Source organism: Pinus tabuliformis, chromosome 6, assembly GCF_031772625.1.
Source record: "Pinus tabuliformis cultivar Carrire ecotype Pingquan chromosome 6, CPIR1, whole genome shotgun sequence".
Classification (NCBI taxonomy): Eukaryota; Viridiplantae; Streptophyta; class Pinopsida; order Pinales; family Pinaceae; genus Pinus; species Pinus tabuliformis.
In genome coordinates, this window is record NC_142292.1 from 396,621,149 (window position 1) to 396,693,237 (window position 72,089).

Consider the following 72,089-nt stretch of genomic DNA (forward strand, 5'->3'; position numbering starts at 1 on the left):
TGCCCCTCTCCTTCAAAAACGTGTTGTCCTCAACGCTTGAGTAGTTCTAGATACTTCTGCATAAAATTATCATCCTCCCATGTGGAATCTTCAACGGATAAGTTCTTCCACTTGATAAGATACTCTGAAATTGATCGATTTCGTAGCTGTCGAGTTCTTGTTTCTGTGACTGCTTCCGATTCCAATATAATTTTTCCTTCCTCATCAAGTTCTGGCAATATTATTTGAACTGGGAGCTTGTCGCCTATAACCTTCTTTAAACATGAAACATGGAAAACTGGGTGCAACCAAGAAGCTGCATGAAGCTCCAATTTGTATGCCATAGTACCAATCTTTTGCAACACCTTGCACGGACCATAATACTTTGGTGATAATTTATTATCCTTCTTAGCTTGCTTGAGGGACATTTGCTTATATGGTTGTAGCCGTAGGAATACCCAATCACCTACATCAAAACTTCTTTCACTGCGATGTTGATCTACCTGTTGTTTCATTCTATTCTGTGCCAACACGAGGTTATCCTTTAAGAGTTGGAGGACTTGTTGTTGATGTTCGATGTGATGTTCCATTGCCTGAACCTTAGAATTTTCTCTTAAATATGATGCGATAGATGGTGGTTGATACCCATAAAGTGCCATAAATGGGGTCATTTTTGTTGTTGTATGGAAGGAATTGTTATACTACCATTCAGCCAGAGGCAACCATTTGACCCATTGTGTCTGTTTATCAGATACAAGGCAGCGAAGATATCCTTCCAAACATTTGTTTACTATCTCAGTTTTCCCATCAGATTGAGGATGATAAGGTGAGCTATGAGCTAACTGAGTACCAAGACAAGAAAATAATTTTGTCTAAAAATTTCTAGTGAAAATGGGATCTCTGTCACTTACAATAATCTTTGGGTTTCCATGTAGCTTTTGAATTGTTTCCATAAATGCAGTAGAAACTGTACTAGCTTTAAATGGATGTGATAATGCAAAAAAGTGTGCATACTTGGTAAGTCTATCAACTACCACCATGATGACACTCTTTCCCTCAGACTTGGGTAATCCTGTGATAAAATCCATTGAAACCTCCTCCCAACATTGGCTTGGAATGGATAAATGTTGTAATAGAACCGGTGTCTTAATTGTTTCAACTTTATTTTGTTGGCAAACCAAACATTCCACCACAAACTTTTGAATATCTGATTTAAGGCCATCCCAAAAAAATTCCTTCTTAACCCTGTGGTAAGTTTTTAAAAATCCTGAGTGCCCTCCTAAGGGAGAAGTGTGCAATTCCATAAGAATCTTTTGTTTTAGCTAGGAATTCTTATAGAGGTATAAGCGATCTTTGTACCATAACAACTCATTTTGCCAGCTAAATGTATCAAACGTACTAGAATCTTGTTGTAACTTTCGAATAAGTGCCCACACTTCTTCGTCATTCTTCCATTCCTCCCTTGCTTCATTTATCCAATCTGGTTGGATAATAGAAATGGCGCACAACAATGCTTCCACATCCTCATCCTTTCTTGAGAGTGCATCTGCCACCACATTTTGCTTCCCTTTTTTGTAGATGATTTCAAATTCATAACCCAACATCTTTGTGACCCACTTTTGTTGCTCTTCAGAGGATAATCTTAATTCTAAAAAGTATTTAAGGCTATCATGATCCTTATTTACCTTGAAGTGTCTTCCCATTAGGTAGGGTCACCATTTCTTAAGTGCATGGAGTATTGCCAACATTTCCTTCTCATAAATAGCTTTGCTTAAAAACTTTCCCTTGATTGGAAGACTTTCAAAATCAATGGGTCTTTCATCTTGCATCAGAACAACACCAATTCCATTTCCTAAAGCATCACATTCCACAATAAAGGTTTTTGTGAAGTCCAGTGTAGCTAAGACCGGTGCTTGGCACATTGCCTCTTTAAGATGTTCAAAGGCCTTTGTTGCTTCCGGAGTCCATGAAGATGCATCTTTCTTCTTTAATGTTGTTAGAGGTGCTGCTATTCTCCCATAATTCTTAACAAACTTGCGATAATACCCTGTCAACCCGAGAAATCCTCGCAAATGCTTTATGGATATGGGGATTTTCCATTCCTTAATGGCTTTAATTTTGCTAGGGTCTACCTTAACTCCTTCATGAGATACAATATGACCCAGATATTCCACCTCCTAGACTCCAAAGAAACATTTGTATCTTTTTGCATATAATTGTATCTCCTCCAATAGTTGTAGCACCCTGTCAACATGTTCAACATGATCCTTCCAAGACTGGTTGTAGATTAGTATATCATCAAAAGATATTAACACAAATTTTCTAAGGAATGGTTTGAAAATTGAATTCATCAAACCTTGAAATGTTGATGGTGCATTGGTAAGGCCAAAAGGCATGACCAAAAATTCATAATGACCCTCATGAGTTCTAAATGTTGTTTTCGGAATGTCTTCAAACTTCATTCTGATTTGATGATATCCTGAACAAAGATCCAACTTGGTGAAGTAAATTGATCCATGCAATTCATCCAGTAATTCATCAATGACGGGAATGGGGAACTTATCTTTAATAGTGAGCTTGTTGAGCTCCCTATAATCTGGACACATGTGCCATGATCCATCCTTCTTGTGCACCACCACTACTGGAGCAGAGAAAGAACTTTGAATCGGTTGAATTATACCAGCCTCTAGCATTTTTGCAACCATACATTCAATTTCACTCTTTTGGACATAGGGATATCTGTACGGCCTGATGTTTGGAGGAACACTTCCTGGAATCAGATGAATAGCATGATCATGAACATGCATAGGTGGGAGACCTTTGGGAGTCTCAAATACCTTGGAATGATTGTCCAGGACTTTTTGGAGATCTAGAGAAATAGATGATTCTGATGTGAAAACATCTAGCGAACATAATTGTGCAATTACACCTCTTTGCTCCTTTTTTAGAAGCTTTTTCATACCATTAGAGCTAATTATCTTTCCTGGTTTCCCTGCAATACCCATTAATTCAACTTCCCTTCCTTCCGTAGAAAATTTGATGAAAAGTTCTTGAAAATTAAAAGCTATTGTACCCAAGGATTGTAGCCATTGGACTCCTAGTACAACATTAACACCTCCCATTGGAATGGAAAACATTCGGCTAGTCAATACATATTCTCCCATGGATAGCTTGATATTATGGCACCTTCCAGAGAAATTTGTTGTTCCTCCATTTGCAATCATCACTTGACACTCTAGTGCTAGATATAGGAAGCAATTCAGTTCTTTTGCTACCTTACAATGAATAAAATTGTGGGTGCTTCCTCAATCAATCGACACTATTACCTTTTCCTTCTTGATTTGTCCTTCTATCTTGATGGTTTGAGGAGTGGTAATTCTCACCAATGCATTACAAGATATGGTCAGATTTATTTGTTCTTCATCTAGGCTTTGTTCCTGGAGTATATCCTCTTCTTTTGACCTTTCTTGCTCCTTTTCTTCTTCCTCTTCACCATCTATGTAGAATAATTTCTTCTCAGCACACTTATGACCTTTAGTGTATTTGCTATCACAACTGTAACAAAGCCCTTTTGCTATTTTTTCTTCCAATTGTTGTGGTGTCAGCCTTATAGGTCATGGAAGACTAGGGGCAACAACACTTCCATCTTTATAGTTGTGGGTGGTATGCTTCTTGGTTGCCATAATTTTGCTTTCCATTTTTCTTACTAACCTGAATGCCTTTTCTAATTAATCAGGTTCCCAAAGGCGAATATCATGTTGGATATTATCCTTTCAAGACCCTATGAACACATCAATCCTATGCTCCTCTGGAATATCTTTTACCCTTATGTTCAATTTTTGGAACTCCTCAATGTGCTCCATTATTGAACCCTTTTGTTTGAGAATTATCAATTGGCTATAAAAAGTGTTGCTTTTTGTATCCTCATAATGTGCTATCAATTCTTCCATAAAAATTGCCCAAGTGATAAATTGTTTACGAGAGTAAAGCCATTGATACCATACAAACTGATTTGGTTCCAAATATAAAGTTGCCATATGTACCTTTTGTGTGTTTTGCACATTATTGAGATCGAAGAATTGCTCCATCTGTAATATCCATGTGGCGGGATCCTTGCCATCAAACTTCCTCATATCGATTTTTGGAATATGGTGAGTCTTCGATCCAAAATTAGAGTCTATGGAATCATGATTAACATTTCTTTTGTTCTCATCATGAGTTTCCTTTAGTACCATTTCACCCTTAGTGACCATTTCTTGTAGCAACTTATTCATATTTATCTTCAATTCTTCCATCTTATCATCCATGCCATCAATTTTAGCTTCTACGCATTTATTTAAACAATCCATCTTAGCTTCTACACCTTTCTTTAAACCATCCATCTTAGCTTCTACATCTTTCCTTAATCCATCCATCTTAGATTCTGTTGCTTTTTGTGCAAGTGACACTTGTTGCACTTGTTCTTGTAATTTTGATATATCATATAGAATTTCTTCTTCTTCTTCATGAGTCATGGTAGAGCTTTCAGGTGCCTTACTAGGTGTTTGCATTTTCTTTCCTTGGGGCATCAGTTACTGATAATAATTCTCTATTATGCCCTTTGAATTCCTTTAAAATAAATTTTCAAACCAAGCTTAAGAAACAATTTAAGAAAATCTACACACCTTTTTTCACTTTGTAGGAGCTTGATATTACCTCTAATGTATCTCTATACTTTCCAATCATCTAGTTCTAAATTTGTGACATGTAGTAGCCCTTTGTGTCCTCTTTCCAATGCCACAAGTCTGACCCAAATTGGATTCTCCAAGAAAGAGTTATGCAAATCTCCCACAGTGACTTGATTATAGACTAGTTCAGTAGAGTGAAGTTGTACGACATGCCATGAGTCACTGTTTCTACCTCTGGATCTGAAAAATGCATAAAATAAACTAAAGTCCATCCTCTTTCTGTACCTTCTTACGAAATTTCAATCTGATCCCTAGAGAGAAAGTTATGATGATTTTCCCTAGGTCACCTGTTTGGAATGTAATTCAGGAGTCTGCAAAAGACCAACTTCCTTAGATCATATATCCACAAATATAGTGCGAAAATCTCTGAAATTCGGATCCAAGGTTCACCGGGATTTCTTCTCAAATGGGTTTTTTTTGCAACTTCTGAAATGTCGTAGAAAAAAAGTTATAGCGAAAATTCCACGACGAACTGTTTGGAGCAGCGAAACCCTAGAATCCAAAGCTTTGATCCCAAATGTTATGAAACCAGCTCAAGAAAAGATAGAAAATATAGATCAACGCCTTAGAATTCAGCCTCTTCGAGGGGGTAACCTCCTTTACATTACATAAATGAACAATTCTTGGATGATTCAAATGACAAAACCCCCTTTCTATATATAAGAGTCTAAGGAGTCACAATATAATCCAGCCGACCTAACAATAATAATATAAAGCCACAAAAATAACAATAGAGGGATTCTATGGGGCACAGTAATAACAACATGGGGGAAATAGGGGCACAACAATATTAATAAGGGGTATAACTACAATAGTAATGGGGTAATCACTAGTATTATAGGGACCCAACAGAATCCGACCGTTAGGCGCATTTAAACTGATGATTTGGTAATTACTTTGGCAGATTTGGAATGGGGATGTGACATGACTTTTCAAGTCGTGGCATATGATATTTTGTTAGGCGGCCATCACCCTTAGGTTATAACGATTGCATTCTAATTTTCGGCAGTACTATATCTCCTTAATCATATATACAATATAACCTTCCCTATTGTTAAATTAAAGTAGCACGTACCTTTGATCTACTTTTGCTAACCTTATTTGTTGTCCTTTGATCTCCTGCAGGTACTTTTCTCTGTCAGCTGTCCTTTAATCCAAATTACCAAGTGTCCTTGTAGGATTAAAAAATTTATTAGGCTGTGGAAACTTGTCTCAGCTACAGAAACTTGTCTCAGCTATAGAAACTTGTCTGAGCTGTGGAAAATTGTTGATTCTGCAGCTAAGAAAAAGAAAATTTTAATAGATGAACTTTATTATTCTTTTTGAAAATAAAATTTGAAGTGCCAACAAATTGGTTTTCACTTTAAATTTTCTGTATAAACATGCCAACAGCATGTTGGTTTTCATGTTTATACATATTTTTTTACTATTATTATATGTATGTATCTATATATATATATATATATATATATATATATATATATATATATATATATATAATTTATTTATTTTTATTTTTACATTTTTCCTTCTTTTTTCTAAATAAAACTGAATAAAAATTTCTAAGGTGGAAAAGAAGAAGAATTCTTCTTGACCATCTTCAGTTCTGAATTATCTTGAAACATTTTAACAAATTCCTCTTTTGTTAATGGCTTCTGGTAAAGTCTGAGTCGATGCCCATTTACTAATAGAGGAGTTTTCTCTTCATGAATAGTCTTGATTCTAGTTGCACCAATGTCAAAGACATTTTCAACTTCATAAGGTCCAAGCCAATGGGTTTGGAATTTTCCTTGAAATTTTTTTAATTTTGAATCAAAGAGCAATGCCCAATCTCCCGGATGAAATTTCCTTTCTTTAATGTACTTACCATGTCATCTTGACCTCTATTGTTGAACTAGGATAGTTCTATGGAAGGCTTCTTATCTGATTTCATCGAGCTCATTTAGTTGTGCCATCCTTTGCTTCTAGGCTTTTGACAAGTCAAGATCTAACTGGACTATTGTCTCATAGGTTTGGATCTAGAACTCTATTAGAAGTAAGACTTGCTTCCCATAAACAAGTTCATAGGGAGTACGCCCTGTAGTATTTCTCCATGTAGTTCTATAGGCCCATAAAGTTTCTGGAAGCTTTTCCACCCAGTCCTTCCTGCGTAGATGTACATTCTTGGTAAGGATAGCTTCAATCACCTTATTTGTGGACTCAACTTATCCATTGGCTTGTGGATGGTATGGATTGGAGTTCTGATGTTTTATCTTGGATTGGTCCACAAGCTTCTACACTAGTCTAGATGTGAATTGTGTTCCTTGATCTGTTACAATTTCTCTTGGGACACCAAAATGAGTAAAAATATCCTCAAAAAGAAATGAAACTACAACATTTTCAATAGCAAAAGAAAGTGATTTAGTCTCTACCCATTTAGTGACATAATCAGTACATACCATAATATACTTCTTTTGCTTTGAAGGTGCGTTGATTGGTCCAACAAAATCCAGTGGCCACTTTTCAAATGGTTCGATGAGTACCTGTGGTTACAGTGGAATTTCATTTGAAAGAGTAGGTTTTCCCATTCTCTGACAACTGTTGCATCTCTTAACATATTCCTTGGTGTCCTTGAAAATGAAAGGCCAATAATATCCTAAAAGAAATATTTTGTAAGCAATTATTTTTTAAATGTCCTCCACATGGCTCATTGTGACAAGATTTAAGTATTTCTGGTATTTTTTCCTCTCGAACACATATTTTGATGATGAGATCTAGTCTTGTCGTGTATAATTCTTCATTTTTCCATGAATTAGATGTGTTATTGTGGACTATTCTTCTCTTTTCTCTAGGAGATAAATGAAATGGCATTTTTATTGTGGCCAAATAGTTAGCAATATCTGCATACCAAGGTGATTTACTAGATACTGCAAAAAGATATTCATCAGGAAATTTATCTTCTACGGGTTGACCATTATTTTCATTTTATATTCTAGATAGAAAATCGGAAATTGTGTTCTGTTTTCCTAGCCTATCTAGAATGGTTATGTTGAATTCTTGTAAAAGTAGGATCCATATAGTTATTCTTCCATTAGTGACTAGTTTATTTGTTAGGTATCTAATGGAAGAATGGTATTTGTGAACAAAAGTTTCATACCCAGTTATATAATGTCTGAACTTATTAATGGCATGAACTACAGCTAAGAACTCCTTTTTAGTTACAGTGTAATTTAACTCTACAAGAGTTAAATTTTTACTGGTATAATAAATGGCATAAGGAGTGAGATCTTTTTGTCCTAATATTGCTCCTAAGGCTAAATCTAAAGCATCTGTTAAGATATGGAAAGGAAACTTCTAATTAGGTCCATTTGAGATAGGTGCTTCATAAATTCTCTTTTTAAAAGTTTCAAAGGCAACTTAACCTTCAGAATCCCAATTGAATTTGCAGTATTTGGTAAGCAATTTAAAGAGTGGGGATGCAATTTTTGTGAAGTTTTATATGAACCTCCTATAATATCCAGTAAAACTGAGAAAAATTCTAACATCTCGTTGACAATTTGGCACTGATAACTTAGAAATGACTTCAACCTTGGATGAGTCTACCTTAATTCCATCTCCGCAAATATGGTGACCTAAAAATATTCTCGTGTTAAACATCATGAAACATTTTTCAAGGCTTAACGAAAGATATGTTTCTTTACATCTTATTGAGAATTTTTCTAAATTTTCTAGTGCTTCATTGAAACAATCCCCATAGACTGTGAAATCATCCATGTACACTTCCACACAATCATGAATAAGGTCAGAGAAAATTATAAGGATTGCTCTTTGGAATGTTGCTGGAGCATTTCATAATCCAAAGAGAAGTACTCAGTAAGAATAAGTTCTCCATGGGCAAGTGAATGTGGTTTTATCCTAATCTTCAACGGCTACCTGAATCTGTTATATCCACAAAACCCATCCAAGAAGGAAAAATACTTTTTCCCTGCTAGTGTGTCTAAAACTTGATCTATAAAAGGTAGTGGGAAGTGGTCCTTTAGTGTTGCTTTATTTAGTTCCCTGTAATCGATGCATACTCTCCATTTTCTGTTTTTCTTAGGAATGATTACTAGGGGTGAAACCCACTGAATTTTGGATATTGGATAGATGAAATTTACATTTAACAATTTCTGCAACTCCTCCTTAACAATTTCTTTTAAATTTGGATTCATTCTTTGTTGAGGTTGTCTAACCAGTCTTGCATTTTGTTCAATGTAAATATGATGTATGTAAGTTTTAGGATAAATCCATCTCATGTTAGTGTATTCCCATGCAAAAGCAGAAGAATGTTTCTGTAAAATTTCTATTAATTGATTCTTTTGCACTTCTTCCAGGTTTTCATTGACATTCAAGGTTTTTCCTGGAAAGATTTCTATTGAGGAATCCCCAAATTTTTCCATGGAAAGCAATGATACTTGTTTAGATGAGAGATACTCATTGCGAGTATGATCATAATGTGAGGAAGACTCATTATTTTCTAGTAAATTTAGAATTTGGTCTTCCTCATTTACTTGTTCAGTAGTAAAATAGGTTCTATGTCTTCTTCATCTTCTATCCATTCTTTAGTATCTGTATCTATTGTTGTTCTTACAGGAGGATATAATGTAAATTTCTTCGTAGAATTTCCATCTGAGATAAACATGTCACCTAATCTACAACTGATGAAAGCATTAATTGTAGCTAAACAAGGTCTTTCTAGAATTAATGGATGTCCTAAATTATTCTTGGTTGTTAAGACCATGAAATCAATGGGATATTCCCAAGAATCTAAGGATACACAAACATCTTCCAATACACTAGTAGGTTTAATCACAGACCTATCTGCTAACTGCAATAAAGTTGGTGTGTATTGAAGGTTAGGAAGCCTAAGTGTGTCCATAACTTTTTTGCTCATTATGTTTATGGTTACTCCTAGATCAAGCAGTGTGTTTGGTATTTCAGTTCCATTTATGTGAATTTTTACGATGGGGCTTCCTGGGTCTAAATATTTTTGAATTGTCGTCTTCCCATCATAATATCTGCAATTTTTCCAACTAACTGAATTCTTGTATATCTTTTCTTTTTCTCCATGATCTTTGTGTACTTAGTTCCTTAATTGTTTTTGCAAAAATTGGTATTTCTTTTATGGCTTGTAGTAAAGGAATCTTAATACAAACATTCCTTAATTCATCCATCATGTTGTAATTAGGCAAGATAATTTGTTTTTCTACTCCTTCATCAATTTTCAACTGTTCAGGGAAAGGTGGTCTAATTGATACCGAGGGTTTTTCTATGATGGGAGTGTTTATTGCAACTTCTTCTGTTTGTTTGTTTTTCTTCTAAGGGAGAGAGGTCTCTCCTTCTTCTATTTGGTTTTTGTGTTTTTGAAGGTTGGATCTTGTTTCTTGAATGACAATAGGGGGTTTTCTTGGTAATACTCTTCCAGGCCTTAATTGAACGTTATTTAGGTCTAGTGGAGTTATTACATAAGTTTGAGGATTATGTCCCTCCATGTTGTATACTGGTTGTTGTGGTATCTTATTATTGGGATTTGGAAGTGGTTGAGTGGGTAGTTGATTTGATTTTTGTGCAAATGGTAAGGAAAGTTATGGGTTTTGATTCTGAACTGGAACTTGTGGTAACTGATTAGTTTGAGGAATTTGATTAGATGGGGGTAAAAATTGTGGTGGAAGATAGGATGGCGAATATTATTGATATTGAGCATATGCTCCATAAGGATTTTTTCATCCTTGATTCCAAGATTGTGATTGTGGCTGAGCCCAAGGATGCCAAGCCGGATTCCAACTGCTCTGAGAAAATTGTTGTGGTATGAACCCTTGTGGTTTATTTGGCTGGGGATTTTTCCATGGTATTTTGGCTATAAAGTAGAGAGGATCTACTAGTACTCATATTCCTTCATCATTAAATATATCCTTGAGACCTGGTAAAGAAGGACATTCCTTTGTATCATGATTATCTGCACATATGACACAAGTTTCTATGGCTTTTTAATCTAAGAGAAACTCTCTTAGAGCATGTTTATTTCGACATTTGGGACAAAAGATGGATAATGCAACATTTTCAAAATTTTGCTTGTTTTGTATTTTAAGGGTGTTTATCTGCTCACTTAGGCTCCCTAAAATATCTGTCTTAAAGGTATCAAGAAAATTTCCTAATTCTGCCCTGTTGATTATCCCTGCTATAGATTTATTAATTCTTAACAAGAGAGGGTCTCTAGGACTCCTTCCAACTCGTGGTTTACCCCTTGAGATATGTACACATAAATCACAAATATCTGCAAATGGTAGTTGGGAAATATCTCCCTTCCCAGTTAGGTTAAGGAGATCGATCCACTCATCTTTGATAGCTCTGAGTAAGAGGGATTTTAAGGTTTCTTCATCCAAATTACCCATTTTTTCTCTTTTAACATTGTAGACAAATATTTCTACCAAATCTTCAAGATTTTCATCTTGTTTTTGTGTCATTTTGAAGACTTCATCTTTAAGGTTACCAAGCATACAATAATCTCTATATTTTCTTAAGAAAGCCTCTTTCATTTGTACCCATGTTGTTATGGAATGCACTTCTAGACTCATGAACCATTTTAATGCTAAGTCTTTTAATGTAGCCGGGAACAATTTTAGTTTTTGAGCATCATGCAAATAGTCATATGATCTACATAATACTTCAAATTCGAAGAGAAATGTCTCTGGGTCTTCGTTCCTTTTCCCATGGAAGTTAGGAAGAAACAAGAGTGATATATTCTTCATTGTGAGGGTTGTCTCTTCATTAAGAATAGGAAATGTAGAAGGATTTTTGTTTCCTCTGCCTCTACCCCCTCCTCTACCTCTACCTCTTCCTCTTCCTCTTCCTCCAATCCTATCTTCTTCACCATGGAAATTGTGTACTTCTCCTTCTCCTTCTTCAACCATGATAGATTCTTTGGAATTGATATAGTGTTCTTATAATCTTTCTAGTTCCTCTATGAATGGTTGCTCAGAATAAGTTTCGATTCCTCTTCTTCACTAGGAACTTCTAATTTTTCTCCTAAAATTTGCTCACCAGTGGAGGATAGAAATATTACTCCTGTAGTTGGGGATGTTTTCTTCAATTACAACTTTAGTAGAGGAAGTGGGTGAAGTTCTGGATTGGAATTCTAATCTTGAGATTTCAGGAAGCCTTTTTCGACCTCTAAAAGGAATTCGGGTTTGAATAGGTGGTGTGGATTCTCAAAGTCTAGGAGAAGTGAGTGGATTTGTGGAAATTGAACTTCTTCCTCACCATACAAATCTACCTCTAGAGTATCTATCCCTACACATATCATGTTATGATTTATTTTTATAAAATCCTATTTGTACTTCCCCAGCAACGGCGCCAAAATGTTTAGCCAATTTAAGGTCTTTAAATTGTCACTCATAGATTGTCAACCAAGGAAAGTAGACTAATGAATTACAGGTGCACAATATGTGCTAGAAGTTATTCGATATGTCATTATGTATTTGTTAGGATCTAAGATTAAGATGAATATGGAGGGGGTGTTTGTTAATTATATCAGTGTGTCGTAATCCTTAAAGTTGTCAGCTAATTTCTTAGGAGTTATTCTCTATCTGATTAGTTTATGGATGATATGAGAGTGATCCTACTTGTATTAGATTTTTTTGGGATTCTTGGTCTTGAATCTTTATGTTGCAGCTTCCAATTCACTAAGTGAAAAAAGAAATCTATTTTATAAATTATGAAGAAATATTGTCTAAACTCAATTGTTTAGGAGAACTCTCACACTTTTACTTATTCAATTTTCATTCAAATAAGATATTTCAAACAACATCTATGCTATGAAGTAAACACACTTGAACTATGCTATATAATAAGCAAATGAAGTAACCATGTTGCACCAAGTATAAAGCAATTCAAATAACATACTAAACTAGGTATGAAGCATATGAAAGTACTTATGCAAATAACGATTCATTGGTGAATTCATTATGTTGTATTTCCACACAAAATAGAGTATTCAAGGAATGAAAAGAAATCGAATAACAATTAGTTAAGACCTGTCATTGTTCCTAGGAGGCCTCCACAGAACATTTCATAATCTCCAACCAATGCAACGCATACAGACAAAACCAATTCTATTGCTAGCAAACGAAATTCACAAACTGTTTCAAAATTACATCATCTGGCGCGCACTAAATCACAGTGTGGCCATGAGTTTTATAACAGGTCTCTAGCATAACAACATGAGTAATTTAAGCCTAATACATTTATCTTAGCTAAACTGTATCCCTAAGCCTTTGATTTTCTATTCTGAAAGCAAATCGATAAGATTGCGATTGAACTTGGATTCTGTTTCGGCGAAATCCTGCAGTTGACTTGGGGTTTGATCATGATCTCATGCGCTTATATTAATGAACAGTTTGAAGTGGATAGGAAGGGATCCACGAGAAAACCGTTCTCTATCCATCTGCATCCTTCACTACTGACCTAGAGCTTTTGAACCTTGCAAACAATGAAGACAGCTACAGAAATCTGGATTAGCTACGGAAACAGACCGATTCGGTAGCCAATTGCATTATTTAACAAAACAATAGGGTATAAAGTCAAACATGAATAAGAAGACATATTATTGCATACCTTCATCAAAACCTGGTGGATATGGCTTTATTTAAGTGGTAAATATATAGGAAAAGAGAGGAATATTAGGAAAAAAGGGATGTCATGGTAAGACAATATTTAGACTCTATAATCATAAACTTAAATGAAAACATGTCACTTATAAAACTAGAAAATAAAAATCTATGTGAAGTGAAATATCAAGAATTTTTATTCACTCTATTATTAGTTGGACATATGCTCCAAGATTCTTCCGCTTTTTGAATGGAGAAGGTACTCTTGTTTATACAAAAACCAATATAACCAATAATAAATTCAAATCCACAAATCTCTCTTAGATCAATAATTTTCCCATATGGTTACAACCACTTGTCAATAATTAACAGCCAATAAAGTTAGTTAGTTGCAACCACTTTCCAATATATTCAAATCCACAAATCTCTCTTAGATCCAATCATCCATAATTTTCTCATGTGGTTATAACCACTTTCCAACGAACACCTTCGGCAGTGTCATAATCTTTCCTAAGTTTGCTTAGAATTTTCCTAGCTGGCTCATAAGTCAACCCCTTTTTTTAAATTATGAGATTGACCTTTGCCTTTCCCTCATGGGTTTGCCCCAAAAAATATATGTTCATTATAGAGGAATATTCTTCAACTATACCCTTCTAATTTTTATATTAGAGATAGGTTTTGTTGGGATGGGGTACCCTGGGTCAGTTTTGGGGTTAAAATAACCCAAATTTTGATGTACTTTATGTAAGTGATGTAAAGTCTCCACGATTTTTGGATGTGGAACACGTAGATGATTAGGAATCAAAGGGGATTTAGCCATTTTTTATGTAAAGTGTGAGTCGGCTTTGAGACCCACCCATGGTCCGCGGACCATGAGATTGTATAAATAGGTGTGTCTTAGAGAGTCTAAATCAGAATGTCAAGGTCTAGGTGAAGAGAAGGGAAAGTAAGGAATGGGTAGATAGAAGGAAGAAAGGATCTATAGCTAAGTGTGCAGAGACCTAAAGTAGAGTCTGTAGCTGAGTGCGCAAGCAAGTTTTGAGTCTATAAATCTGAACTGAAGGTCAATAAAGAAAGTTACTGAAGAAATCTTCTCTATATATGTTTATCTTTGTTTATTTATGCTTGCAATATATGTTGTTGATGAATAATGTGTTATGAGATATTGATCTAAATGTATGCAATCCTATTGAATAACTGTTAAATAATGTACGCGAGCATGTTTATGTAAATTAGATCTAGGGTGCTAAAAGACATGACACTAACCTCTGGATGCGGAAAATTGGTTCCAGCGTCCCCCCATACTACTTCAGGTGATACTGCAGCTTGTGCTATGTAGGTTGTTGTCAAAAGGTTTAGTAGTGTAGGGTTTTATTGGTTGGTGAAATTAACTTTGAAGCTGGGTCAAGACCCCCTAAACCAACAAATGAATCAGTTTCCAGATGCGCAGCTCTTCACGGTGTGTGTAACGGATAACCACTTTGCAGATATTTTTCACTTTTTTATTATGGAGATGGCACTGGAAGGGTATACAAGTTAACAAAAGAAGGAGCTAGAAGTGTGCACAGTAAAATTTTCAGTAATTGCAGGACATCTGTATAAGATGGGTGCATATGAGATATTGTGAAGGTATGTCCCATATTTTGAGAGGAATAACATTCTCGATGAAGTTCATGGAGGGGATGCAGGAAGACACTATGCAAGAAAAGCGACTGCGTCGAAGATTTTGCGCGTAGGTCTGTGGTGGCCAGTGTTGCATATGGATTCCAAATAATATTGTAAGGCATGCAATGTGCATTAGAGAACAGGTAAACCATTATGAAGGGATTAATTTCCCTTATACCCTCAAGTATTTTGTTGGGCCAATTTAGCCCCCAAGAAAGAAGACAAGTGTGCACTACATCATCATCGTGACAGAGTATCTAACCAGATGGGCAGAGGCACATTCGGTTAAGGATTGTACAGGACCTACAACAGCAAAGATTTTATTTGAGTATGTCTTAACTAGATTTGGCTGCCCGAAAGTGTTGATGAGTGACCAAGGTATACACTTTTGGAATGAAACAATTAGCATGTTAACGGAGGAATTCTAGGTCTGCCATTAGAAAAGTACACCATATCACCCACAGGCCAATGGAATTGTTGAAGCATTCAATAAGATTTTGGAGAATGCACTGACAAATAGCTGCAACACGCAGCAAAATGATTGGGATGTGTGTGTACCGACAATATTATGGGTGTATAGGACTACTTGCAAGAAGCTTATAGGACAAACACCATTTAGATTGGTCTATGGTGTAGAAGTTGTGATGCATATGGAATATATTGTACCTATTCTACACATAGCAGCTCTCACAGGCATGGAAGATCACGAAGCCTTGTAGGAATGACTCACACAGCTGATGGAGCTTGAAAAGGATCGATTCTTGGTTGGATTCCATTAGCAAGTATAGAAGGAATGTGAAAACTCCTGGCACTATTGTCACATCAAGCTTTACACATTCAAGGTAAATGATCTGGTCTTATTGTATAATATCAAGTTCACTAATTTTCCAGGAAAATTTCAGATGCATTGGCTGGGGCCATATATTATTAAAGAAATTACAGAAAGAGGCATAGTTCAATTTGCAAAGCTGAATGGAGAACCTTTTCCAGTGAGAGGGAATGGAAGCTGATTAAAGATGTATACAAGGGATCCTGTGCAATGACTATATGGTGACATGATAGTCTTAGTGCTCCAGGAAGTTGCAAGGGAGTGTGGGACTATAAACTACACTTCTAGGGTTGAAGGACTATGTAGCAGGTAGGTTGCATGGAAAATGGTGAAGTTGAAACATATGAAGCTGCAAGTAGGAAGCTATGCTATGGGGGCAGGCGCCGAGCAGTAAATCAAAAAAGTGACCATTGGAGTCATTGTTCATGACTTAACAGCTAGAAGATGGTTAAGAGGAGCGGGTTGGTGGCATTTAAGGCCAAAATCTTTGAAGATCTACTGCCAAAACAACATTAATGGTGAAATTTGGGGGAACGGTCGGCTTTGAATTCAAAAACCCCTATAAATTACGTGTGCCAATCCAACAAAAAGCACTTTTCACCCTTATCGTTTTTGCTGAAATTTGTTTTCTGTTGATGAGCCGAAAGTTTTGGGAGGAATTATTTGCCCACACAAACATGTCTCTTGAAGCCCATGAGTTTTTTATGGAGAATATAACTTCCACCAACCCTATTGAAGTTATTATTTCGGAAGCCATTGTATCTTATGCCCCAAGACGTGAAGTATCCAATGTTGAATCTATGCTTGCAGTGCCCACAACGCCAAGGTTGCCAAGGTCAAAACAGTCTATGATGAAAGAAAAACAATCTGTCACACAGGAAATCAGAAAAAATTGGTGTAGGTACGTGCTTCCCCAAGGAATCATACCGAGACACCAACACAGAAGAAAGACAAGCATCTAGCAAAAGGAAAACAGAAGGTTGTAGACCTGGAGGCAGAAGAAGGTCGGGGAGCGAAGGACATTGATGCCAAAGGAGCGGAGCCCATCACAAATCTCCCTCAGTATATCCCTCCAAGGAAGGGAAAGGCAAAGATTACTAAAGACCCAGACTCTGAGGAATTCATTATCCCCATGCCCTTGCTACCTAAGCAAGTGCCCTTTGAAAGACCATGGCTCATGCAAGTCCCACTATTGAAGATGGAGGATTAGGACCTCCTGGATCACACTGAGTTCCCTCACTTAGCGACTGAAAAATACATGAAGAGAGTTTACTATGAAGAAATAGGTGTCACAGTGTTGGAAAAAAGGAATGGGTCCACAGTGTTGAGAAATCAGGATTGCTCAACTTGCTATGGGTGCCATATTACCACCGTACCCCCATTAACACAATTTTCATACACCAGCTGCTCACTATGTTGCATGATGGGTGTTTATGTATAGGAGGGCCTATACCAATCATAAATATGCTTATTCATAAGATTACACACCTACCACATTAAGGTTTGAACCCATCCAAGGAGTTCAACAAAAAGATGGAGGAGAAGGAGCTTGCTGAGCAAATGAAGAAAGACTATGAACTTGTAAAAAAAGTCTTGCACGTACTCAATTTTGTCTATCTCAGACCCCACAGTTCAGTTGGTCGCATAGATATTGGAAGGAAAGGTGATGAGGAAGTGCCACGTGGATGAAGTTCTGATGCCCGTAGTGTCTCTAGCAACTCAATGCACGAACGGCATACTATCCAATTGGTCCAGGTACCTATGCCAAGAATTCCTCGCAAATTGTCATGAGGCCCAGGATGAGACCTAGCCATTTCATTATTCTTGGCTATTACTCTCAATTGTATTGGTTGCATAGGAACTTCTAGAGGATAGCTATTTTCCTTCGCTGGAAGAAGGATTACTGGAGGTAGCACAATTTGCCTCTTTGTGGGCTACAAAGGACCCCACATGGATCATAGAAACAAAAAAGTTTTGGGTCTTGATGGAGTCAAGTCTCTGCATGGCAATTAACCAGCGCCAAAGGTTGTCCCCAATCTTGCACACGTAGCTGTCAACCTATGCAACCTTCAAGGTTGACTTTTATAGAGTATAGTGGCATAACTTTATAGGCGGTAGTAGCATGATGGCCAACAGAGTCGTGCATTCCTTCCTATCTAGATGCTGGGCCAAGTACGGGTGCTGAAAGTGCTGCCGTGAAAAAGAGGAATGAGGAAACTATATAATCTGCACAGAACCTGGCTGCGCAGAAAAAGAAGGATGCTACAGAGAAGGCTCAGGTTGAGAAGGAACGCGTTGCCAAGGAAAAGGCAGAGCAGGAGTAATGTGAGACTTAGAAAGGTGACAAGTCACCTCCGCTAGAAACAGAAACAAAAGAGCTTATAGGGCAAGGCAGTGGAGGAAAGGAAGGGAAGTGCACCCCCTTCATTCTGAAAAGGCAACAATTGGAATAGCAAGATGGATCGAGGAAGAAGAATAAGGCTTAAAAAATGCAAGTTGATCCCCTATTACTCACAAAAAGCGATTTGGTTGAGATTAGTGATAAAGTAATGGATGTCGCCACATAAGTACTACAACAGTTGGAACAGTAGTACATACAAACATTGGGAGGAGTCCAGAAGGATCCTTGAGAGTTGCAGCTCCAAGCAACCAAGATCCAACAAGATACCGGGAAAGTGAGCGGCACAGCAAGCAGTTCGGAGCAAGGTCAAAGTACACGCGCAAAGCTAATTCTGTGATCGTCACACCCCTTACCTATAGGTTCATTCTGTGCCGACATTGAGGAACAGTGCACCCTCCTTTATAGAGTCTCAAAGATGGGCCTAAACCTTGTCGTGATGCAACTAGAGTCATTGCATGCATTACAAGGAGTTGTGGAAGAGCTTCACATTAGGGAACAACGAGCTCTCAGTTCTGTCAGTGAGATTAAAGTCAATAATCAACAATTGTTCACTGAAAAGACACATATTTTGCGGGAGAAGGAAGCACTCCAGGCGCACAGTTCATGACTGGAGTTAGCAATCATGGAGGCATGCAGGATGGTGCCTAGCTTCATATTCTTAAGGACGCACAGCCAAGAGCGAAGATTGGAAAATTAGTTGTTGGTGTGTGTGAAGCCAAGGCTGAGGTTAACCTAGTTAAATTTTAACTTAATATGAAGATCACCGAGCTAAAATTGAAGATGCAGCCCACGACTCTACTAGAGGTCCATGAGCAGCGTAGGGTCGTGATCAAGGAATGACTAGCTACTTTGGATGCAACAGTTGCAAATTGCACAGCAATATTTGAGCAAGCCATGGAGTTGGTCACCAATTTGCGGGAAGATCCAAGCTTGCAGACACTAAGTACCGAAATAAGGGAGCAGCAGTGGTAGTATGATGAAGTTTAGGCAACTACGCACTCAATCGCACCAGCACAGGACCTTCCAAAATTACAAGAGGGAAAGCAGCTCCTAGTGCAGGTAGTGGAAACAAAGAAGAAGGAGGCCTTGCTTAAGGCCAGGCTGGAGCCATGCTTAGAAGAATCTTTAGGTCACGACAACCATCCAAGATAAGCTGAAGGGCTTACAGTAGATGCAGCAGAAAATCAAGCTTGCCACAGAAGGACCAACTACAGAGAAGCTAGTTGAGGAGGTCAAGCAGGAAACCATGCAAAGCGCTGCCGAGGTTTCAGTAGTTCAAGTGGAGCTAGGGGATCTTCGCAGAAATATCATAGTGCTAGCTGAGTGACTCAAGGGAAAGTGACGATCTTTTTGTTGGGGATCTATTGGGATGGGGTCCACTGGGTTAGTTTTGGGGTTAAAATAACCCAAGTTTTGATGTACTTTTTGTAAGTGATGTAAAGTCTCCGCAATTTGTGGATGTGAAGCATGTAGATGATTAGGATTCAAAGGGGCTTTATCCCTTGTTTATGGAAATTCTGAGTCAGCTTTGAGACCCACCCATGGTCCACGGACCATGTGATTGTATAAATAGGTTTGTCTTAGATAGTCTAAAGCAGAATGTTAAGGCCTTGGTGAAGAGAAGGGAAAGTAAGGAATGGGTAGACAGAAGGAAGAAAGGATCCGTAGCTGAGTGCGTGAATACCTAAAGTAGAGTCCATAGCTAAGTGCGCGGACCCCTGTAGCTAAGTGCACAGGGCATTTTTTAGTCTAAAAATCCGAACTTAAGATCAATAAAGAACATTACCGAAGAAATCTTGTGTCTGTCTATTGATCTTTGTTTATTAATGCTTGCAATACATGCTGCTGATGAATAATATGTTATGAAATATTGATCTAAATGTACGTGATCCTATTGAATAACTGTTAAATAATGTACACAATCATCTTTATGTGAGTTCACAAATACTGTGATAAATTCTGTTATGATTATTAAATACTTAAGTATATTTGTGCGAGCTCTAATCTAGGGTTGTTTTCTGGTGCACAGAAGTGGATGAATAGACTGTTAAGGGTCTGCAAAGACCGATCGTGGAAATTCATGAAGGTCTGAAGGTTGTTTTAACAAAGTTGCAATATTGAGCCCTAAGGGCTTATAGATATGCGTGAAGGTAGATCTAGGGTGCTAAAATACATCACACTGATCTCTGGATGCAGAAACTTGGTTCCAGTATCCCCCCATACCGCTTCGAGTGGGACTGCAACCTACGCTAGCATGTTGTTTCCAAAAGGGCCAGTAGTGCAGGGTTTTGTTGGTTGGCGAAACTAACTTTGAACCTGGATTAGGACCCCCCTAATCCAACACGTTTTCTTGAAGTGTATACTATGTTGCTTCAATAAGGACTAAATGTCCTTGTTTTTCCAATCTTTCACCATATTGGATAAAATACATTCTTCATAGCTTGCAGTTTTCAGCTACTCATCTGCTTCCATGTCCACCGATTCTTGTTCTAGAATTATCACCATCTTGGGGTTTTCCAATGGTGTTTCCAAGGATTTCCTCTTTGCATTACCCTGGGTTTGGGTTCGATTAAATGGTTCATCTAGATTCATGATGTCAATAGGAATAAAAATTTCATCGCCCTCAAAGTCGAAGCTTTGAAACTAGTTCTATGTTAGGACTTCCTCAGTTTTCTAATTCGTGGATTTCACTAGGCCCTGCATGGGTCAAGGGTTTCTTTTTTAAGAGCTCACCTCTTGGAACCTGTAAGAACCATGTTTTGGTTTATCCACCTATTGTTCCACAAAAAATATCGGGCAATCCTTGAAGAGGTTCCCATACTCATGACATTGATGACAATGAAATGACACATGCTCATAATCTAATGGTTGATTCTAAGACTCATCTCGGAAGGTCAGTTAACTCAATTTATGAAGGGGTTGAGATATGTTCATATAGAAAAAAATTAGGGCATAAGAAATATGTCAACCCCTCATAATAATTTCAAATATTTTCACAAAAGACCCAATTGCATTATCAATTCCTTCCAAAATTGGAGCTTCCCAAAATTCTAGGGCAAGTCCAAATGATCTAACCCACACCAAGGATGCAAAAAATTATTCCTTTTTTGGGTTGTATCACTCCTCCAAAAACAAAATAAAGAGACTCACATTGTTGTAAAAATATGGGCCATTTTCGAACACCCTATTGTGATCTTCCAAAGTGGATAAAATAAGAGTGAAGATAACCTTAGCTCCCAATTTTAAATTAATCTAGCCTTGAGGTTTCCATTTTAACTAGATCCATTTTACCAAATATTTCTCTATAGGATAGATACCCACAAACTTACAAATCAAGGCATGATATTTCATATATTGAATGCAGGTATATATTGTATTAGATTTTATCTCAAAATTTGGGTTAGTCACAACCAATGGCAAACATCATCCTTTGAATCTGGATTTCCATTGAGCACCCAATACCAAATTTTCTCTCTGACTCCCATCTACTTGAGAACTGTCGAAACCACTTACATTATTTTTGTTAATCCCCATGATGGATTTTTTGTAGGAGGGGATTTCACCCCTCTGCATGTGAGGATTCATGGGAAAACCCCCCACTGAAAAGGCTAAACAGAACTCAAGCTTGATTCAGAAATAAAATAGAACAATGATTGCTACAAACACAATGATTATTGCCTTACCAGAGAAAAAATCTTGGGGATGTCATAAAGGTTTGAACCAATATTGCACGACTGTGGTGCAGGTAAATTCTCAGTTCGGCACAAACAATTCCTCTAGCCCGAGAGAGTGGGTCTAGCCACAAGAAAACAATCTATCGAAAATCTCCTTAAGCTAGAATCAATTAAGAGGGCCTACCTCTTAGAACACTATTCCACTTGGTGATGATCATGCTTCCTCACTTGAGCTATATTTCATTTCCTTCCTTTGAATACCTAAAACAAGAAAACAACAAAAAAAACAAACATGATAGCATACAGTATTGTATTCAACCTACTTAATAGGTCAAGGAAAATTAAGCCATAAAGATGTAAAATGACACTTCATGTAGGAAATCAATCAATAGTTTCATTTATATAAATCAGAAAGAGATTACAACCAGTGCCTTGATGTTGCTGGTCTCCTTCGACATATTTGGGTTCCCACACTTCTATTAGCACTTCATGGATAGCCCCAATAATGGAATTTTTAAGGCCTCTTTCCCTCTAGTCTCAAACCAAACCAAAAACACACTATTCTCCCTCAAACATACACTAGAAATCTACAAGATATAGATGACTTGTTGATCATTCAAACTCACTCCAAAACTAGTTTAGCTTGGGAAAAGAGAGGTTTATATAGCTTGGATGGATGGGAGATGGTTCCTCTCATCATGGGAGAAGGTCCTATCTCTTGAGTTTGTTCCATCCTAATAGGGGGGAGGATCCCAAACTGACTGCCTCTGCTCCATCTAGCCCAACCATCTACCAAACTTCCATTATGAAGCTTATAGACATGGAAACTTCAGCTCCATATTTAAAAAACCTTCCAAAAGAGGATTGGCGTGACTAGAAAAGGGCTCAGTCGCTCCGTACAGTGCTAGGGATAGCTTTAATCTCTACAAATAGACGCAAGGAGGAAACTTTTCACTAGCGTTGGTCTTGTAAACTAGGATAAAAGGAATATTATTGGGAAATGATGCAAAGGGGAATTATTCTACTCATGATGAGGGACATATTGGGAGTTTCTTCATGATGGGAAAGCATGTAGGGTTCGTTGTAGAGGTCCTCTAGGATCATAGACAAGGGGAGTATAGGGCTAGTGACAAAATGTTGTGTAACAACGACAAAAAAATGTTTGGTCAAAAATCAAGGGAAGTCTCTGCAACCAACATTAACATCCTAATTAAGGAAACATAGCATGCATTACTAATGATGGGGGCACAATTTTTTCAAATTCTCTAAAAGGACCATTTTTCATAGGAGTTTTTTGCATGAGGACATGTAATTTCTCAGGCTTGGGGGAGATGTTGAACCTGAATTTTGTCACATTATTTTGTGATGACAAGAAACCATTTTTACCCCCTATACTCCTTTATCACCACCATTTCACTGCTTCTATTTCCATGTTTAGTTCCTCTTTAAGGTGCTCCCTAAAATTTCTCTATCAAGTAACCAATTTATGAATTTTAGTTATTTCCCAATGGTTTTTGTGATTGATGAGATTAAAATTTGTCTTACCTAATGATTGGTGATTTTGATAGACTGTTATAATAATTCATATTTTTTAGTAGTAGAAGATAGTCACTACCATAATTCCTAAACTACCAGATTTCTAGAATTCTAATAACACCTCAATGGTTTGGACATGCATCCTATTCTAGGAAAAAATTAATGACATGGGTTATGTTTTGAAGGATCATAATATGGTTTATTACTATTTATCTTATCTTAAAACTCACCATCAAAGTTACAGGATCTCAGTCAAATATCTACTCAATGTTGTTAGCACATAGGGTTCAAAGTGTTGAGTCTCTTTTTTTATTCCTTTCATACCCCACATTGTCCTCCATTTTTTACCTACTTTACCTCGAAATCTACTCACCATTTTCCTACCTTCTCCAAAAACATGAATTTTAGCCTCCCTGTGTATATATGAGGTAATTTTTTTAAAGCATGGTTTTTATGATTTCTTGTTAGTAGGAATAAAATGTTTGATTCTTTGCACTCTATAACTATTCGACTTGGCTCACATAGATTTTTAGACCTTGTTCCTACTCATCTGGTTCCAACATTTCTCATCTGGTACCCATTTTCTTGCTTATCTGGTACCTGTGCACCTGCCATATCTGATACCTGTGCACCTGCGCTCATCTGGTACATGTGCGCTGGTGTTCATCCAGTACCTCTGCTCATCTAGTACCTGCATGCTTGTACTCGTCTGGTACATGTGTTCATCTGGCACTGATATCAACCATCTAATTGTGTTCATTCGGTACTCGCGGCCGTCCTGCACTACCTACGTTCTTCCAATACAGGGCCTAATTCTTCAACTCCGATGGTTTGAAGTGAGCTACCTTCAATGATACTGAGCGAACTAATGGTCAGCGCGTTACTTTATATGGAAAATCGAAGATATGCTTCATCACTCATGAACTGTGTGTCATGAGGATGAAGCCAAACATGTGAAGAAAGCGAACTCTGTATTTTTGTAATGATTTGATCTTATCTTTCACGTTTTATGTAACGAACATTCCTCTATAAGAGAATGCTCATAGATGATAAGATTTAACTAGTAAGAAAGAGAGAGACAGTGAGTAAGACATAGTGAGGCAAATAGTTACAACTAGTTGGAGACAGAGTTTTAACTTTATTACTATGTTGGAGACTTGATTCTGTAATCTTTTCTTTTGAAATAAATAATATGAGTAGAAATTGATGAATTTGATGTGTTAGTGGATTCTTTAGTTATGTAAATTCTTCCATCTTTCCTTGGTAGCTCGGCTGATTAGGAATTACTATTTTGTTTGATGCTTGATTGCAGTAAGTTAATCAAAATCAGCTACTATAGGAAAACATAGTTGAATCCATATTTTCATTTCATGAGCATGTAAATGGATAGACTTCTTATCCGAGCAAGAACCATTAGATTACATTTCTTATTAATATTTTATTTCTGAGTTTTTCTTTCAAGTTGCGTGAGGAAGTTAGTGTTGATTTTGAATTCTTTTTATCTAGGCTATACTCATCATACATAGGAACTTATCTGTTATCGACACATATAGTGTATCAACTCTACTGATTATGAATCCCTAGTTGATAACTTAATATTGTGGATAAATATCATTCATATAATTTCCCCAAAACAAAGCATGAGGATGAGATGGCATGCTTCCAACCATGGATTCTATTATTAACATTAGCTACTTACATTGATTCTCTATTGAGGCACGTAGATCTTATTTTATGTATAAGTATCTAATATCCATAATTTTAGGATCAAACAATTATGACTCCATGAATTGGACAACCTATATAAAAAAATTAATGATGTCTCAATGTGAAAAGGGGAGGGTGTGAAGGAAGAGGAATATATGAGTGGTATGCTTGGATAATATGTACAGAATATAGAGATCTGCAAACAGAGACAAAGGAGAATCTGTATATGTATTTATAAACCTTTGACTTAATTCCATGTTAATATTTTAGAATCAATTTTGGTGTATGTGTGCATGGTTTTTTTATATCATTATAATTATTTTCAAAGCAAGTTGGTTGTGAGGGCCCCTCAACTTGATATATTTTTCAATCCAACTTTATATAGGCTAGATAGGAATGTTTTATTTTCTAGCTAGAATTTTGTAATTCACTTATGGCTTTGGTTTTGTTTAAAAGTTTGTTTAATTTCCTTATTAAATCAATTAGATTGTTCATGTAATTTTCAATTCATCCATAGACCTTAATAAAACTAATTCATAATTCTAATGCAGAGTTTTCACTTTCAAGTTACTTTGTTGTTAGGTATTTCTTCCAATCCTACACAAAAGTGTTTTCATCTCATAACCCTACAAACTCTCGGATTTATAATTTAATGTCCTTGATTTAAGTAATTAAGTTACCCAAGACCTACATCCCCTCTCAACTTCATGATCTCTTCTCCCCTTTCCTTCTCCTCCTCATTGACCCCCCATATGTTCTTTTCTTTTAAATGATGGTTTGGAAATTGAACAATTACAACAATTAAACTTCATCATCCGTTCCCAAAAGTAGTTATTATTTCCTCACATAGGTGGCCCATCAATTTTCCACAAAATCCTTTAAGGCTCGTTAAATCATAGCAAGGAATGATCCCTATTGTTGTAGTAGAGTTGCAACATTGTCAAAACAAAGTAGAGTCACAACATTGTAACAACAAGGTGAAGTCACAACCTATAACAACTAGGGAGAATTGTAACAATGTAATAGAAATGGTGGATTCACAACATTGTGACAACAATAGTGGATTCACAACACTTTAATAACAATGTAGAGTTGAAAATGTATATTAGCAATGGTGGATTCGTGGCACTGTAACAATAATGGTGGAGTAACAACATTTTAACAACAAGGCAGGGTTGCAACATTATAGTAGCACTCTTAATGAATCCTATAACTACTAAGTAAAAATTGATTGTTGTGGATTATTTTAGGCCAAAGATGCTTCTGAATTAGCCATTCTTGGTAAGAAAAACATGAGCTTCAAGCTCATGTGGATGTAATGGTAGATGTTACAAAGGAGAAATCCTTCATAGGTGCGCCAATTATTCTTTAAAAACCCATGGTGCATCCTTAGAAATTATATTTCTCCACTTGACCAAATATTCATAATACTCCTTATTTTGGGTCCTCCCACTAACCCTCTTTGCTAATACATGCTCTAATTCTTTAGTTGGTTTTGATGGAAAATTGTTTCTTCCACTCACCCAAGGCACCTTTTTCATCATCCCCTTTTGATCTGTATGTGAAACTTGAAGATTTATTAACAATTTGCAAGTGAAATGCTTGAGGGTTTATGTCAATTTACATGTGAAATTTTTATGGAGTCTTTAAACAATTATGTCAAATACTTAACATATAACATGCTTTTAAAATCAGTTCTGTAGCAAATACTGAAGATAAAAATACCATAACAGCAAATACAAGACAACAAATGATAAAGGAATTCACCCCTCCTGGGCTACATCTCCTGGTCCAACTTCCAATGGTTGGGCCTCTCTCATTATGCTCCAAAATGTAGTGTTTAATTCAAGTTACATTGCTCATAATACAACTCCGATAGCTCCAATGGCTCCAAAACAATAAAAAAAACCCTTGTTTTGACTATTTTTGCTCCTTATTTGGCCAAATATTGAGTGAGTTATGCCTCTTTCCTCATTCTTCCAAGTTCTGCAGCTAAGCATCCTACAATTTAGCCAAAACCAGGCTCGTGTGCCCAAAACACGGAAACAATGAGCTAAACTTGGCATAATTCTCACTCGCTGGGTGAATTTGTAAGACAGATAAGGGCGCCCCCAGTCCCGAAAAATAAGGTCATGTGGCGATGATATGGCAGCAAAAGGTGTTGAGTTTTGGGCTTTTTGTCTCGACCCATTTGTTGGCACGTGCCCTTGGTCTTATGCTCCTCCATGTGACCTTGGCTTGGCCACTAGGAGTTGGTCCCTCCATCCCTCGCACTCCTGGTCATATGGTGGCATGTGACTATCGTTGGGGCTAAAGCCCAGCGCTTTCTGGAATGACACATTTTCCCACATTGTTAGTCATGTGGGGGTCTATATGAACCGAGGTTGGCCCCATTCAAATTGCATTGTGCTCGGTCATGGACGCCGGTTATATGGCTCTGTGGTTTGGTCGGTTGTGTAATGTCGTGAGGCTATGGCTGTTTTAATGGCCTCAGGGTTGGGCTAGGCCCTAGTCCTTAGTCCCCCGCTCGCAGTTCTATGGCGTAGGGGTGGCCAAGGGCTAGGGCTTAGCCCAAACCCCACCCCCCCAAATGCACCTTTATAAAATCATTAAAACATGTTTTCACCATAAGTTTTAATGGGTAACACACGTGGTGCAGTGGTAATGTGGATGGTTAGTTGAAACGAGGTCATGTGTTTGATTCCTGAGAGGTGCAATTCTGATCTCAAAAAAAATTTGCCACCTTGAGGAGGCCATGTGGCACTCCCTCATTGGCCCAACTATAACAAATCAAAACTCGCCATGTACATCCAACCTGTTGCGCCATGTGTCAATCCACCATTAGTCGACAAAGTCCAATCATATAACATAGTCAGGGTCCATTTAGTAGTACGGACTGCTGATTGTGCGGCCATGTACAACCAAAACCCAAAAAATTTCATTGTTTACACAAACAAATAGAACTCATTTATGGGATCATATGATGTGTTTTTCACAAAACAAAAGGCATCAGATTCAAAACAACGAGATCTACGCGGTCGTTTTGGTTTTAATCCATTCTGACAACTTTGAATTTTGAGCATAAAATTGATCCACAGATAATTCCTCCCCACTGGAAGCTCTTGGACCTCCAAAATATCTTTATTCATCAACAAATATATGAGGGTACAACTCCCTCACCCTTCCAATCTCAATCCACTGAAAATTTCTTGAATGCAACATTTTGAGCTTTTCATGAAAATTGATCATTTTCCTTGATTTTGGAGACCTTGTCTTTCTGTCATAGATACCATCTTGATGTAATTTCCTAGAATATGAAGAACACTAAACTGTCCTTGATGGAACAAACACATTTACTCCTTGGTCATTAATCAAAGGAAACCTAAGAAACTTCAAGTTCATCTCACCTTGGACACTATCGACATGACGATGTTTAGCTTGTCTAGCCTTGCGCTTGGCTCGACTCTTGACCAAATGTGATCGCCATCCCATTTCAAAGAAAAAACTTTATGCAATCCACAAGAAGAAATTTTGGAACCAATTCCCTCTTTTTCAAATTACTTTGGAACTTGCTCTTTGACCTTTGCATTCTCTAGCACTGGCATCTTATTCACATTAATGTTCAACAATGAATTGTGTGTTAGTGTCAGTCTTTGAAGCCTTCCTCCAGTGATCAAACATGCTCTTACAAAGTGGTCTTAGATCTAGGATTTGTTTTCCAAAGTTTTCCAAGTGTCTCACCATTTGGCTTAGTGTACCATCATTCAAAGAGTTATCATCATTTCAGGTTCCAATGGGTCATTTTACACCTTGTTTGTGCTTCAGTTGTACTTGGGTAAGGCCATTTCCCTCTCCTAGGGTTTTGAAGGTAATTTTTCTTGGATGGCCAAATGATCAACAAAACTTGTATCCTGATGCTCATACACCTTCCCCTATCCTTAATAAACCTTATTAAATGCTTCCCATCATTCATATCCCTCAAATTCATCATTTTCCCACAAACCCTAGTTTATTGCTACAATTCAACAATTTTCTAGGCTAGGCCTGTGTTTTGCCTTTTTGGACACCTTCCCCTCGCTGAATATTTGCAATTCCACTTTCCCTTGATTCCTAACATCCCTCCCTACTTCCTCAAATTTTCTCAAGAATTTAGAAGCCCCTCATCCCCTTCATTTCCCTTCATTTCTACAAATCCCCTATTCCACATATCGGGATATGTTTTATTCAAACTATGTTTCTGAACAATAAAAGATGCATTTGAAAAAAGTGGCAGAGGTTTGTGTCCATACTTGACCCAAGAAGAAAAAACTCTTTCAGTTTTTACACAGGTTTCATGGTTTGGGAGAAATGTCGAAAACATCATTGGCCTCAGGAGGATTGATGCACTTCTAGAGTGACCTTGGGAAAATCAAGATTTCTCCTAACCTGGTTGGCCAAATGACTTGCTGGACATGTCAACTAATAACTAGACATATATATCTTTCCAATGAGCTATCATAATCTCAATTTGGAGTTTAGGAAGACCTTCAAAAATTGACTGCAACAAAACTCTGCATTTAGGCTGCACATTTTGACCAGTCTTGGGATATTTGACTTTTGATAGGGCAAATAAACTCCAAATTCAAAATTCAAAATGTTCTAGAAAGAAGGCTCGACAAGATTTCCATTGAGCTATCACACACCCAATTTCAACATTGGGAAGGCAGTCAAAACTTTCCTTGAAGTTTGCGCTGCACATAGGAATAGTGGCATTGCACATTGGGAGGCTGGCGTTGTGCATCAGGGAGGTGTTGTGCATTACAGCCAAACTTCCTTCAGAAAAATACACCGGCGCTACACATCAGGGAGGTGTTATGCATTGGGTTGTTGGCGCTATGCATTGGACTGTGAAGCTTCCAAACCTCTAAAAATAATCTTCAATGACTGCAATTGCCTCATGTCACCTCCTATCAAATAAGTAGAACCTCTTTTCAGTTGAAACTAGGGTTTACATGAATTTTTGGTGGTTTATACCTCTCTAAAAACTAAACCCTAATTTGTCTTTAAAACTACCTCATACATTTCATACCACAATTGTTTATCATTCTACTTCTAAAACCCTATGCCCTAAATCCATTTGCTCAAAACCTATCTCCTAACCCCTTCCCTAACTCCCTAGACATTATTCCCTTCATCTATTTTTTGTCAATCCCCAAACCCTAATCCCTACATCCCACTATTCCCAACCCTATTCTATATAAAACCCTAACCCTCCACATACAAAACCTATTCTACCTACTCCCATATAAACCTTACCTATTCCCCTAAAAACCCTACCCTCTCTCCTAAATCCCATTCACATTCCCTAAACTCTATTTACATCTCATACATTCACATACCCCTCCATACACTCTGTCCACTTCATTCCTCCACTCTGTTTTCACTTCACCATTGTCCATACAACCACAAGTGTTCATAGCCATAAAAATGGAGAGAGATTTTGACCTTGTTGACCATGAGGAGACACAAAGAGTTAATGTCATTGACTTGGATGCTCAAGATCCAAGGATTGTCAAAGACATGATCATCAAGAAGCAAGAGGACAAGATACAAGCTTTGTCAGTTAATTTAGAGAGGGCTAAGTGGATCATGAGAGAGAGATATGGCTTGAAAGGGTAAATATCCACTTTGAGGGCCTTCTGAAGAAAGCAAATAGAGACAACAAGATGCTAAGGCATATGGCCCACCATTATTTGACTCGGAATAGAATATGCAACAAGAGGATCAAGCACCTTAAGGCAAGATTAAGGAGGGACTTAAAAGGAAAAAAGAAGGATGAAAAGCTCAACATTTTGGCTGATGTGACTTTAGCCAAACAAAGTAACCCATGATGTAGCTTTGAGCCAAAATTGGGCAAATTTTGAAACAATTTTGTCATTTTCCAATTTTTGAATTAGGCAACACAGGAAATTCTGACTAATGTGCAGTGCCACCTGTGTTGCGCATTGAATTGGTGCATCCTCCTGACAAATGGCTTGTAGATTTGGATTCAGCATCAAAAAATAAGCAAACCCAGAAAGTTTCATCAATTTTGGAGGAGATCTTGGCAACTAAAATGGAAAAACACACTCAAAAAGTGCCCTCTTTGCCACTTTTTGGACACACAAGAACCAGCCTTGGGATAATCCACTTTTGAGGGGGGAAATGACCTCCAAATCATAAAATTCAAAGTGTTCCAGAAACTAGACAGGTAGGGATTTCCAACAAGCTATCTTGGGCCTGATTTTGATGAGTGGAAGGCCTCCAAAAGTAGCCTTGAAGCGACGCTGCACATCAGGTTCGGGGCGCTGTGCATCAGGCAAATTTTGTCAAATTTTCCCAAATGTCAAATTTCGCCTAGTCTCTTCAGCAGTTGACTTTTTCTTCTTTTCTTGGTAAATTTTGCATGGTAAATGATGTAATATGATGTAAATGTTGATGTAAAACACTTGATGGGGTAGATACATCAAAGCAAAGGTGATTTTAAACTGAATGTATCAGTTTCCTTAGTTTTAGAGGCAAGCTATTCCACTGCCTATTTTCTTGTTCCTAGTTTAGATGTTGTTGAAACAGTTCCTTGACTCATGGATTTGACCCCTGATGGATAGCTCAGATGGTTTTGAGGTCTATATGATGTCTTTTCTCAGTCATTTGTAAAGGTTGGACTTTTTGGAAGTGGTGCACACATTGTATACTTGTATCAGTAGATTGGCAAGGAATAAAACCAGGTTTTGCAGCTATTTTTGTGGGATTCTTGTGATACTGTGTTTTTGTATTGTTTCTTCTTCTGTAATAAGTTTTTCTCATGTGTTATATGTTTCAAAATCTTTCCTTTCCTCTAAACTAAATGAATCAAGAGAAATAGGCAAAATACATTGATATTAGTGCTTTGCCTTGGGAATGCATTTAGTTTTTAATGTTTTCAGCAGTCTGAAGAGGATTCATGGTCTTTGCATGCCCTCCTCAGCCCCTCAATAGTCTTAAATCAACCATTTCACTCAATTACTAGTGCATAAACACTTATCTATCTCGCCCCACAGAACATGTCTACAATTTTGACTTGATTTCCCAGACCCAAGCTGTCTGCTCCATTTGATCTAGCAACCAAACCATCAAAATCAACCAAAAATGGTAGAGCTACTATACCTAGCCTAAAATCTACATTAAATTCAATCATCTCAAGCCCTGATTGCCAATATCCTAATTGAGATTGACAAGGAGAGAGCCCTCTCCTGACCTAGTAGGGCTAGCTACCAAGTTAAGCATGGTTTGATGTTACCTTAGACCTACCTTCCTTCAGCCTGAGGTAGATCCAGGCCCTAACATAGTGGTGACCATACTGGGGAAGGTAGTTTCATGTTCCTCAACAAAATGTATCAATTTGAGATCTGATTGTTGATGGTGGACAACGATCAGACATAGGAAGGTTGAAATCATTCACCTGGCGACTCCAAATCTTTGGAGATCAGATCCAAGGACTCCACTAGAGGATGAAATCGACCAAAAAAAACATGAAGGGACAATATGGAAAGATCAGGTATTTAAGTTGGAATTTCATCCAAGAAATTATGTTCTTTATTATAAATTATTTCTTCTCTTTTCCCTAGAATGTCAAGAAGGCTTAACAAGGTATATTGTATTCGAGGAAAGATCCTAGATCTGCATTTGATTCTTTCCCTTTGAAGATTGTGGATACAAAATATGCGCATGCCTTTGATCTTGATCAAGACCCTTCATCTGAATTTTATGATGATCGTCTTCAAACTGATGAGCCTCAAGAGACAAAGACTAATTCTACAGATTTTGTACATATTCCTATACCTTGTAAAATTCTAGATAGATACAAACCTCTGATTTTACCTCCTATATCGCATGCTTTCCCTAAAAATCATTACCTATATCTACCAATATTTGATGGTGAATGTGACAACATCACTGCTAAGAGACATGTACTAAATTTTGAGTCTTTTCTTGACCTTTTTGAAGTTGATGAAGAGGATGTCAGTATTAGGCTTTTTGCTCTTTCTTTGCAAGGCAAAGTCAAGATTTGGTACAAAACCCTGCCTGATGCGAGCATCTCAGATTTTGAGCAGTTCGTCAAAGTTTTCCTTGACAAGTGGATGATCAGACAAAACCCTTCTTAACTATAGAAGAGTATAACCAGTTGAAAAGATTGTCAGGGGAGACAGTACAATAGTTTTCTGCCAAGTTTAACCAAGTCTATTTTTTGATGCCAGTTAATATAAGACCTCCTCTTTGATCCGCTCTCTTGCACTACCCAGATGCCTTTGATCTGGAAATGGAGTTTTAGCTGAGAGAAAGGAACCTTGCAACACTTGAAGAGATGCAAAACAATGTAGTAGATGTAGAGGCTAATTTTTTGATCAGAAGGGCAAAGTTGAAGGAAGAAGAGATGAAGAACATAGATCCATAGGAATCGACATCTTTAGAGGTAAAGCTCGAAATTTTGGTAAGTGAAATGGAAGAGATGATGCAAAATATCACCACAAGGAATGAGTATGATGTTCAAGACCATGGCTCGTTGATTGAAGAAGAACAAGTGGCTGATCCAAAACATTTTCTTTCTTATCCCAGTTGTCATAGACCTGATAATGATTGTTTTATAGATCATCTTGGAGAAGAGAGATCTATTGATATGACATGTATGCTTGATGATGTGTTTTATACTAATGATTTCCCTAAGTTTGATCAATATGATGATGATTATGTTCTCCAAATAGAAGCTAGTCTTGCAGACAAATCAACAGCTAGTTTGTGGAAGGAGGAAATTCACTTGTAGCTCGAATACAGTAATCAATCGTTGCATATCAGCTATGGAAGTGAGGAGGAAAGTGCAACAAATTTTGATGTAAGTGAAGGATCTTTGCCTTTTTGTTTTTCTTCGTTTCAGATCATCAGAGTCAACTTTCGTGCTATCAGAAAGCAACCGTCGATAAGTTTCGATCTGGACCATCTTAAGGGCAATGAAATCCTTGTTCAAGACTTTTCATATCTAGATTTGCAGCCCCCAAATTCCATTGAATGTCAGGTTGCAGATGAAGACTCAAAAGCTATAACTTATGATCAAATGATGCAAGATGATTCCATACCATTCTGTTTTGAATCATTTCAGTTTTTGAAGGGAAATTTGCATAGTACATCTTCAATAAAGGATGAACAGCTTATAGAAAATCATGCCATCTAATTAGAACCAATCGAAAATGGGTTGCAATAGTATTTTCAAGTTTTTCACAATCCAATAGCTAATGTCTTGGATGATGTCTGCAGTCAAATTCCTTCTCCATTAGCTAACTGTGAGATTGAAACAAGTATTGATACAAACTTGATCTGGCAGTCAGTTTCTTTGTCATTATCAGCAGGAGTCTCATCACAAAGCTCAGATGAAAGTTTGCATTCATGGTATGAGGAGAAGAAAAGTAATCCATTGGATGAGCTAAGCCCCAGTGCACATGAATTTCAAGATCCTTATGCAGTATTTTTGGAGTCAGATAGAGAATCCATATTATTCAATTTGGGAAAATTTGGATCTGTTTACAAGTTTTCATGGGAGTTGCATTTTAGTAGTTCTCTCTTGTTGTTCATAAGCAAGTACTTGCAGAGAATTCAAACAGCAGCCAGAATGCTTACTTGGTTGCATTGGTTGTTTCACTTCACTTGATCAGGTGATGACTGGAACAGTTAGACTAGGTTTTATTGAATAAGCTCCATTTTGAGTATAGTTTCCAATCTGTTAGTTATGTTTTAGTATTGAGTCAATTTTTAGTTGAGTAAGAGTCAGTTTGTGTATTTGAGTTATCAGTATTCGGTCAACCATTTCAGTTAGAGTTTTTGACTCCATGCCCAATGGATAAGGCTACTAGGTATACAATGTTCTTGACACCTCCAAGGAGCTACCATCCCCACTGGAACCAATGTTAGTGTTAGTGTTTGAAGCCTTCCACCAGTGATCAAACATGCTCTTACAAAGTGGTCTTAGGTCTAGGATTTGTTTTCCAAAGTTTTCCAAGTATCTCACCATTTGGCTGAGTGTACAATCATTCAAAGACTTATCATCATTTCAAGTTCCAATGGGTCATTTTACACCTTGTTCGTGTTTCAGTTGTGCTTGGGTAAGGCCCATTTCCCTCTCCTAGGGTTTTGAAGGTAATTTTTCTTGTATGGCCAAATGATCAACAAAATTTGTATCCTGATGCTCATACACCTTCCCCTATCCTTAATATACCTTCTTAAATGCTTCCCATCATTCATATCCCTCAAATTCATCATTTTCCCACAAACTCTAGTTTATTGCTACAATTTGACAATTTTCTAGGCTAGGCCTGCGTTTTGCCCTTTTGGACCCCTTCCCCTCACTCAATATTTGAGATTCCACTTTCCCCTAATTCCTAACATCCCTCCCTACTTTTTGGAATTTTCTCAAGAATTTAGAAGACCCTCATCCCCTTCATTTCCCTTCATTTCTACAAATCCCCTATTCCACATATCGGGATAGGTTTTCTTAAAACTATGTTTCTGAGCAAGAAAAGATGAAATTGAAAAAAGTGAGAGAGGGTTTTGTCCATTATTGACTCAAGAAGAAAAACCTCTTTCCATTTTTACGCAGGTTTCATGGTTTGGGAGAAATGTCGAAAACATCATTGGCCTTCGGAGGATTGATGCACTTTTGGAGTGACCTTGGAAAAATCAATATTTATCCTAGCCTGGTTGGAAAAATGACTTTCTTGATGAGTCAACCAATAACTAGATAGAGATATATTTCCAATGAGCTATCATGATCTCAATTTGGAGTTGAGGAAGACCTTCACAAGTTGATTGCAATAGCACTCTCCATTTAGGCTGCACATTTTGACCAGTCTTGGGAGATTTGACTTTTGACAGGGAAACAAAACTCCAAATTGAAAAATTCAAGATGTTCTATACAATAGACTCGTCAAGCTTTCCAACGAGTTATCACACGCCCAATTTTGACATTGGGAAGGTAGTCAAAACTCGCCACTTTAAAATGAGCTACCACACGCCCAATTTCGACATCGAGAAGGCAGTCAAAACTTGCCTTGAAGTTGGTGCTGTGCATAGGAACAATGGTGTTTTGCATTGGGAGGTTATCACTACACATTGGGAGGTTGTTTGGCACTACACATCAGGGAGGTGCTTCATATCAGAGCCAAACTTCTTTCAGAAATACACTGGTGATGCGCATTGGGCTGGTGGCGCTGCGCATTGGGCTGTGAAGCTTCCAAACCTCTAAAAATCATCTTCAATCACTGCAATTGCCTCATGTCACCTCATATCAAATAATTAGAGCCTCTTTTCAATTGAAACTAGGGTTTACATGAATTTTTGGTGGTTTATACCTCTCTAAAAACTAAACCCTAATTTGTCTCTAAAACTACCTCATACATTTCATACCATAGTTGTTTATCATTCTCCTTCCAAAACCCTATGCACTAAATCCATTTGCTCAAAATCTATCTCCTAATCCCTTCCCTAACTCCCTAGACATTATTCCCTTCATTTAATTTTTTTCAATCCCAAAACCCTAATCCCCACATCCCACTATTCCCAAACCCTATTCTACGTAAAACCCTAACCCTCCACATACAAAACCTATTCTACCTACTCCCCTACAAACCTTACCTATTCCCCTAAAAACCCTACCCTCTCTCCTAAAACCCATTCACATTCCCTAAACTCTATTTAAATCTCATACATTCGCATACCCCTCCATACACTCTGTCCACTTCATTCCTCCACTCTGTTTTCACTTCACCATTGTCCATACAACCACAAGTGTTCACAGCCATAAAAATGGCGAGAGATTTTGACCTTGTTGACCATGAGGAGACACAGAGAGTTAATTTCATTGAATTGGATGCTAAATATCCAAGGATTGTCAAAGACATGATCATCAAGAAGCAAGAGGACAAGATACAAGCTTTGTCAGTTAATTTAGAGAGGGCTAAGTGGATCATGAGAAAGAGATATGGCTTGAAAGGGTAAATATCCACTCTGAGGGCCTTCTGAAGAAAGCAAATAGAGACAACAATATGCTAAGGCATATGGCGCACCATTATTTGACCCGGAATAGAATATGCAACAAGAGGATCAAGCACCTTAAGGCAAGATTAAGGAGGGCCTTAAAAGGCAAAAAGAAGGTTGAAAAGCTCAAAATTTTGGCTGATGTGACTTTAGCCCAACAAAGTAGCCCATGATGCAAGTTTTAGCCAAAATTGGGCAAATTTTGAAAAAAAAAATTCATTTTCCAATTTTTGAATTAGGCAACACAAGAAATTTCGGCTGATGTGCAGCGCCATCGGTGCTGCGCATTGAATTGGTGCATCCTCTTGACAAATGGCTTGTAGATTTGGATTCAGCATCAGAAAATAAGAAAACCTAGAAATTTTCATCAATTTTGGAGGAGATCTTGGCCACCAAAAGGGAAAAAAACACTCAAAAAGTGCCCTCTCTGCCACTTTTTGGACACACAAGAACCAATCTTTGGAGAATCCACTTTTGAGGGGGCAAATGACCTCCAAATCATAAAATTTAAAGTGTTCCAGAAACTAGATAGGTATGGATTTTAAAAAAGCTATCTTGGGCCTGATTTTGATGAGTGGAAGGCCTCCAAAAGTAGCCTTGAAGCAGCTCCATGCATCAAGCTCAGGGCGTTGCACATCAGGCAAATTTTGTCAATTTTGCCTAAAAGTCAGATTTTGCCTAGTCTCTTCAACAGTTGACTTTTTCTTCTTTTCTTGGTAAATTTTGCATGGTAAATGATGTAATATTAGTAAATGTTGATGTAAAACACTTGATGGGGTAGATACATCAAAGCAAAGGTGATTTTAAATTGAATGTATCAGTTTCCTTAGTTTTAGAGGCAAGCTGTTCCACTGCCTATTTTCTTGTTCCTAGTTTAGATGTTGTTGAAACAGTTCCTTGACTCATGGATTCGACCCCTGATGGATAGCTCAGATGGTTTTGAGGTCTATATGATGTCTTTTCTCAGTCATTTGTAAAGGTTTTACTTTTTGGAAGTGGTGCACACATTGTATACTTGTATCAGCAGATTGGCAAGGAATAAAACCAAGTTTTGCAACTATTTTTGTGGGATTCTTGTGATACTGTGCTTTTGAATTGTTTCTTCTTCTGTAATAAGTTTTTCTCATGTGTTATATGTTTCAAAATCTTTCCTTTCCTCTAAACTAAATGAATCAAGAGAAATAGGCAAAATACATTGATATCAGTGCTTTGCCTTGGGAATGCATTTAGTTTTTAATGTTTTCAGTAGTCTGAAGAGGATTCATGGTCTTTGCATGCCCTCCTCAGCCCCTCAACAGTCTTAAATCAACCATTTCACTCAATTACTAGTGCATAAACACTTATTTATCTTGCCCCACAGAACATGTCTGCAATTCTGACTTGATTTCCCGGACCCAAGCTACCAGATCCATTTGATCCAATAACCAAACCATCAAAATCAACGAAAAACCATAGAGCTACTATACCTAGCCTAAAATCTACATTAAATCCAGTCATCTCAAGCCCTAATTGCCAATATCCTAATTGAGATTGACAAGGAGAGAGCCCTCTCTCAACCTGGTAGGGCTAGATACTAGGTTAAGCGTGGTTTGATGTTACCCTAGACCTGCCTTTCTTAAGCCTGAGGTAGATCCATGCCCTAACAGTATGTTTTTACAATTTTACCTCATCTTATTTACCTCTTTTAGGAGGAAAAATGTTAGAATCTTGAAAGATCTTATCCCACCCATTAGCAACATCAATGAAATCATATTTTTCATTTGATGTGTCTCCTTGAAAGGCCCCATTCATAACTTCTCTATGTTTGAAAATTAACAAAGAAAAAATATGATTAGCATTCACAATTCTCATCGTTTTTCCAACATGCATAAGAGACAATCTCATCTTCTCACTATGCATTCTAACAATGTACTCAATTCCATTCTTGAACAAGTGGTACTTATTCACATGGCAATGAAAGATTTCTCTCCTACCATAAAGATATGATCTTCCCAAAACAATACCAAAAATGTCAAGTGGAACTACATCAAGTTCAACTTCATCAAGAAAGTTTGCAGTGATTGCAAATATAAGTATGCACTTCCTTGTTACCTACAAATTTTCATTCTTACATATCCAACCTAAAGGATAAGGTCTTGGATGTGGAATGGTTTCTAGATTTAACTTCTTGACTAAGTATTCAGAAATAAGATTTGCTTGTGAACCACTATCAAGTAGTGTGTCAATTTTGGTATGCTTTGAAATAACTCTAACATGGAAAAACTATATTCTTGTTTCTTCGTTTTGAGTATCACTGGAACAATTTGAAGAAATAGTACTATATATGTCCTTACCTTTCAAACCCATCATTGTGATCTTGGTTTCATCTCTGGAATCAGAACCTAAATCATGTTCTATAGTTGTCGGTGTTTTCTCCTTCTCCTTGTTTTTAAGCTTGTTGGGTCTCATCTCTAGATGAGGTTTCCTGTAATGATCTTCATCATGTCCATCTTTAGAACAATGTTTACATGTGATTTTGTCTTTCTCCATATTGATGCAACATTCTTCTTCCCTTTTCCTTTAAACTTACCATTTCATTTTTCTCCAGACTCAAAGGAATCCTCACTTTTCTCATCAAAAATATTCTCCCTCTTGCTTCTAGATGTGTGGCATTTACACAAACTTCATCTAAATTCATAGGGTTAAACATGAGAATAGTGTGTCTAAGGTAACTATGTAAACCTCCAATATATTTTAGCAAAATATCTTGTAATGACAAATATATACCCAATATTAAGGCTCTCCTCCTAAACTCTTGAGTATAAGATTGTACATTTTTCCCCTTAGCTTGCCTGAATTTCCACCAATCCATAATATTTTTCTACATATATGCTAATGGATAAAACTTCCTCCTTATTGCAGCAACAAAACCATTCCAAGAGGCTTAGACCTTACCTTGTTTCTTCATGTCCTCTTGAATTTTGGCTTCCCACCAAATAAGTGCAGCACTTTCCAATCTTAGTGAAGCAAGTTGAATCTTGGTGTCATCATCCTTGATCCTTTGTATCCTTCAATACACTTCAAGTTTATGAACCCAATTATCAAATATTTCAGTGTTTACCTCTCCATCATACATAGGAAAATCAAACTTTATGTCAAGCTTCAAAAATGGAGTTTTACCATGTCCCTTTGGAGAATGTGGAGGTGTTTGTGAACGGGTTGTTATGGAAGATGAATATGGTGAAGATGGTGGTGAGGATGGAGGTGAAGAGAATGGTGGTTTCAAAGTTTATTTGTCACCATTCCCTTTTGGAGGTTTATCCTCATCTCCTCCTTTTCCTCCTAAGGAACCATCTCCCTTTGGAGGCTTGGAGCTCTCACCTTGCAATCTTGTATTTCTCTCTTCATAGAGAACTTTCACCATTTGGGTAATTTCAAAGAATTATTTTCTGAAATCCTTCTCATCTTCTAACATATTATCAAGCCCTCCTTCATGAGCCATGACTAGTGTAGCTTCTGGTGCAACTTGAGGTGAAATTTGTGGTGGAGATTGTGGCAAATTTTCTCTCCTTGTCCTTGTCACAATTTGAGGATCTGCAACCACAAGATTTCCTTCTCCTCTTTTGAGCTTCAACCTTGTAAGAATCAAAAACACTTGCAAACAAAATAAACCCTCACATCAACAAAGAACCTAAGCTCTAATACCAAAAAATGATCTATATGTGAAACTTGAAGATTTATTAACAATTTAAAAGTCTTATGCATGAGGGTTTATGTCAATTTACACATGAAATTTTTATGGAGTTTTTAAATAATCATGTCAAATACCTAACATATAACATGCTTTTAAAAACAGTTATGTAGAAAATACTGAAGATAAAAATACCATAATGGTAGACATAAGACAACAAAGGAGTTCACCCCTTCTAGGCTACATCTCTTGGTCCAGCTTCCAATGGTTGGGCCTCTTTCATTTTTCTCCAAAAATTAGTGTTTAATTCATGTTACAGTGCTCATAATTTAGATATAATAGCTCCAATGGCTCCAGAACAATCAAAAACCCCTATTTTGACTATTTTTTCTCTTCATTTGGCCAAAAACTGACTGAGTTATGCCTCTTTCCTCATTTTTCCAAGTTCTGCAACTAACCATCCTACAATTCGACCAAAACCTGCCTCATGCGCCCGAAATGCAGAAACAGAACTCTAAAACTGGCACAATCCGGTCAGTGGGTGAATTTGTAGGACAGATAAGGGCAACCCCCAATCTCGAAAAGCAAGGTCATGTGGCGGCCATATGACCGCAATAGGTGTTGAGTTTTAGGGTCGTTGTATAGCCCCCTTCGTTGGCACCTGCCCTTGGTCTTATGCTTCTACATGTGACCTTGGCTCAGCCACTAGTGGTTGGCCCCTCTACCCCCTGTGCTCTTGGCTATATGGTGACATGTGACTATGGTTGTGGCTAAAGCCCATCACCTTCCTAAATGACACAGTTTCCTACGTTGTTGGTCATGTGGGGGTCTATATGACCCGAGTTTAGCCCTCTTCAAACTTCATTACACTCGGTCATGGCCGATAGTTATATGGATTTGCGGGTCGATCAGTTGTGTAATGTCACATGGCTATGGCTGTGTTAATGGCCGCAAGGTTGGGCTAGGTCCTAGCCCTCATCCCCCTGCCCATGGTTTTGTGGTGCAAGGATGCCAAGGGGCTAGGGCTAAGCCTAGCCTCCCCTCCTGCCCCGCCAAACATGCCTTTATCAAAAAATTAAACATGTTTTCACCATTGGTTTTAACAGGTAACACACGTGGTGCAACGATAATGTGAATGGTTGGTTGAAACAAGGTCTTGTGTTCGATTCCCACGAGGCACAATTACGTGTTCGATAGGGCCACATGGAACTCCCTCATTAGCCCACCTATAACCAATCAAAACTTGCCAAGTATATCCAACCTGCTGCACCATTTATCGATCCACCATTGGTCGAGGGAGTCCAGTTAGCTTGTACAGTCACGGTCCAGTCAACAGCATGGACTACTGATTGTGCAACCCTGTACAACCAAAACCCAAATTTGTTAATTTATTCCACAAATGAATATAACTCATTTGCGGGAGCATACATCATTTCTGGGAGCATACGACGTCTGTTTTTCATGACATGAATTGCGCGTGATTCAAAACAACAAGATCTACATCATCATTCTAGTTTCGATCCATTCAGAAAATTTTGAATTTTGAGCATGAAATTGATCCACCGGATCACCATCTCCTTTGTGAAACTCATACAAGTTAACAACATTGAATATCAAATAAATATAAAAATTCTCTAGTAACCCCAACTTATAAGCATTATCATAAATATTATTTAGGTCTTTTCTCATCCATTTCCTACATGTCCTCTACCAACTCAATTGCATCAATGTACCTTCTATCGTCTAGATTTAGAAAATTATCCAAATCCACAACTCCCCTCAATTACTTGCCATAAAAAAATTGAAATTCACTCTTTCCAAAAAAACCTATTATTAGAATATTGTAAGTGAATTCAACTTGGGCCAAAAAAAATTCCTTTCTCCTAGTTTTTCTCCACTCAAACTCCTCAACAAATTTCCAAGGATTTGGTAACCACCATGGTAATGTTCATCTATTTATGGATGGTATGAATAACTATACAATAACTTGGAGCCCATTTTCTTCCAAAGTACCCTCCAAAAATGTTCAAGGAATCTTCTCTCTTTATTGGAAGTGAGACGTGTTGGTAATCCATGTAATATTACAAATTATCAAAAGAAAAAACAGTGATTTCAGTAGCATAATTGGTTTTCTCACATGGTATTAAATGTGTTATCTTCAAAATCCTCTCTATTACAACCATCATAGAATTGTGACCTCTCTATATTTTTGACAATCCCAAAATGAATTCCATACTTACATCTTCCCATGGTCTCTTCGGTACTAGTAGTGGCATATATATATCCCTATGTTCTAACTCCTCCCTTTCATTGATTGGAAAATGTTACATCACTCATACAATTACTTAACATACTTGTTAATGTTGGGAAAAAATTAGTTTTCCTTTACTAACAATTTGGTCTTGTTAACACCAAAATATCCACCCAAACCTCCACTATGGGGCTCTTTAACAATATTCATCTACAATAAGATTTATGGAATGTAGAATCTTTTATTCCTAAACATGAATCCCTCTTGGATGTATAAATCCAAATATGGATTTATATCAATCCTCCAAGGTTCTTTTGGATGCCTTCCAAGATTTTGTAAAATATGCATCCTCTTGATATAGCTGCTCCATACATTCTAGGCTCACAACTTTAATTGACAAAGTTTTTTGTATCATTATCCCCTGCATTGCACATTTTCAACATTATTTTATTTTCTAGGTCTATGCTTCGAAACAAACATCTAAATTTGCAAAAATTCTATCCATTTGGAATGCTTCTAATTAAGCTTACCTTGAATATTGATGTACTACAGTGCTTTATGATCTAGTAAATAATACAAACTCCTTTTGCAGTAAGTAATGTCACCATTTCTTTAAAGCTTGTGTAATAGAAAAGTAATCTTTTATCATAAACCTAGTACTTATTCTTAGCATCATTCAACTTCTCGCTAAATATTTCAATTGGTATTCCTTATTAATTTCATATTGCTCCAATCGTTGAACCACTTGTATCATAGTCCATTTGAAACACTTTATTAAAATATGGAAGTGCGAAAATTGGTCCTTTGGCTACCTTCTTCTTCATGTTTAAAATGATGTCATGGTTGTTGTTGTCCATTGGAAGATCCATTTATTCATACATTCCATTGGGCCTCAAATTTAACACCATTTGCATTGGTAGTAAAACCTTTTTTGCCTTATCACAATCGTTCCTTCCATCACAACCACCACTCTTTGTAGTACTATTTGCTACAAATGTCATTCAAATGCACATGAGTTAACATTATTGGTAATCTCATCATTTTTAATGAATTATAATGATTAAAGGTCTGTGTTTGTTAATATTCATGGTTTTTTCCTAGTCAGTTCCTATAGCCTCTATGCAGATACAGAAACCAATCTCGAAGTTGGCATATCCACATGGTATTGTCGAAGGTTCAAGGACACGGTTTCATTCCTAGCATCAGTGAAAAGGCTTGAATTTCCTCATTTCGAACCCAGGGTAGTTCTAGAGGTATCTAGGCAAGCGGTCAATGGTTATGATAACTCATTCTTGGAAAAATCACGTCATCGAATTTGGACACAATTTTTCAGCAAACAAAGCAGAATTTGAAAAATATTAAACATGGGTTTTTCAAAACATCCTAAAGTATGCTACATGTAAGAATTTTCTCCAGAAAATGCATAGTTTGGGAGATATCGAAGGTTCTTTAAAGGGTAAATTTCAAGTTATGTTTATGGCTCAGTCATGCCCAAACTAAGAAATCAGTTGGTATATTGAACTAGACCAAGATATTTTCACGGGATCTTTTGCTAAATTAACTATATCTAACTAGATATCTAGTTGAGGATGTTAATCAATTAATCTTATGTCAGATTAACCAAGATTTGATGAGTAATTTTTGGGGAAATTTTCCAAATTCGCCCTTGATCTTCCTTGTACAAATGCTTGGGCAAAATTTGATTAAAGGGGGAGAATAGAGTAGATAAAGGAGAGAAAACATTGTTGTTTTAATACAAAGGGATGAGCCCTAGTGGGGACCACTAAATTCATGCTCTATTCTGTCATATCTTCATGTAGTAGACTTTAGGTTTCAATCAAAGTTGATGCCAAGTTTATATTTTTTATTTTTTTATTTTGTTGAAGCTTGTGATTAGATTTTCCTAATTACAACGAGATGGTTGATTTGGGCCCACCAACCCAACCTATTTTTCCTATGCTTTCTATTTATTCTATGTTTTAGTATGTAGGTTTAATGCTATGAATTGATTTGATTTTATGGTGTGTGTAATGTCTCTATTATTTTGAGATTTGAGCTTGAATGATCTAACTATGATAGAGACTTATTTCTCTATTGGATTCACAGTAATATTCTTTTGATAAATGGATAAGGTGTGACGAGATCTCAAGCATACACATATTCCTACTTGTGTTGTATCTTATGGTTTGATATCTTGGTGTTTCATATTATATGAATGGTATCTTATTATTTCAATATATGCTTTTATTATTTTGTATATTTTATAATGTATGCAATATGAACATGAGCTGAACTTTTACATTTTGATAAAATTCTAATTTGGTTCCAGTGTTAATTTTTTCAAATAGGGTAAAATTTCATAATGGACAACTCAAATGACCGATATGTTGCTTGCATTAAATTCCTCTTTTCGAGAGGACCAAAATCGACCTAAATATCACCCAATTTGGTCAAGTGGAAGTTAAGTTTTGAATTATTTTATTCATACATGCATTATGGAATGGGTCGGCCCTAACCACATGGGTAACTGCTTAGTTTGGCCTTAACCCCAAGTGAACCATCATAAAATCCTATAAATAGAAGTGACCTCAAGCTCATTTCATCACATTGATCAAGTCATCTTCTATTCTTCTCTTTTGTCTTGGTTTGCACAGGCAAGACAGAAGGAGTTCGTGCGAGGGACTGAAATAATAGGCATAAGGTACGCTCTGACTTAGGGTTTTCTAATCCCCAGACAATGGCACAGAACTAGGCATTTTATTCCATGGACACTAGCACATAGCCTTATGGAAGTGTCTAGAGATCCCTAGACGTTGGTACATAGGCTTAAGGGAGCTTCCAAGGGTTCAGAGGTAGATCTGAATGTGTCGGTCCTTGGATGCTCACACAGAGTAGTCCTGAGAGCATCCAAGTCATCCCGAACACACACATAGCAACTGGAAGAGAGTGTTCGAAGGTTTTTTAGAAAATATGGTGGGGTTGACCATAGGCACACGCATGAGGTATTTTAGAGAGAATCTGAACAACTATAGACATTGTCACATAGTAGTAGAGATAGCTTTGTTGAGAGCATCCAATGTTTTGATCTTGGGTTGATCATTTGGGTTCAGTTGGGTTCAATGATCTGGTAGATATGGGTTTATCTCTATTGTTATATAGATTTGTAGACCTTATCTATTAGTATCTGTTGCAACCATATGTATTAGGCTCATTGTACTCTCTACTAAAAACTTTTTATGAAGATCTATTAAGGAAGAAGATTTGAAAGAGTTCCACCTTGTGGGGTTCTTTCCTAGCCTTTGACCAAATTGTTGTCTCTTATGGTTGTGCTGGTGTCTTCTTTGTCACTACATATATTGTTCTCTCTTCAGTTAGATTTATGATTGGTGCCACTGCTAATAATTGAATACGTTCATAATGAAGAAATAAATTGGGCTAAAGTAAATGATACAACATAGAACAATCAAAAATTTAACATGGTATCAGGGCTCAGGTGAAGGACAAGCCCAAAAGAAGACAAGCATTGAAGCCCTCAATTTCAGAAAGTAGATTTCCTAGTCAAGGTCAAGATGTCATCCTCTACCTTCAAGGAGCATGAAAAGTTGGGTGATGCATCAAACTTTGTTGCATGGAAAGTCAGATTGGAGATCATAGCTGACAACAATGATGTGCTAGAATACATTCAAGGAAGGATGCCCGAGCCTCCAAAAAATTCTTTCACCTCCCTCAAGAGAAGGTAGAAGAAAGGTGATTCCAAAGCAAAGCAAATTATTGATGGTTTACAAGATCATTTACTTGCATATGTTTGGAATTTAAGAAAGTGTAAAGATATGTATGACAAGATATTCAGCATGCATCAACAACTTGAATGATATCGTCACCTTTAAATATCAACTCAAGGAAACCAAGATGAATAAAGGAGAATTTTTTCAATCCTACATTATGAGGATATCTTTCCTTAGATATCAATTGCAGAGAGTTGGAGAAAATGTGCCTGATATGGAGCTAGTAGTTGTGACTCTTAGAGGTCTCCCTTCTATTCGAGAAACATTCATTACTACAACCAACAACAACAATGTCCTTCCGTCATTTGATGAAATTTTTGGCAAGCTCACTAAATAATATTCAAGGATGATAGCAAGAGGAAGGATTCAAATGCATGAAGAGGGAGAGCATATTTCATATATCACTCATGGAAAAAGGAAGAAGGAAAAAGGAGGTCCATCAAGGAAGCCTCTTTCTTAATATACAAAAGGAACGAATGACATATTGTTATCTCATATTGTGTTATCACAAAACACAACCCTGATAGGCTGCTAATCAAGAAGACTTTGAGTAACTATTTCAAACCAAAATTTTGGTTGAGGCTTAGCCTCCTCAACCTGAGAGGGCTCTCTCACTGGGTTAAATATTTTACTTTGAAGATTAGATGGCTAACTCTATGGAAAATTCGAACAACAATGTATAAATGGTTGAAATACCAATTAACAAACTTCCATTGGGCTATGGAGTCAAAGTGTGTTTCAGTACAACAGTAAGATCAATTTCACATGGAAGTCAGGGCATAGAGGGTTTTAACATAAAAGCAAAACAAAGATATAATGTAAAGAACACAGCCTACAAACACATGAAGGAAGTTAGAGCATCATCAATGAATTCTAAGTAACATGTGTCTATACCACTGCAAGTAAGTATATGAAGGAAGCCATGAGGAAAATCAAACATTAAAACCCTTTCTGAATCCTAAGTAGTGAAAGAAATTCTTTGTATTAACCTGAAAACATACAGTCACATACAATAACACAATGTGCTTGTTTCTTTGAAAATTGCCAACCCTTGATACATTCCATTTTCTCCCATATATAGAGTTCATTACATAACTTAGATTCATCCTCCAACATGAGGGGAATTCGAATTCTTCCTACTATGACACCTATTGACACTTAAATCTAACTATTAAATGTAACTAACTGTTAACTAGCAGTTCTAGAGACCTAGAACAATTAGGAGTATAACTCCTCATTATGTTGCTAGTAGCATTGATTACAATCCAAAATTGTTCTCTAAAAAGTGGCCTTCTTCAGTTTAGCTTTGGTGGTGGCTTTAAAATCCTTGTTGACCCTTAATGCCTCATCCTTTTATTGTTCCTGGAAATTAGGAAGTTGTTCCTGTTTTTCTACTTTTGGTCTCCAAAAGGATCTTCGAAGTCTATTATCCCTGTTGTTCTTCTTAATTACATAAAAATGCATTGGATTATCTTGTTTTCCATATGCTATAGACCTTTCCCATATACACGTGGTAAGACAAAATACTTCTTTAATGCTGCCTGAAGCATCATGAACAATACTAGCTATGAAATAATGACCACTTTCATAACATAGAGCTTAGAGTTCATAGATGCCCTTCCTTTACTTGTTTTACCCTTGCTGGATGTTTACACCTTGTAAGTGATCCTTTTCAGAAGGCCCTCTTCAAAAAGATTTCCTTTTGTCCCTCAAAATTGGTCCATAAAATAATAATATGCAGCTACAGCAGTTTCGTAGCGTGCTACAAAACTGCTATGCATTAGGCATCACCTACAGCAGTTTCGTAGCGCGCTACGAAACTACTGTGTAATTTCAAAAACACAGTTTAAGGCAAAAATTTAACTCCCTTGAGATTTCTTTCATTTGAAATGGCTCTAGCATATGCCATGAAGTTGTTCAAAACTGAATAAATTGATATCATTTTTCAAAAGGTGATCTACATCAAAATTTAGGATTTATCCTTACTTGCTATCTAGTTTTCCTTAGCTGAGGATGTCCTTCATACTGGTTCAGCTATATCTTCAAATCCTCGATTTTCCTCTTCAAAATTCAAATTCCAACTATCAGCGTTGCATTAACCTTTCTGATGTATCTTGCTTCTTTTATGGCAAGGACTATCCAGGTGAAGTATTAAGCATTGTAGCTAACCACTTTGGGTATTGAAAATGTTTTATCTTCCAACAGAGCCTGCATTTTATTAAAATGAGATTCTTTGATTGCATGTTCCCTTGATAATTTTCTCAATTTGGAAATTTCAAGATTTTCCAGCTTCAGTTTCCTTTCCAACTCTTCAAAACTACATTCTTCTTGTTGAGAGATCACTGCCTTACCTCTGTCATTTTTATGCAGTTGTGATGATGTTTATGATGAAACAACAGGTCCTTCATGAAATTTTGCTACCTCCCCTGTTTCACTTACTTCTGGCAACACCTATTGTATCTCTTTTGAACGCCTTGTCACAGGTCTTCTTGGCTTAAAAACAAATTCAAAAGCATGATCATCAAATTTGAGCTTTTTAGAGGTTTTGTCTTTTTTGGTTTTTTCTTTACCTGCTTCTATTAAGTCTGATCGAACCAAATGAGATTATTCAATGTCAATAGCTTGAAGCAAATCATTCAAGCTTCCTTTTGAAATTGGGCTTCCCTCAGTAATCACTGTCTTACCTTTTTCTCTAGCTAGCTGGCTCCTGGTTACTCTTCTTTGGACCGTTTCACCTGTAGATTGCTTGTAAACACCCTCTTGGATTTGACCTTTCCTTTTTGTGATTGTTGGGGTGTGTCTTGGATTACTAGTGGTCTTATGGGCTCCTTTACTTGTTTCCTAGCTTTCAATTTCACGAATCTCCTTGATCTTGTTTCTTCACGATGACTAACTGTTGGTGAAGAAATCTTCATAGCCTGAGGGCTAAGACTAGTTTCATTCTTGAAGCCAGACATAAACAAGAAAATGGACCACTCCTTATCTATTTTTTGGAGCTCATGCAAAATGATCAATTTGACTAAGCCATGATGAAACAACGAGGTCTCATAGGCTTCCTTCTTCAACTGAACCTTGTCACACATTTTGCCTAGGCTACGAAACAAATAGAAAGGCAAATCCAAAGATATCTTTCTAGTGAAATGAAGCAGAAGCTTGAAGTGATAGGAATACACCTTATGATACCTCCCCTCACAGGTGAAGTATCTCTGTATGCAGGTAAGTAAATTGGCATATGAATCTTTGACAAAGCTCCTGGGCACTGACTTGTTTAAGTCTGAATCAATGAATTCTAGCTTCAAGAATTCCTTACAAGGAGTCATATCAAACTTGAAATTTTTTAACCACCTCATAATAAATTTGAATAAACTGAAAGAGGTTTTTGTAGATCAATATGGTAGAAAGAAAAGCCTCTTTTAGTTTTCAAAAATGAGTTCTTAGCTGCTCAGGAACCCTTCTGGAAGTTGACTAGTAAAAGCAGAAAATAGAGTCTTTTATGCTAAAACAGGTTTTTTTCAGTGGTTTCATAGCGCGCTACAAAAACTCCTAGTTCAAAATCCACGATTTCATAGTGCATTCAATTTTTTAAATGACCAAATACATAACACTTTTGGAATGATGTGGGATCCATAATGGGTAAAACTAGGTTGTTGAACTTTATTTGAAGGTGGACATGAGACACTAACCCTATGACTTAGACTCTAAAACATAAAAATGACTTGACCATGTCTGACACAAAAATTTAGAAACCATGTAGGTTGTCCAAATTTTTTAAGGAAGTTTTACAGTGATAACAATGGCTCCACTTGGGATAGTGTGCCCTAGTGGTACACTAAGAACCTGTAGCTCCATTGCCACTATCCATCCTCTAAATAAAACTCTGAACTTCTGCCCAATCTTATCCTCAATCCTTTAATGATTTTTGTAAGAAGAATTCAAACTGCACCTACTGAAACAGATGCTCAGTCAGCCTACCCTAAGATTATTTGCACATTCCTACCTACCCTATCAATTGCAAACTTCTTTCAGCTCAATCAATGTGAAATTTCCAATGTAGCCAATCATTTGTCTTATCTGATATTTTAGTTTCTTGAATACATCGGAGTTCAGAGAAACTATGATATTGTGATGACCATTTCCACTAGAATTGCCTTTGATCTTCACAGAAAAACTGAAACAGTGGAGAGTAAAATTCTTCCATGTATCTAGCTATAGGATCACAGAATATATGATTAGCTTGATGATCCTCATGACATCCTGTTACTTCTAACAACTGACCTTTAGTCACACAACAATTATTTGATAAGTTATCCAACTGCCTTTTTGCATGATTCCCATAGACAATGTAATTTTCCTCACTATTATGATCATTATTTGAAGTAATCTGCTGCAAGGAATTACATAAATGATCAACCTTTTCCTCTGCCTGAGGGTTATAAAAATTTTCTTCCATTATTTCTTCTTGGTGTTTACAATTATTTTCATCTTCATTATGATCTAAAGACTGACAAGTCTGCTGCATCTCTACATCAATCTTGGAGAATGTAATATAATTTTCATAAGTAAACCCCTGCTAATTTTCATGCTGCATTCCATGGGATGTTATCCTTTCTTCTTGGTGTTTAAATGTATTGTCATGAAGAGCCTCTAAAATTTCTTCATCCATGAATTCATCATCATCACAACAATCCTCCAAATATTGAATAAAACTCACAGAATGTTTACAACAATCTTTGACTAGCAATAAGGAGGGATGACACTCTTTATACATGTCATAGAATACATCATGGAAATCAGCAAGAGAATAATGAACCATTTTCCAAGCTTTTATACCAAGACCATGCTTTTCCTTCTAAAGTGGTCATAAACATCTTCATGAGATAATCTTCAGGGAACTGAACCTTAAGATTGTGTACATGCATATGAAACCTAACCAAATGAAGAGCAGCATTGCCTTTCTTTTCATCTTTGAATATTGGAATATCATCTAACCAATCAACCTTTGGCATAGGATTTGGAAAACTAGGGATATGAGACCGATTCATAGGGGCATACCTGGCATTCATTCTTGCAATGGAACTCATCTTGAAACTTCATCAAGCTACTGATCTTCTAGCACTGGCGTCACCTTCCAATTTTTTATTTGATGTGTGGAGTCACCAAGGTAGATTGCAGCCTCGAAAAATTTCTGAGCTCTCGCTACCTTCAGAAGTTCAACTTTCTTGATTTTAGGAATGAATAATCTTCGACTCCCAGCAGATGCACCAAAATGTTATCACAAAACCCAACCCTGATAGGCTGCTGATCAGGAAGACTTTGAGTAACTATTTCAAACCAAACTTTTGGTTGAGGCTTAGCCTCCTCAACCTGATAGGGCTCTCTCATTGGGTTAAATATTTTACTTTGAAGATTAGATGGCTAACTCTATGGAAAATTCTAACAACAATGTATAAATGGTTGAAATACCAATTAACAAACTTCTATTGGGCTATGGAGTCAAAGTGTGTTTCAGTACAATAGTAAGATCAATTTCACATGGAAGTCAGGACATAGAGGGTTTTAACATAAAATCAAAATAGAGATATAATGTAAAGAACACAGCCTACAAACGCATGAAGGAAGTTAGAGCATCATCAATGAATTCTAAGTAACATGTGTCTATACCACTACAAGTATGTATATGAAGGAATCCATGAGGAAAATCAAACATTAAAACCCTTTCCGAGTCATGAGTAGTGAAAGCAACTCTTTGTATTAACCTGAAAACATACACTCACATACAATAACACAATGTTCTTGTTTCTTCGAAAATTGCCAACCCTTGATACATTCGATTTTCTCCCATATATAGAGTTCATTAAATAACTTAGATTCCTCCTCCGGCATGAGGGGAATTCGAATTCTTCCTACTATGACACCTATTGACCCTTAAAACTAACTATTAACTGGCAGTTCTAGATACCTAGAACAATTAGGAGTGTAACTCCTCATTATGTTGGTAGTAGCATTGATTACAATCCAAACTCGTTCTCTAACAAGTGGCCTTATTTAGTTTAGCTTTGGTGGTGGCTTTAAACTCCCTGCTGACCCTTGATGCCTCATCCTTTTACTATTCCTGGAAATTAGGAAGTTGTTCCTGTTTTTCTACATTTGGTCTCCAAGAGGATCTTCGAAGTCTATTTTCCCTGTTTTTCTTCTTAATTACATAAAAATGCATTGGATTATCTTGTTTTCCATATGCTGTAGACCTTGCCCATATACACGTGGTAAGACAAAAGACTTCTTTAATGCTTGTTGAAGCATCATGAACAATACTAGCTACGAAATAATGACCACTTTCATAACATAGAGCTTAGAGTTCATAGATGTCCTTCCTTTACTTGTTTTTCCCTTGCTGGATGTTTACACCTTGTAAGTGATCCTTTTCAGAAGGCCCTCTTCAAAAATATTTCCTTTTGTACCTCAAAATTGGTCCATCAAATAATAATATGCAGCTACAACAGTTTCATAGTGCGCTACGAAACTGCTATGTAATTTCAAAAACACAGTTTAAGGAAAAAATTTAACTCCCTTGAGCTTTCTTTCATTTGAAATGGCTCTAGCATATGCCATGAAGCTATTCAAAACTGAATAAACTGATATCATTTTTCAAAAGGCAATCTACATCAAAATTTAGGATTTATCCTTACTTGCTATGTAGTTTTCCTTAGCTCAAGATGTCCTTCAGGCTGGTTTAGATGTATCTTCAAATCCTCGATTTTCCTCTTCATAATTCGAATTCCAGCTCCCAATTTTGCATTAACGTTTGTGATGTATCTTGCTTCTTTTATGGCAGGGACTGTCAAGGTGAAGTATTAAGCATTGCAGCTAACCACTTCGGGTATTGAAAATGTTTTATCTTCCCACAGAGCCTGCATTTTATTAAAATGATCTTCTTTGATTGCATGTTCCCTTGAGGTTTTTCTCAGTTTGGCAATTTCAAGATTTGCCAGCTTCAGTTTCCTTTCCAACTCTTCAAAACTACATTCTTCTTGTTGAGAGATAATTGCCTTACCTCTGTCGTTTTTATGCAGCTGTGATGATGTTTTTGATGAAACCACAGGTCCTTCATGAAATTTTTCTACCTCCCCTGTTTCACTTGCTTCTGGTAGCACCTCTTGTATCTCTTTTGAACACCTTGTCACAGGTCTTCTTGGCTTAAAAACAAATCCAGAAGCCTGATCATCAAATTTGAGCTTTTTAGAGGTTTTGGCCTTTTTGGTTTTGCCTTTACCTGCTTCTATTAAGTCTGCTCAAACCAAAGGAGATTCTTCAATGTCAATAGCTTGAAGCAAATCATTCAAGCTTCCTTTTGAAACTGGGCTTCCCTCAGTAACCACTATCTTACGTTTTTCTCTAGCTAGCTAGCTCCTGGTTACTCTTCTTTGGACCATTTCACCTGTAGATTGCTTCTTAACACCCTCTTGGATCTGACCTTTCCTTTTTTGTGACTGTTGGGGTGTGTCTTGGATTACTAGTGGTCTTATGGGCTCCTTTACCTGTTTCCTAGCTTTCAATTTCACGAATCTCCTTGATCTTGTTTCTTCACGATGACTAACTGTTGGTGAAGAAATCTTCGTAGCCTGAGGGCTAAGACCAGTTTCATTCTTGAAGCCAGACATAAACAAGAAAATGGACCACTCCCTATCTATTTTCTGGAGCTCATGCAAAACGATCAATTTGACTAAGCCATGATGAAACAATGAGGTCTCACAAGCTTCCTTCTTTAACTGAACCTTGTCACACATTTTGCCTAGGCTACGAAACAAATAGAAAGGCAAATTTAGAGATATCTTTCCATTGAAATGAAGCAAAAGCTTGAAGTGATAGGAATACACCTTATGATACCTCCCCTCACAAGTGAAGTATCTCTATATGCAGGTAAGTAAATTGGCATATGAATCTTTGACAAAGCTCCTAGGCACTGACTTGTTTAAGTCTGAATCAATGAATTCTAGCTTCAAGAATTCCTTGCAAGGAGTCATATCAAACTTGAAATTTTTAAACTACCTCAGAACGAATTTGAAGAAACTGAAAGACATTTTTGTAGTTCAGTATGTTAGAAAGAAAAGCCTCTTTCAGTTTTCAAAAATGAGTTCTCAGCTGCTCAAGAACCCTTCTGGAAGTTGACTAGTAAAAGCAGAAAACAGAGTCTTTTATGTTGAAACGGGCTTTTTCAGTGGTTTCGTAGCATGCTACGAAAACTCCTAGTTCAGAATCCACGATCTCATAGTGCATTCAAATTTTAAAGTGACCAATACATGACACTTTTGGAATGATGTGGGATCCATAATGGGTAAAACCAGGTTGATGAACTTTATTTGAAGGTGGACATGAGACTCTAACCCTATGACTTAGACTCTAAAACATAAAAATGACTTGACCATGACTGACACAAAAATTTAGAAACCATGTAGGTTGTCCAAATTTTTTAAGGAAGTTTTACAGTGATAACATATTGAATGCTTCAATTGCCTCCAGATAGGTTATGCTCGTGATTGTCCCCAAAAGAGAAAGAGGCCACATTACAACACTAGAGGCAACTATAATAACAGAATAAGAAAATACAATGAAAGAAATAACCATGATAGAAGATATGAAAGAATAAGAAGAGACTTCTCAAGCGACTGTGAATAAGATCATCCTCCTCCAAAGAATTCAAGGGCTCACAAGTATGAAGTAATGTTGTAAATAAATCTGAATAAATTCTTATTTCTTCTCTTACTAGTTCTTCACCACTGGATTCATGGGATAGTTGGTTGTTTGATAGTGGGGCCGCTCATAATTTCTATGGATACAAGGAAGTCCTCTATAATCTGGTAGAGAGGGAGGCCAAGTTGAAGATAATTCTTGGAGACAACTCCACTCATTCCATGAAATAATTTGGGTTCGTCAAATTTCCCCTGAATTCTAGGGAATCAATTCTGCTACATGATGTTATGTATGTACCGAGATTAATGAGGAATCTGATATCTATATCAACATTGGAAGATAAAGGGATGAGGGTTTCCTTCATCAAAGGAAAATTTTTTAATTGGTTTGTTGATTCACCTATGAGATATGCATTCACATTAGGATCAAGATTTGAAGGACTATATAGAGTCACTGCAAGACCTCTTCTATCATTGTTTCGTAATACCAATCACCTGAGTGAGTTATGGCACCACAGGCTAGCTCATATACACTATGATACACTTCCGAAGTTGAAGAAATTGGTCTCAGGTATTCCCAATGTTTAAGATCATCGTGATGGAGTTTTTCCAGGTTATGTGAGTGAAAAGAAAACAAGGGAGCCATTTCCCTCTAGTAAGAACAAGACAAATGGCATCCTCCATCTCATCCATTCCTATACATGTGGTCTAATGCATGTACATTATATTGGTGGTAATCTCTACTACATCACCTTTATTAATGACTTCTCAAGAAATTCATGGATATACTACCTTATGCACAAGGATGAAGCCTTTGAAATATTCAAGGAATTCAAAGCCTTCATTGAAAATCAATTAGGAAATAGAATCAAAGTCTTCAGGTCCGACAATGGAGGGAAATACATTCAAAAGAATTCATAGCATTTTGTAAGAAAGAAGGGATCAAGAAGGAAATGATTGTGCCATATGCTCCTGAACAAAATGGTTTGGCTGAAAGGAAGAACAAGTTTATAGTAGAAGTTGCTTGTGCCATGCTTCATGATCAAAAGGTGCCAAAGCTCATTTAGACTGAAGCTACATCTATTGTTGTATATGTTCAAAACTAGGTGCCTCATCAAGCATTAGAAAACAAGACGCTTGAAGAAATATTCACAGGTATCAAGCCTAATATTAGCCATCTTCGTGTATTTTGATGCCCCGTATATTTTCATGTGCCCAAGGACAAAAGGAACAAATTGGAAGTTATAGGAAGAAAAGGTACGTTTGTGGGTTATTGTGAAAATTCTAAATCATATAGAATATATATTCCTAGTCATAGGAAAGCCGAAACTAGAAGAGACATAACATTCGATGAAGATGCAACCCTTGGAAAAGAAAGAGATATTCCTCCACCTCCTCCTCCCAAGTAAGATAATGATGACTGGGATATTATAGATGGTCCTTCTATACCCGAGTCTAATATTGTTGATGATCCCATAGAGCCTATGGATCCATGAGATCCTCCTCCAAGTGATCCTCCTACTAGGAAGAGACCACTTTGGCTCTACGATACTTTACAAAATGCTAAAAGAAATGTTCCCATTCGTAGATCATTCAAAGAAAGAAAGCAACCATGCAGGTATCAGGGATATGTTACATCCATGAGCACTATGATTCAAGCCTAATCATCCTCATTCGAAGTAGCTGTAAAAGAATAAGTTTGGAAGGATTCTATGGCTGAGGAATATGAATCGATTGTGAAAAATGATGTATGGGATGTTGTACCTAGACCGAATGGGAAGTATGTTGTGACTTCAAATTCGCTATTCAAGATCAAACATGGAATTTATGGAAGCATTGAAAAATACAAAGCAAGTTTCATAGCTCGAGGATTCTCTTAGAAAGAGGGATAATATTATGATGACATATTTGCTCTCATGGATGGATATACAACCATCTGTTCTATAGTTTCCCTTGCTACGAGTCAGGGATGGGCTCCTCATTAGATGGATGTAAAGACTGCATTCCTTCATGGAATGTTACAAGAATAAGTATATGTTCAACAACCACATGGATTTGAAGTGGAAGATCAAACAACACATGTTTGTAGGTTGATTAAGGAATTGTATGGGTTGAAGCAATCTCCCCGAGCTTGGTATGCACACATTGACAGTTACTTAGTGAAGTTGGGATTCACAAGAAGAAATGTTGATCCCAACCTCTATTTCAAGGTATTCCAAGGTATGCCTTTGATTTTGGTTTTATATGTTAACGATTTATTCTTGACAAGTAGTGAGCCTCTGAGGATCGAGTGTAAGAGGAATCTAGCGTCTGAATTTGAGATGAAAGACCTTGGTCTTATGCACTACTTGTTAGGCCTTGAGGTGTGGAAAAGGCCTGGTGAAATTTTCCTTTCACAAGGAAAATATGGTGTGAACCTACTAGGAATATTTGGAATGACTGAATGCAAATCCATGGTTACACCAATGGAAATGAACTTCAAGAAGCTATGTGGAGAAGTTGTAGGACTAGACTTGGAAAATCCATCCAGGTATAGACAATTGATTGGGGCTCTGATGTTCCTTGTGAACACTCGTCCATACATATTCTCTGTAGTAAACACAATGAGTCAATTCATGATTGAGCCCCTCCGTGCACATTGGATAGTTGTCAAACACATATTGAGATATTTTCATGGTTCGATCACACTTGACCTGAGATATTTTGTCGGAGATGTTCAACTTCATGGATAAACTGATGTTGACTAGTCCATAAATGTTATCGACAGAAAGAGTACATTTGGATGTTTTTTAGCCTTGGATCTTCCATGATATCTTGGATGAGCAGGAAACAATTTTTTTTAGCATTGAGCACCATTGAAGTAGAATACATTGCTACTAGCATGGCTAGCTACGAAGTAGTTTGGCTGTGAAATCTCCTTTGAGAGTTATTTGAGTAGGTTCTAGACACTACAGTGATATATTGTGATAACAAGAGTGGGATCTATTTGGAAGAAAATCTCATGTTCCATGAAAATTCCAAGCATATTAATATTTGATATCACTTCGTTCGAGACATGGTGAAGAGAGGAGTTGTCAGGCTCCATCACATATCGACAGATGAACAGATTACATATATTCTCACTAAGTCATTACCAAAAGGAAAGTTCTTGGTCTTCAAAGAGTAGCTTGGACCTATGGATGCGGCCCCTCCGAATAAGGGGAAATGATGATCGAGGACACTAAGCCCACAATTCCTACCCTATTTGAGCTCCCAAGGGTGAGGAATTGAGATAGAGAGCTCCTGGGGTTGAGGGATCTCTGAACAATAAGGTACTCCCATATCTGTTACCCATAGGGTTGAAGAATGTTTCTCCCCTATCTTTATAGGGTCAGAGAATGTTTCTCCCCTGTCTAGTCTTTGCAAAGTATACCCTAGTTGGCATCATACCCACAAGCAAGGCTTGTGGGGAATAATGCTCCTTGTTTGGCCAACGAATTGAGAGTGTACTTGGGGTTTTCAACCCAAGGTGATTATGATGCAGGTGTTATACCACATGACTACTGAGAGTCATTGATGGCAAGATTAGTATGAAATAGGATTGGTTTGAGAGCTACTCCCCTTTTGTGATTTCGGATTGAGGATGATCTCCCTGTTGATATTCCAGGGTCAAAGATGTGCTCCCCTGTATGATGAGTTATCCTATTTATTTGTACGGGTGGAATTTATTGCTCCCCGATTCTTCTTCTTTTACATCCGAGAAATTTTTAGAAGATATATTTGAGTAGAGAAATTCAAAGCATTATAGGATGATGTGAAGAACAACCGACAAATATTGGCAGGTGGAACTCTTCCTAGTTGAGATGGAGTGTTAATTTTTGAAACTAGGGTCAAATTCCACAATGGATAGATTAGATGAATGAGATGATTCTTTTATTAAATTCCTCTCTTTGAGAGTACCAAAATCGGCCTAAATATCACCCAATTTGGTCAAGCGGAAATCAAGTTTTGAATTATTTTATTCATACATGCATTATGGAATGGGCATACCCTAACCACATGGGTAACTGATTATATCAATCTTAACCCCAAGTGAACCCTCAGAAAATCCTATAAATAGAAGTGACCTCAATCTCATTTCATCACATTGATCAATCAATCTTTTATTTTTCTCTTTTGTCTGGTTCACACAGGTTCGCTGAAAGGAGTTCACGCAAGGGTCCAAAATCACAGGCGTAAGGTTCACTCTGACTTAGGGTTTTATGATCCCTGGATGTTGGCACAAAACTGGGAATTTTTAGTCCCTAGACATTGGCACACAGGCTTATGGGAGTGCTCAGAGAACCCTAGATGCTGGAACATATGCTTAAGGGAGTGTCCAAGGGTTCAAAGGAATATATAAAGGTGTCGATCCCTAGATGCTCACACAAAGTATTCTTGAGAATGTCCAAGTTGTCTCAGACGCATGAATAGCAACTGGAAGAGAGCATCCGAAGGTGTTTTTGGGAATATCTGGTGGGTTTTACCCAGGATGCATGTGCGGGCTCTTCCTTAGAGCGTCCGAGCAGAAACACCTTTACACAGTGGCAGAGAGAGCATCCAAAGAGTTTCATATGCATGCATAAATTTTTGCTGAGAGTGTCCATGGCTTTGATCTTGGGTTTATTAGTTGGCTTTAGTTGGCTTCAATGATCTCATAGATCTGTGTTTATCTCTATCGTTATATAGATTTGTAGATCTGTATATATGATTTATTAGTATCCACTGCAAACATATGCATTGGTCTCATTGTACTCTTTACTAAATTTTTTTACGATGATCTATTAAAGAAGAATATTTGAAAGGGTTTCCCCCTTGTGGGGTTTTTCCCTGGTCTTGGACCAATCTATTGTCTCTTATGGTTGTGTTGTTGTCTTCTTTTTCACTACATATATTGTTCTCTCTTTGTTACACAATATTTTCTCACACCTCCTCCACTTCTTCATGACATACCCAGGTGCCCGAAACATGACCATTATGTAGTGTACTCATTCATATATGCATCTCAAATCCTTCCTAAGACATTGATTGGAAAATGCCTTGAACTTCCCCTAGAGGAAATATCTCTAAAACCCTAATTTGAGAATCATCTCCCTTATGAGACTAAAAACAACAATGATCGCTTGTTGCACTATACTCAACCCAGGATGGCATCGCTCGGTTTACCTGTATACCCATGATGATCCCAAAAAGGAAATTTTCCCAAAGAGGATGAGAAGCTTCAAGAGCGACGAGCTGGAGGTTGTTCAGCGTAGATCAGGTCGAATTCTCCCAACTTGGCCTCTTGGTCTTATCCCTATGACCTACCTCCTTGAGATGAGGACCTATTCCTATCTTTGGAGAGATCCTAACTCCCTTTCCCATCCTATATATTCATCCTCTCCCATTCCCAAAAGGTTGGTCTATGCCTATTTTCACCCTTATGCTAAGATTGTGCCTATATGCTACTCATTTGGCTTGGATAAGGAGTGCTTGGAGAGTTTAGCTTGGACTTGGATATTCATTCAAGGAGAGCCTATCAACATCAAGGCTTGGCTATATTATTCCCCTTATTTTCTATTAATATACAACTGTTGGCTCATTTTCCCTAAATGTGTATGCTCATGTATCATTTAGCTTAACATTCCTTGATCAATTAAGTAGGTTTCTTTTGAATATGTTATTTGTATTTGGATGCCTTGTTGTATCTTGATCTCTTGTGTAGGTGAATAAATGTTGAGAGTAGAAGGAACGAGCCCGTGATGTAAGTGATTCAAGGTCTTCAACAAAGGGGATCGAGATAGCATCAGAACGAGGTAGGTCATCTTCTTCGTCTCTCTTTTCAATGGCAACTTAGGAAAGTGTCTAGTAGATTGTCACTTCAGTTGCTAGACCTACTATTTGGGCTAGAGGGATCATCTTTGTTTGAAGAGAGGATTTACCTCGACAACATTTTTTAGTTACATTTATGATTGTTTCTAATGCTAATAATTGAATACATTATTAATGAAGAAGTAAATTGGGCCAAAGTAACTGATACAACATAGAACAATCCAAAAATTTAACATCAATACCATGCCAACCTTTGGAAATAAGCTTATATTTAATATTCAATGAAAACTTCATAAATTGAGATCCTTGTGCATGCACTCACATATTCATACCACTTTTGGCATTAAGTTCATCCCTCAATTCAAAAAATTGTATCCCTTATTTACCTGCTCATTTTGTTCTATTCAATTATAAATGACACCTGCATTGACTAATATGATCCGATTTGGCTTGCGGAAGTGTTCAAGTTCATTTCTAGATACAATGAATTTATGGACAAGTTCAGATATCATCATGTACTTGTTCACTTCAGTAGCTTATTTCGTTCAAGACTACACAAATATATGATCTATAGACTACCGGTAACACATAATAGAATATTGTGCTCAAACAGATATAGTTTTCAATAATATTGAAGTCAATTTTTCGGATCTGGATGTTTATTCTTTCTGTTTTGAGAATGAAGGTGGAGTTGATTGTGACTAGATCACACAATCTACAACAATCATTTAATCTTAAACAAACATAGGTGGCTTTTCTTTTTTAGAGCATTTTTACCCTAGCAATAAGAGAACTTTGTAGAAGAACTTAGGAGAATCTTGTCGTTAGCTTTGATTTCCTATTTTGTTTCCAAAATGACTATTAGATTGAATATTTTTATGTCAAAGGTTTGCATGAGACCCATGGTCCTTTTTTCCCTGGAAAACTGAGTAGGCTTCACAAAGAAGTTTCTCAGCCTAGAAAAAGAGTCAAGAGTAGGATCTCTACTCTTTTCTTTCCTTGAAAGTGTGAATATCATTATGGTTTGCTTTTAATTGCCATTAGATTACAGGATTGGTGTTTATACAAACATAAGATTATTAATAGATAGTTTTTGGGTTAGGATAGGGTTTGGTTTTACATGTATCTGAAGACTTTCTATGGCACATATAATGTTGTGTCTACAATTCTACGGACCTCAGATTAACATAATGATATTGGGTCATTCGTTAAACATATACTGCAAACAACACATTCTATAATTAGTGCATAAATCTCATTAAAGTTTTGGATAAATTTCTTGTAGAAGCTCACTAAATCATAAAAGTTTCTCACACCAAAGGTACACTTAGGTATTTTACAATTCAAAATGGCCTTTACCTTTTTGAGATCCATATTCAATCCTTCCTTGGAAATTAAAAATCCCAAGTACTCTAACTCCTTCGTCAGAAACATATACTTTTTCAAATTTGTCAACATTTTCTCTTATCTCGATCATTATAACATTTTTCTTGCATGCTCTAAGTATTCTTCCTTGGTCTTACATAAGATAAAAATGTCATCCAAGTAACAAAAATAAAATTTTCCAATATTGTTTTCAATAATTCATTCATGAGTCTCATGAATGTGTTAGGAGCATTCATTAACCCAAATGGTATGATTAGTGATTAAAAAGTCTATCCATTTTATTAAACATTATCTTCCATTTGTCACCTTCCTTAATCTGAATCTAATGATATCCACTCTTTAAATCAATATTTGAAAATAATTTGGATCCACCCAAACAATCCATGATGTCATCCATCCTTGGTATGGTAAATCTATACTTAATAGTGATATGATCAATAGTTCATGAATATGTACACATTCATCATTCACATCCTTTCTTGGGTTCCAATGCTATTGGTACAACAGATAGACTTTACCTTGTTGTTACAAACTTTCCTTATTTGTTTAAGTTCTTTTGTTGTCTCTTTTTCAAGTTTAAGAAACACCCTATGGAACATTAAATTCTCACCTTCCTCCTACATAAGGACCTATACATTTTAACCGACAATAGCTACCTCATTTGCCTAAGTGATCTTTGTTTGAGCTTAACATCTTCTTCTCGCATTACACGTTTATGGACATTCAGGTAGGATTATACTCATGTAGTCCACATCTCTAGCAAGTAGTAATATACTTCTATTTTCCTCTTATAAATCATTTTCATCTTCTAGTCCCATCTCCTTGTTTATTATTTTTTCTACTTTGGGTTTAATTTCCTTTCATTGCCTCTAGTAGTATTTTATTTGCCCCTACCATAAGGTCCTTTTCCTCTAATTATGTTGTTCTTTCATGTCAATATTTTCTTCCACCTTCAAGGAAAATTTATAGGCTTCATCTACATTATGAAATAAATGTGTGATCATCTCATGTCAAATTTGATATTTTAACCCATTCACATTTCTCTCCACTCTTTGATTCTAGTTCTTTAATCCCTAATCCGAGGGATAATTTAAAAAAGTCCTCAATGTACTCCCATAAAATTAGTTTTTTCTACCTTAAGTCTTGTACTTGTTTCCAAAAATTATGTTGGTAATCAACGGATAATAATTTATCCTTTATTTTTCTCACCATCTTCCTCTAGGTTCTATTCTTCTCCTATCCATTTTCTACCTTATCCTTCTATAGCATATCCCACCAAAGTGTAGCATGCCCCTTTAACTTTGTCATGGAAAATTGGATGTGATTGGGGTCCTAGACATTATTGTACTCAAAGTATTTTCCGAGCCTGCATATCCAATCAATGAGAGTCTCAACCTTTAAACTATCATCATAGTATGAAACTTCCACCTTTGGAATACCTTTGTCCTTTAAAAAATATACCAAATTTATTGTTGGTTCCACTTCCTTAATATTTCTCTATTCTTCAATTTCATCTTTCAACTTCGGGACTGCTTTAACATCCTCTAGATCTTCCATTCTCCTTCCCAAATCCTCTAATTATATGTTCCTTGCACCTCCTCATGCTAATCCTTCTCTATGTGGTGGCATTCCTACAAAGTGTCTAATGGTCCTCAACCTAACCAACATTCATAGACCTTATCCAATATTAATTTATCATGACTTAACTTCTAGCAATTTCACTAAACAACCCCTCTTAGGTCCTTCCACAACCACATACTATACAAGAACTAACAAAAAACAAATGTTATGGGCTTGATACCACTTGACATAGCTTACAATATAATATTGTACACAACCAACTATAGGGTATTAGCACATAGAGAACACAATTACTTGTATGATAGCATTAATAGATATTGAAAACTAACAATACAACGATGAAATGATAGTTACAAGAAACAAGATAATAGGTAACATCACAATTTATTTCTTATTTATATAAACATCATTTTATTATTACAATTTATGGGCATCCATACTCTAAGCTATGGCTTTCTATAAACATCGTCCTTTTCACCACAAGACACACTCAACTATTTATCTTACTCTATTCCTCGATTCCCTCTTAGCTTCATGATCTTTTATTTTCTTCTCCTCCCCCAGTCCTCTATCTATACATTGCTCTTAAGTGATGATTTGGAAATTGAAAAGTCATAATAGATCAACTTCCTCATTTGTTTCTTAAGCGAATTATTATTTCTACGCTTAGGTGTCCCACAGACATACCACAAAGTGTTGTAAGACATGAGGATTCATACTAAAGCATGATTCATAGTTTTGTAGGATACTTGTAGCACTATAATAGAAAGATAAAGTCACAAAATTGTAACAACAAGGCAAAGTCACAACATTCTAACAGTAAAGTGAAGTCGCAGTGTCGTAACAACAATGGTGGAGTCGCATCACTGTAACAACAATGGTGGAGTTGCAACACTATAAAAATAAGATAGATTCACAATATTGTATCAACAATATTGGAGTTGCAAAACTAACAACAATGGTGTAGTTGTAGCACTGCAATAGCAAGGGGGAGTTGCAATATTGTAGCAACATTCTTATTTCATCCTCTCATTATAAACATAAATAAATTGATGTGGATTGTTTTAGGCCAAATATGGTAGGAATATGAATAGTAAGGGGTGACCCTTACATTGGGATATTTAGTCCTTTCTTTATCCTAACTATAACCAAGACCAACCTCTTGGAATTCATTAATGTCAAAATAATTGACATGGTGGCCCATAATAAAATCAACCCATAATTTACATAAAAAATAAAATGGAACCCCCTTGTTATTACAAGGAGGCTTATAAAATACCATAAGCCACCTATCCATTTAGTTACCTTTTAATTGGTGGTATGTGCACTAATCCATGCAAAGATGTTTCTTTCTAGATCAAGGGGATGATTGGTTTTAGGGTTAGTAAATAGTTGGACAATCATCTCTTGGTAATATGTAAATATTTCACCACTTTTTTAATCATGTCACTTGAATAATATTCTATTTTCTTATTCACATATTCATATATATTAGATAATTGGTCATAGATATAGCCAATAGAAGCTACAACGATGTTGAGCAAAGTAGCACAGGAAAAATGAGATGGCTCTCTAGTATGCTAAGCTCACTTACTATGTTTCTAGTTTAATTTAGAGATTGATTAATTTCCAAGTGTGGGTTTCATGGAGATGTTGGGATTAGGTTATGGGTTTAGATCAAGGTTTTCCTCCATTCTAATAGAATGGAAAATGCACATAAATAATACCAAACAAAATTTACAAATTATTTAAATTTGTATAGTTTAACATATAAAAAAAAAATATTACAATAAAACTTATCTCAAAAAAGGAACTTCCCTATTGGAAATATTGATTGCCAATGTTGCTAATCTTTCTCATGCTTGTCTTTGTGAATTATGGGTTGAATTAGCATGAAAAATGTATAGATAGGTTAGAGAAGAAATAGAGAAAAGGTATTGTGCATATGAGAAAATGAATAACAAAAGGCCATGATTTTTTTAAATGCTTTTCAACTGAGAAATGCATGTCTTAATAACATGTGCACACTTTTAAAAGCATGCACATTGTGTTCCCAACACATTCATTTTTATCACTTAGAGAAAAATATGTGTGGAATTGAATATGGAGGTGGACATGGTCAATGGATTGGTATTTGATAAAGGTAATAGTCATTTAAATAGGAATGTTTGCACATTCCTACAATGTTTGTGCATTATTGATTTTCACAATGAACATACATTCTTGTTGTAGCAATTTTGAGAACCAACTTTGTGCACTTACCCTCATATTCCCTTATGTATTACCTTATTGTTGATTAACATGTATGTGGAAGTTTCTCAAATTGGAACTTCAATTGTGGTTGGGGTTGACTATACATCTACTAGAGTTTAATTTTAAATTATCAATGGGCATAGTTCATTCAAATATAGAATTATATTCATTAATATACTTTGTAAACATAAATTTATATATATTGTCGTTAATGATGTTCTTGTTGTTAACATCTTCTTGTGAACTCAAAGCTCATTTTTTCCATTTTTGTTTTTGTTTCTTAAACTTTCTTTGTGAAGTCAAAGTTTGTCTTCAACAACTTTTGTTTATTGTTTTAACTTTTTATGTAGAAATTCAATACTTGTCTTTGGCACCACTTTTTCTTTTTGTTTGGATTGATTGATGCAAGGGATTTTTTAAAAAGGGATAAAGGAGGTGACTATTCATCTTTTAATATTTATTTAAAGAAAATTATTTGTAAATTATTAATATATGGGAATTGGGTGGGAGATTTTAAAAAATCATTTTAGTGTTGTAGAATTCAAATAACTTTTTTTCATTTACTCAATTTTTTCTAATAATGGAAAGGACTCAGATATATTTCACCATAGCTTTATGGGAATACCAATTATTTGTATTTATTTAGCCTTGTGAAATTTATCTTCACTTTATTCTATTTTTCCATTTAATTAGGTTTGTTGAAATGTGTTTTTTTCTTATAAAAATTTTCTCATACTTCAAGGAATAAAGGTATATATAAGAATTGGGAGCTATAGGGGAGTCATTCCATCACTATTTAAAAGCCATGGTAGTGGAGGTTGAGCCAAAAAGTAATTAGTTTTTCAATTCACTTATTCTACATCTAGGGAACGCACAACTATTCTAGTAAACACATAACTACTCAACCTTCTACATTTTAATTTGGTAAGAACCCACCCACATCTCAATTCCTTCAATGCTCAAATGAAAAAACACTCTTGCATAAAAATATGAATATGATAATTAAAATTGTACCTTGTTTTTTTCTTTCTTTACATAGCTAAATTATTATGATTTTTTCACTAAAGTTTTATATAAATAGTAGGTGATGTACTATCCTTTTAACCCCCTTTTTATGAGTTCACTCTTGTACACTTGGCAATTATCCTAAAAACTGTCACCCTTTCCTAAACCATCAAAACCTTAATTGGCAGGCCTCTCAATCAAGTACAACTGAAGGCCCATCTAATCTTTCCTAGGCACACTTAACCTCTCTTTTTGCACTTAAAAATGCATTTCTCAACTTTAATAAGTTCTTAGTAAGGTTAGACATGATCGCCATATCTTGTGTGCCTAATATATTTATTTTGCAAGATATTAAGAATATTTGGTGCAAATCATAAAGGATTCTAGCTAAGAGGAAAATATGGGACTTGTCCCCTACTAGAGGATGACCAAAAATTGGCTAGCTTAAGGCAATTATCATTCCCCTGAAGTTGTGAAATCATCATGAAAGCATATCCTATTTTCTAGGATTTTTGGAGGGAAGTAACCCTCTCTTCAAGGAGGCTACCCCTCATTTATTTTTGTATAAATGAGTGGATCAAGTAACCCATTGGGGATTCAAACTTTTGATGATTATAGTTAGAAATAGTGAAGACTTTTGTCCTAACACTTTTGTTTTGTAACCTTTTATGTATGAGCACATTTCCTAATTAATAAGAAGCACCTTCGTTTCTAGATTTCTCTTTCTTCAAGGACCTGAGTCTCCTTGGGTTAGAGCCCAACCCAGGTGCTCAAATCCTTTCTTTGTATTCTTACTTTTCATGCATTAGTTCAATTATACATTTCTACAATTTCATCTATGAAAATATTGTCTTTGTATGGTTAGTGAATGAGCTTTTCTCCAAGTTTGTTTATGCATCTTCTTTAGTAAATTCAACAATAAATCATTTCATGTAATAATATTCTTTTCATGCAGTAGACCAATTCATCATTTATGTTATTAATAGTGTTTCTTGTAGGTCAATAAGTTAGTTAGTTTATCGACCTAATTATGTGTTTTGTTTTAAATTTAGAAAACAATTCTTTGATGTAGTTAGCACTCTTTTTTATGAATTTATCTTTTTTTACAATATTGTTTCTATGCTTGTTGCGATACATTTCTGTAACATGTTAGTGCATGAACTATTGTCTTCCAAAGCTACAAGAAACTGCATAATCACCATTTGAACTCCCTATTACTTTGATCGCAAGGGGAATCCCTCCACATTTGGCACACACAAGCTTTGCCATTTTCTCGTCCATTATTATGTGGAAAATCATGATAAGCAAACAAATCCCAACTCTTTTCTTCGACTAAATCTGTCTTTGTTATTATAGAATTCTCTGAAACTCCCATCTCCAGAAGTGCTCTGTGATTCCTTGAGCTTACAACAATGTTGGAGTGGGAGTGATGGATGAGCATGGCTACACCTAGTTCCTCTAGCAGTTTTCCACCATCTCCCTAAACATCATCTAAGAAGAGAGAAAACCTTTTTCCTTGCATTCTCTGGTTCAACCAGACTTTTACATCCTATTATGTCATATTTTGAGGCAAATCTTCTGTCATATTTTGAGGCAAATCTACTTTTGTTTGAATCGTTATTTGTCAATAAAGATCATTCCTAAGGTTTTGCAAAGGATTGCTTTGTACGTATTGACTACATAGCTATGGCAGTGCTATGGCTAGCGTGATATATTCTTTCAAGATCTTGTTGTTGAGAATTAATGGGACATTATGGGGACTACAACGCTATGGTAGTGATATGGCTAGCGTGCTATATTCTTTCAAGATTTGGTTGTTGAGAATTAATGGAACATTATGGGAGTAACTGTCGGCCATATGAATATTGATGACAACCATCAACCATATGAATATTGATGACAAAATTTTATGACCTATTTACTAGCATTGGAATTGACTCTCTTGCAAAACAACTTTTTACCACTTTCGCCTTTGGCATCTAACCATATGTCGTTTGATGAATTATGTGTTTTATGGTCTTACATTTTCCTTTGTCATTGCTCTTTTTTGCTAATTGGGAAAATCAATAACATACCTACAATCTTTTAATTTACCCTAGTGCACTGTTGAATTTGTTAGCATCTGAATATGGCATGCTTTCTTGTTCAAAACTACTAGATTGGTGGTATCAGCCTATCAGGTATGTACTCTTTATATGTACACTTTATTTACTTATGTTGTTAGTTTATTGTAAAACCTCAAAAATACTTACAAGTTATATAAAATTTGATATGGTATAAAACCCTTGATGAAATTTTGAAGTAAATTAAGGCCTAGTTTCTTTATTTACTTATGTTGTTAATTATTGTAAAACCTGAAAAATACTTACAAGTTATATGTAAATTTTGATATGGTATACAACCCTTCAGGAAATTTTGAAGTAAATTAAAGCGTGATTTCTTCCAACCAGCTTGGGGAGTAGCTAAAACTTAGGTTGGTACCTTAATACACCCTCAAATTCAAGAAAAAAAAGAGTGAATTTTAGTTTTTGTATTCAAATCTATTATGTGTTTTATGTTTTTATGTTATTTGGTAGTTTTCGGAAGTTGAGGATTTTGAATTTTCAAAATTGGAGTGGATAAGAGGTTTAATGTTATTTGGCAATTTCCTGGAATGGGAAGTTGAAGATTTTGATTTTCAAAATTGGAATAGATAAAAGGTTTTAAGGTATTAGATTTATTTATGAATCAAAATTTCAAAAATATTTTCTTCAATTTCTCTCCAATTTTTTGCATGATGTTATAGCAATTGTTTTAAGAAGATTTTAAGGTTGGAAGCATTGTTAAATAAGGAACTTCATAACTAAGGAGCTTGCCCAATGCCCACGACTTAGTAATATATCCAATACTCATCCAAATAAAGTTTAAGTAATTGACTAAATGTAGCGTGCTTAGAATGTTTGGTATCTAAAGTTTAAGTAATTAACTAAATGTAGCGTAAAATTTTCAGTATCTAAAGTTTGTTCTTGTTGTATAAATGTTATTTGGTAGTTTTCTAGGATGAGAAGTTGAGGATTTTGAATTTTCAAAATTGGAGTGGATAAGAAGTTGAATGCTATTGGGTAATTGGAAGTTGAAGATTCTGAATTTTCAAAATTGGAATAGATAAGAGGTTTTTAAAGTATTAGATTTATTTATAAATCAAAATTTCAAAATCAACATTTTTGTCGATTTCTCCCCAATTTTGTGCATGATGTTCTGAAAATTGTTTTACTAAATTTTGGAGGTTGGCAACCTTGTTAAATAAGGAACTTCATAACTAAGGAGCCTGTCCATGGCTTATCCAACACTCATCCAAATAAATTTTAAGTAATTAATTGAAGCATAGAATTTTCAGTATCTAAAATATGTATAACATTCTTTAATACTATTTGGTAGTTTTCTAGAAACGAAAGTTGAGGATTTTAAATTTTCAAAATTGGAGTAGATAAGATGTTTAATGCTGTTTGGTAGTTTTCTGGAACCTAAAATTGAGGATTTTGAATTTTCAAAATTGAAGTAGATAAGAGGTTTTTAACCAATTTAACTAATTTAACTAAAATATAACCAATTTAATTCTATTTCAAATATCACTAGACATTAAATCTATTTATGTATTTAAAAAATCACTATGAACCATTATGTTTGGCAATTTCCATATACTTTGAGATTACATACTATTGTCAGGTCACAAATTTCATGGTGATAATTTTAAGAAATCATGGTTTGGCTTTTGGAATTTTTTTTTTCAAATGCATATAGGAATTCCTATAAAAAAAACCAAGAAATAATACAGATTTCTTAATTCAAACTTCACTAAAAAAAATTTAAATTTTTTATTTTTTAAAGAAATCATGATTTAGCTGTTGGATTTTTTTTTCAAATGCACATAGGAATTCCTATAGAAAAATGAAAAATGAAAAATGAAAAATGAAAAAAAAAATATACAGATTTCTTAAGTCAAACTTCAAATTATGAATATTTTTTTGGAAATTAAATATATAGAAATCAAAAATCAAAAATTAAATTGAGTTTTAAATCATTCATACATCCTAACTTTATCATACCTGAAATTTACAAGAGCTGAAATTTACCTGAAATTGTGTCGTATTTTTATTTTTATTTAATTAAGTTAAAAAAATGAAAAACAAATACTTGTTTTCTATTTTTAGTCAGACATCTTATTTTTTTAGATCTGGAAATTATAATAAAACTAGATTGAAAACTAATGGTGTCGGTTGTATTTTTATTTTTATTTAATTAAGTTAAAAAAATGAAAAACAAATATTTTTTTTATTTTATTTTAGTCAAAGGCATCTTTTTTTTGGATCTGGAAATTATAATAAAACTAGAATTCAAGTGTGTTAGTGAGGGAAGATTGAAAACTTTCATATATAATATACT